The sequence below is a fragment of the Rhinatrema bivittatum genome, chromosome 1 (assembly GCF_901001135.1).
Source record: "Rhinatrema bivittatum chromosome 1, aRhiBiv1.1, whole genome shotgun sequence".
In the NCBI taxonomy this organism is placed as follows: Eukaryota; Metazoa; Chordata; class Amphibia; order Gymnophiona; family Rhinatrematidae; genus Rhinatrema; species Rhinatrema bivittatum.
In genome coordinates, this window is record NC_042615.1 from 790,327,222 (window position 1) to 790,399,310 (window position 72,089).

Below are 72,089 nucleotides of genomic sequence, written 5' to 3' on the forward strand. Positions count from 1 at the left end.
CGGGGTTTCAGTCAAATATTGGGAAATTGGAAGCCCTGGCCTACCCTGACTCTCTGTGTGCTTCTTTGCACTGGGCAGATGGCCATCTTAAGTATGTGGGGATTTATCTCTCGACCCAGCTTCACCAGTTATATGATCTGAATGTATCTTCTCTTCTCCGGTCCTCTGTGGTGTGCCTGGGCACGTGGCGATCTCTCCCATTATCGCTGAATGGTTGAATGAATCTTTATAAGATGATCCTTCTGCCCAAATGGCTTTATTTAATACAAAACTTACCCCTGGTGATTACACGGCACGATCACTGGTCTCTGGAGAAAGCATTAAGGTCATTTCTAAGGGGAGGGAGGAAAGCACGCATTCTGCTCCAATATCTACAGCAGCGCTGGGGGAGGGGAAGCGTCAATATACCCAATTTGAAATTATACAATGTGGCTGGGAACCTCCAGTTGGCTAGAGATTGGCTGTTGGGCGAATCAGCATTTATCAATCTCGCAGCGGAACAAACCTTGATGGGGAATCTAGAGCCCCAGTATGTCTTACAAGCCGCGGACCTGGCAAAGTACTTCTCCCCCCTTCGTGCTCGGTTGCTGTATCTAGTTCGATGGGCGTGGCGACAGGTCTCTAAGATTTTTTCCCTTCCCCGTCAGTGTGCGTATTTTCTCCCCATTCAAGGTAATGTGGAGTTCCAGCTGGGATCCCATACAGCGGGATTCCAAGTTTGGGCAGCTAAAGGCATTATATATGTCGGGCATGCACTAGACACAGAGGGTCATTTAATGTCATTTGCTTCCCTAGCGGCACAATACACTTTACCTAAACAGCATGTTTTTTCATACCTACAATTGCGACACTACTTTAGCTCCTTGCCAGCCGATTCTAAATTGCCCCAACATTTTGAGACTTGGGCCACGCTGTTTGCTATAAATCAGACACAGAGTCCCTCTTTGGCGCATTATTATAGACAGTTGACTAAAACTCCGGGAGTGTTTACGCTTTTGGCCTCAAGATGGAATAGAGACGCTGAGAACTTAATCACCAGTGACCAGCTCCAACGGGGTTTCCGCTCCATCTCTCAAGTGGCTATTAGTGTATACTTTCGGGAGTTACAATTTAAATTTTTGTGGCGTGCCTATACTCCCCCTGCCTTGGCTGTACATTACCAAATTGTAGCCTCTCTAAATTGTGAGAAATGTCAGCGAGAACCTGGCACTTTGCTCCATATGTTTTGGGGCTGTAATTTGATACGGCGCTTATTACAGTATTTGTCTGGTTTGTTGCACATTACTTTACCTTTGGGACCCCAAATGGTATTTTTGGACTCATTCTGCCTCTGTATGTTCGTAAGTGGGGAGCTCGGATGTTCCTATGTAAGGCCTTTTGTGTGGAGAAAAAAGTGATTCTTATGCAGTGGTGTTCTGGAGATCCTCCTTCCTATTGGACCTGGCGCAATCAATTACACAATCTAATGCAGATGGAGGCGCATTTGGCACGAACATCCCTTCTTCATCGTCGAAAATTTCTACACATTTGGGAGCTCTGCCTTCAAGCACTTCCACACCGACCACGGAGCATAATTTTAAATGCCTTTAGTCTTCGATTCACAGACTGTGTGCAGAGGTCCTTTTGTTACTTACCCCAGCAGGGCATATCTCATATGATCTATTGTTTACATAAGCCATAGGAGAGAGGGTACCAAGGGGATACACAAAAATGGGGGGGGGGGTAATACTGGGAGGGGGGAAAGTGGGAGGTAGGGTGGTGTGGCGAGGGGAGGGCGGGTCACTGGAGGGGGGGTATGTTCTTACTACCTAAAAACTAAAATTGAGTACTTTGGTGGCTGTATGGGTTGAGACAAGTTATATTCAGTGTTGTTGTCTATGAACTGTTATCTATGTGACCCTTGTTTTTTTTTCTGGTTTGTTATAGTCAATAAAAATCGTTTTGACATAAAATCTGCAAACCTCCAAGAAAACTGCTTTAAACTTCTGTATAGTTGGTTCCTCATTCCAATAGACTCCATCAAATATTCCCGACTATAATAGATCATTGCTGGAGGAACTGTGGGGAAATAGGCATTTACTTTCATATCTGGTGGCAGTGTCCTCGAATTAAAACATTTTGGCGGGATATTGCCAACTGGACATCCCAGGTGGTAAACATGGGTGATATATATGACCCAGGTATTATTCTAATTGGGTGAAAAATTTTACATTCTACCCCTAACAACAGCATTTGTGCCAGCAAATATCTATAGCCGCCAGATGCGAGAAAGTGTCACAGTGGAAGAGACCTGAAATACCCTCTCCTCAAATAATTATCAACCACCTACTTAAACAACAACGGCTAGAGCACGCCATGGCACTATGACACTTCACGGCACTACGACATAACTAAGTTTATATCTGTGGCAACAAATTCAACCTTCCCACAGGAGTGAGGTATCATCATCGTCATATTATACTGTATAGAGGACAATGTCCTAGAGGCCTTGCTTGTCCAACTTCTTTGCCATTGTTTGGCACCTGTTTATACTTTTAAGATGTATAGATGAATGTACCTAGATTGGGGGGCTTGATAGTTCTCTCAGCAATTTTTTTTTTCCATTTAAGTCTGTACAGGATGGTGCGGGGGGGGGGGGGGGGGGGGGGAGGAGAGTCGTTATTGACTTAATTGATCTATATTATTACAGGAAAGTCACAGTGATATTGTTACGAGATGTATGATCATTGTTTATATTTTGCTATGTTAATAAAAAATTTAAATTAAAAAAAAAAAGTCACGGGAGAGCGGGCAAGCACCCGCTCTCCCGGCGCACGCACAGGCCACTCTCCTGTGCGTGCGATTCAGTAAAAAAATATATTCAAATTAGGGCCTGCGGTAAAAAGAGGCGCTAGGGACACTAGCTCATCCCTAGCACCTCTTTTTTGACAGGAGCGACAGCTGTCAGCGAGTTTGACAGCCGACGCTCAATTTTACCGTCGTCGGTTCTCAAACCCGCTGACAGCCATGGGTTCGGAAATCGGACGCCGGCAAAATTGAGCGTACGGTTTTCAAGCCGAGAGCCGCGGGCCGATTTAAATTTTTTTTTTTAATTTTTTAATTATTTTTAACTTTTGGGACCTCCGATTTAATATCGCTATGATATTAAGTCGGAGGGTGTACAGAAAAGCAGTAGGTCTCAGACCTAAATGCCTACAGCCCACCCATGTTAACCTTGTGCCCACCCAAAAAATCAATTCTGGCTACGCCATTGGTTTGAACATCACTGGCACTTACCCATCTAAAATTTAGCCGGAAAGCATAGGGGCATTTCGGGGCAGGGATTAGTTAGATGGGAAAGTTATCCATTTTGGAGTTAGCTGAATAAGTTTCTCTGCTAACTCTAGCCAGTCCCAAGAGCAGGGTTAAAGTTATTTGGAAATGAGTTCCTGGATAACTTTAAACTTATACGGGTATATTCAACGGATATAGCCACATAAGCACTGATGATATTTGAAAAACAAAACAAAACGCTCTCCTTCCACCCCAAGATGTATTAATGTAGAGGCCTCCAGTACCCTGAAATCTGTAAGAAAAAACCTTGGCAGACCCATTGATCCGAGGAGGCAGCCCAGCTCCCCTCATCAGTGATTCAGTTTTGGCAAGAAAAGAGCAAATGCCCCTTCCTCCCCCCCACTCCAAACAAACTCCAACCCTCCTGCTTCTAGAAAGATCCCCAAAATGGCCCTGGCCACTGGTGCCACAGTACAGGTATAGCGTAAGCTATCGGCATTGCTCTAGTGGTGATATTCTTACAACAATGCCGGTAGCTTATGCTACCAGCATAATTGTCAAGGCAACACATGATCCTACTGAGAACTGTATGCTTGTACTGTGGCCCCGGTGGCCGAGACCTTTTAGAACCATACACTAGAGGGAGTAAGATTGGGGTTGACTTGAGGGGTTGGAGGAGGGGGGAACATTCATTATTTTGTTATCAAAATGAAATTGTCGAAATTGGGGGAGGGGCTAGGTTGCTTCCTTGGACCTTTAGTTCTGCCAGGTTTCAAGGGGGATGGGGGATGAGGGATAGGGGGGCGTAGGTCTACTGGCCCCTATGATAACACCTCTTGGGTAGAGGAGGAGGGCATGGGCTACTAGCCTGAACTTGTTTTTTTTTTTTCAAATATTATTGAATATTGCCACATAGGCTTAAAATTATTCTTTCCGTTTAGCTGGATAACTTTAAGCCTAACTGGCTATATTTAAAACTAGCAGGTTATGTATAAAATTGTCTGGCTAAAATTAGCTGGATAACTTTATTTGGGGGTATATAATGGGATGTTTGGCCCACTGAATATCCCTGATAACTTATCTGGCTAACTATATACAGTTAAGTTATCAGTTATCTAGGTTTTTGAAAACTGGCTTCACAAGCTATAACTGTGTATAGAAATAGAGACCATGGTCTTTATTAATAATTGTAGCTAGAATTTATTTTGAAATGTAAAATATGTTAATAAAGAACTATGACTAAGATCAAATACATTCAAGTTGATGTTATCTGGCCTAGCACCGTTGCCTAATTGCCTGCATGCTAAGTTAACACTGCCCAGATTATCCAATGGGCACAGTAGGAACGTGCCTAGGAACCCCCATCTTTAGAGGGTCTCTTGCCCCCATAAATTAGCTGTTATATCAGTAGCATTATTGAAAGAAAAAAAGAGGAAAGGCCCCCATAGTTTTGTTGCCTAGGAGCTCCAGAGAATTTTAATCTGCCACTGTAAGTCCACCTGGAAATATGACCTCCGGAACTGAACACAGTATCTCCAGGGCAATCATTTACTCATGCACCATGTCGCCATCTTTTGATACTGCCTGCCTCTTGGGACAGTGATGTGCTAAAACACTCCATCTGTTTCATGGTAGTTTTGCTGCTGATGTGAGGGTGTGGGCTGCTTGCCTATCACCTCACTGGGGAAGGAGCTGGGGGTCATCTTGGAAGGCAAGCATCCTCATGTCTCTGGCTTTCCTGCTGCAGCAGCTTCTTTGATAGAAGACAAGATGTCCAGACTTGGCAGACTACTACTGGCAGTCCCGAAACCAACACTAATGAATACTCGTTTTTTGTTTTTTTTTTCAAATGATGCTTCTTGCTGTTTATAAGATGGCCTAGTATCTTTTCTCTGTAAAACACTGGTCCTCCCTAACACCTTACATGTCTTGTGGGATTTCCTCTCTCTCTTTGGATCCTTGGATCCTTGGATACTTCTACTGGGGCCGGAGTTGAGGGCAGGAAGGAAAAGTCCAGAGGCATCTCTCATCTGCTCCTCTTGGGTGTATTCTTTGCCCAGGAAGTATGAATTTCAGCCTCCTGTAGCTGCTCACTGGAGTATAGCATGCTTGATTCCCCAAACCCTCCTTAGCTACTAGGAATTTAATATCCTCTGAGTCTGACAATCCCTCTCATGATTCATCTGAATCAGTGCTTTCTCTAAATATATACTGCAGCCACTACTGTTACTTTTGAGTGCCCCCCCTTCTAGTCGGGGGGGGGGGGCACTCAAAAGTAACTCAAAAGTAACTCAAAAGTAACCCTTCAATGACTCTTCCTTCTCCTGCTCCCGCACCATAGAAACCCAGATGGGAGTAGAGGCAGGTGCCAGCTTGTGTTTCTTCTTGCACAACCCTGCCTCTGGTTTCCCCCTGCTAATAAAAATAAATAATAAATCTCTTTTATCTTGGTTGTGGAATTCCTGGTCGTTTCACTAGTGCAATCATCAGTAACACTGCTTGTGCTCACGCTAGGTCCCTGTGGAGGAGAATGAAAAATGTTTCCTTGCAAACTTCTGTCTTGAAGTTCCTGATTGACTTGTCCATATTTACCTCTAGATATGTAAACTGTTCTCCAGTGTACATTAGTAATGCTAATCTGGGAGAAAGAAGGACATCTCAGGGGGTTTTATGAATGGCAGCTATTAATCATCTTTTGGATTTGATAGACTTGTTAGGAGTAAAGTGGAAATTGCTTAGCTCAAGCGAGATTTCTGTATAAATTATTCAGAAACTGGGGAAGTTTCTATGACTGAAGCAGGTATTGCCTACTGCATTTCTGACATAGTCCAACAAGAGAGTTGGGATTTGAGAAGTAAAGATTTAATCCGACCAACAGTGAGCTTTAGAGAATTAATAAATATTCTGTCATTGGTAAAGACTTTTTTTTTTTTGCCAGTCATCATTTCAGGTAAAAGAGATGTGTTTTGCGAACATCTGCCTGTATTGCTGTGAGTCATTCAAAGGAAATCTGCTGACCCCCCCCCCCCCCCTGCCAACAGAAAAGAGCCTAGCAAACACTATCAGAGAGAACAGAAAAGGGCTAAAATGTCTATAGTAGAAATATTTAGAAACAAACTATAGGCAATCAAAATACATTTGTGACAAGTGTTCAAGGGCCTCATCACCCTTTAAGTTTGCAATGAACTAGCTCACACAGGAGGATCTTGTATAGATTTTCATTGTCTCTCATATGCCCCATTACGCTGATTGCTTTTATCTCCCATCTTTTGTTATAGCAGCAGTTTAGTAGCCTAGTTCTCATTTTTTTGAAACTCTAGAATGTATTTTTGCATGCTCATATGTATGACATTTATTGTATTTGCTTGTTATTCGCTTGATCTGCCATTGGAAAGGAGTGAAATTAATCCAATAAAAGTAATATATTGAAGGAAGTATAACTCTTGAAAGTTAGTCATAAATCTATCAAGATAGTCCAATAAAAAGGTCTGACCTACAACTTGTTTGTTGACCTTTATTTTTACATATTTAACTACATTAACATGCCAGCTACACACCTTTATTCACTATCTATAGTGTTTGCCTATTATTTGATATTGGGCCCATTAGTTTTTACTGTGTCTTACAGACTACTGTGAAAACATGTCTTGGTTTCAATAATCATTTGGTAGGCCAAGAAGTCTCTGATCCCGGCAGTATGAGGAAGAGGTAATTATTCTTATTATCATCATTGTATGTGCGTAACATAAGTAAGCAGTGCTGTACAGAGATACAGGAGGGTCATTTTTAAAGCTATTTACATTCAAGCTGCAAAACTGGGCTTTTAAAACATTGCCCACCCTACATGTGGGTAAAGGAAGTGCATAGGGCTTCCATGCACATACAGGGCCAGATCTTAAAATCTATGCCGGATTTTATAACCTGCACGCGCTGCCGCGTGCAGGTTATAAAATCCAAGCTCAGCGCGCACAAAGGGGTGCACACGTGCACCTTGGGACAGATTTTCAAAGGCTACGCATAGGCTCAGCGGCGCGCGCAAGCCCCGGGATATGCGTATGTTTCGGGGCTTGTAAAAAGGGGCAGTCCGGGGGTGTGGCCATGGTCCGGGGGCATGGCCAGGGGCGTGGTGGCAGTTCGGGGCGGTCCAGGGGGCATGGCCGGGGGCATGGCGGCAGACCGGGGGCGGTCTGGGGGCGGGGTCGAGTGCTCCGGCACAGTGGAGGAGTAGCCTAGAGTTTAGAGCAGCAGGCTCCGACCCAGGAAACCATTGTTCAAATCCTGCTTTTGCTCCTTGTGACCTTGGGCAAGTCACTTTCCCCTCCATTGCCTCAGGTACAAAATTAGATTGTAAGCCCTCTGGGGATAGGGAAATACCTACAGTACCTGAATATAATCCACTTTGATGTATCTATGAAAAGTGGAATATAAAAAACTAAATTAAAAAAAAAACACTAAATTAAATTTGCATGTGATTAGCGCTATTAGACTCACTCCACATCGGACGCAAATTGAATAGGCACTAATCCCCTTATTGCATTAGGGGATTCATTGGCACCCATTCAACCGAACCCGCATCCAACTGCTGGTTATACGGTGCGCTCGGCTGAGCGCACTGTATTGTATCGGCCCTGTAGATAGCAGTTTAAGGAAAAAGTCCAGCAGGAAAAATCCCATCTTTCTTTATGTTCATTCTTCTTAGTTTGTAAGTTCTGTGTTTTAGACTGTCATGGCTCCTGGAACCGCACGTGAATGCCCACCTGATCCTGAAAGGAAGCATTGATTGAACATACCGCAGTCCATGGATATATTTTTGGGGGGTGATTACAAGCTGATTTTTCCCCAGCAGCAGGTTCACGTGATGGTGGATATGCTGGGAGATACAGCCTATTGAGGAAAATATGCTGCTTAACTGGATGCAATATCTGAGAAGGCCACTGCAGTTTGCCATGTCAGCTAGTTCAATAAGGTTCTGTTTATTGAGCAACAGCAGCTCTTTGCCTCCAGGAGTGTCCATTTGTTTGGTTCAGAGCCATCTTGTTGGGTTCAACTGACACGCACAAATACTCATAGCTCCTTTAAAGGCGAACGTAGCCTCACAAATGGCACTGAATGTCAGTGCCTAGTTTTCCCATGCTGTTCTTAAATGTAAATACTAACAAAGCTGGAGTCGCTAATTATGAGGGGGAGGTTGGTGTTGGAATTGGGAAAACCCATAGCGGATCCAGAGAAATGTGCCATAGCTTTGTAAAAAAAACAAAACAAATCACTTCAGATTTCTTCAGATGAGTCAATCCGCTACAGATTTCTATGGAATTTGCAGAGGTCCACTACAAAAACAAAAGGCAATTTTGCATGCATCTTGGTAACAAATTAACTTTTTTTAAAAACTTGAGCCAGGTTGGATTTCACTTGGTATGAGTTCCATTCTAACTAGTTTGCAAATTCCTTACCTACGCAGCACAAGATGGCATGTTTTTCTTCCACCATAACAATCCTCAATACAATTTTGACTTATACCAAATTATCTAAGATACATCTTTCACCTCTAGCTGCTGGAAACACAACATCATTTTTCATACAAACAATTACAGATCGAAAGGTACTACAGAAATTGTTTTGCATTGTACAAGGCATTAAAGTGTTGAGAGAAGGAATTACAATTATGAAACTCTCTCTGTAAACAAAACTGTGCATATATTTGCCAATCAATTAATTGTGCTCGAAATCCTTACCGGAATTTCCTATTACAGTCACATGCCAAAAACACACTGGAAAATGGGCAATTATTTGTGACATTCATAGAGGCCTCTAATTTGGGTGATTCTACTAGGATCATCTGAAATTATTCATTGAGATGTTTGGACACTAATCGGAGAAAGTTCTTTTTCATGCAACGCACAATTAAACTCTGGAATTTGTTGCCAGAGGATGTGGTTAGTGCAGTTAGTATAGCTGTGTTTAAAAAAGGATTGGATAAGTTCTTGGAGGAGAAGTCCATTACCTGCTATTAATTGAGTTGACTTAGAAAATAGCCACTGCTATTACTAGCAACGGTAACATGAAATAGACTTAGTTTTTGGGCACTTGCCAGGTTCTTATGGCCTGGATTGGCCACTGTTGGAAACAGTATGCTGGGCTTGATGGACCCTTGGTCTGACCCAGTATGGCATGTTCTTATGTTCTTATGACACTGGTTTGAAAATAGTCATATTCCGGATTTAAAAATGTGGCTGTGAGGCTACTGTGGATCTCAGCAGCTTGCATGTTCTTCCCTGGCTCTGGGTCATAGAATCTATTATCTCCCTTATTTCAATGTCTCCTCCTCTCATAATGTTTTATGGAATATGTGTTACCACTTGCCGTGGTTAATTTATCTGTTTCCACCCACCTTATCTCCCACCCACCCCTGCCTCATTTTTTGATACATAGATTATCACCCCCCATTAGAAGAAAAGAGTTCATAATAAGCCAATTAGTCACTTAAATTAAAATTCAATTAACCCTGATTTTAGTGATCCACTAATTTTAGTTCTGTTGCTGATCATTCACTAACATTAATCACCTAGTTATGACATTTAAAACCATGAGGTTGATATTCAAAACCTTAGGTGCCACTTATCCAGATAAAAATGCCACTTATCTGGCTAAGTATGACTTATATGATGACATAGCATTTTCAGTGGCTGCCACTTATTCAAATATCTTTGCTGAATATTGCCATTTAGTAGGCTAAAGAAAGGGGGCGTGGCCAAAAGTTATCTGGCAGTGCCAAATTTTCAAGTCCCTTTCCTGCACAACTAATGACATATATCCGGCTAAACTTAGACCTGCTATTTAGACATTAGCAGCAGTGGGCCTTTTAAAATACCTGGATATCTTTGTCGGGATAGCATTTTACAACACTTGCAGCCTTTAAGAGACTCAGCATGCTTCCAATATGACGGGTTTTGCTGGAAAGACTGCAAAGGAGAAAGCAGGAAAGACAGCAGAGAAGGAGATACCAGCCACAAAGGGTGTTCAGACCAGGAATTAATTTTTTTGATCTCTCTAAAGAGCAAGTAGTCAGTATAAGCAAACTATATTGGATCTGTGAGACTTGTTCAAAGAGGATCTGGAAAGTATCACACAAAGACATCATGCTCTGCCTGTGCATATAAGTCTCCATTGCTTTGGCCTTCCTAGCCACTGGCAGTTTCCAAACAACTGTAGGTGACACTACTGGTATTACATAGTCTGTCACTTCCCATCACATATACCAGTTTATTACAGCTCTTTGCCAAAGAATTAAGAACTACATTATTAGACAGCAGAGAGAGGAAATCTTGATGGACTTCTACAACATTGCTGAGTTTTCCTCTCTGCTGGGCACTATAGATTGCACCCATGTGGCATTAAGACATAAGAACATAAGAATTGGCGTACTGGGTCAGCCCAAGAGTCCAATAAGCCCACTATCCTGTTTCCAACAGTGGTCAATCCAAGTCACAAATACCTGGCAAGTACCCAAACATTAAATAAATCTCAAGCTACTATTGCTTTTTAATTAATATCAGTTTATGGGCACTTGCCAGGTTCTTAAGGTTCTCAAGAGCATTAAGGTTCTTAAGGTTCTTAAGGTTCTCAAGAGCATTTACTTAAAGTCCTTATTACCTGATCCTACATTATAGTTCTTAAGTTCGGATGTGTTTGCCTTCTCGAAGTTCCCCTTAATCCTTATTATGTAATCCATGTTCGATTTTTCGTGTTTGCCTTCTCGAAGTTCCCCCTAATCCTTATTATAATCTGTGTTCGATTTTTCTTTCATTTTGTTTGCTGTAATTTCCTATTGTTGGTTCTCTGTAAACCGAAGCGATATGTACTTGTACATGATCTTCGATATAAAAAAAGCCTTTAAATAAATAAATAAATAAATAAATAAATACATTTATGGATTTTTCCTCTAGGAACTTATCCAAACCTTTTTTAAACCCAGTTACACTAACTGTTGTAACCACATCCTCTGGCAATGAACTCCAGAGCTTAACTATGCGCTGAGTGAAAAAGAATTTTCTTCAATTTGTTTTGAATGAGCTACTTCCTAACTTCATGGAGTGACCCCTAGTTCTTCTGATATCTGAGAGAGTAAATAACCGATTTACATTATAATAGAAGGAATTGCAATATGAAATAGCTTCTAGGAATAGGAAAAAGTTCCATTCCATGAATATGCAGGTTGTCTGTAATGTCAAGGGGATTATCACAGACATCATAGCCAAATATCCTGGGTTGTGCCACATCCTCTCACAGTCTGAACTGGCAGAGGAATTTGAGAGTGGTCAGATTCATTGCAAGGTAAGTCAGAACTCACTAGATTACTTTCCTCAAAGGTAATTACAAGTCTCAGCTTTTAATAGCTTGGGTTGTGACACTAAATATAATGCAGCAAATCCTGCTTAGTAACCTTTCTCCTTTGCACTTACCCCCAGGGGGTTCTTTTCCCTTATGCATAACCAAGACGTAACCTTGTGCACTGTTTAGGTCAGGTACATAATCAGCTCTGAACTATGCAGAATCACTACATAATCGAGACAAACATATATGATACTGGGGCACTCCTTTCAGCTGCTTCCTCAATATGTAATATTTGCTATAGATTACCTCTATTTTTCTCCACGGCACAGGTGATACTGGGTACCCACTGAAAACTTGGCTGTTAACCCTATTAGAAATCCACACATTCCAGTAGAAGAAATGTAAAATAGGTCTCAGCAATGCACCAGACTGGTCATCAAACGAACCTTTGGTATTTTGAAAACACATTTTAGATGTCTGGATAAGATGGGAGGAGTGTTACTGTATAGCCCGGACAAGGTCTGTCGCATCTTTGTGGCCTGTTCTATTCTTCACTATGGGCGATCCCAGCACCAGAGGAGGAGAATGGAGAACATTTGGAATCTGATGCTGATTCTGAGCCTGATGTGCCAGACATATAAATTCAGGCACCCGCTTTTGTCCAATCTCTAAGACAAAGCTTAATTGAACAACATTTCTAGGTAAATATTTACTCCATATTCACTGTGTAAGCCAATGTAAAAGGTAAGCAAATAGGAATGGTGCTCTGAATTTAACTATGGTTCCCGCACCCCGATATTCCACATGCAGTTCATTGTGTGTTAAAGCTGCTGATTTTAATCATCAGCATGCTGTAAGTATAGAAACAATTGTCTTAGGCTGATTTCCTGCCGTACTGCTACACTGTCAACATCTGGGAAGCAGATAGGAATATAACCAACTAACTATTGAAAATGGATGGCTACCTACATTATAATGAGATGATAGCCAGATAAAAAGTTCTTACATAGCCAGATAAGTTTTTTTTCTGGTTAGAAACTTACATTGCAATTCCTGTGTATATTGTTTTAGAGTTTTCAGCTGCTTTTTTTTAAAAATCTTATCCGGACAAGTATACAGAATGCCTGTGTTTGGAATTTTGTTTAGCAGGTCAGCTGGCAAAGATCACAAAGGCCCATAGGCTCCTTCCTGTAATCTTAGCTAGAGGTTAGGCACCTAGCTTAATAAAGACTGACGATGTGATCCAACACTTGCAGGTGCAGGTATCCGACTGGAAACAGATGGAAGATAATATGCAGGATGTTGAAAGATGTATAATGGGTTGGGCATTATGACATTTTGCAGACTATGTGGCAGCACCGGTGAAACCAGCATTGGCTGACTTGAATCAAAGCAAGGAGAAAGCAAGATTTCAGATTTCATTGCCATAGCATTGGAAGAACATCAGACCTACACAGGTGACACTAGGTAATGCTGCATCTAGTTGCTTACCCATGCCGAAGCCTTAGTTCCCATGCTCATGTCATCTTTAGGGGTGAGAAATCAAATATAGACCAATTGTGAGGGGGATACTTAGTTTCTACATCTCACTGCGGACCTGGCAGCAGAAACGTGCTCAGTGAGCACAGTACAAAGAATGCAAAGGAGAATGCGGAAATATTTATTTATTTTATTTATTAAATTTTATATACCGGTGTTCGATTTTACATATCACATCGGTTTACATTCAAACAAAAAATGCAGGAAATCATGCGTTTCCTTTGTCAAATACATTAAACATTTATAATATGGAGATTGTTAACAAGGGATAAAAAGAAACATGGGGAATGGTTAACACTACAGGATGCACGAAGGGATGCACAAAGGGGAGTGCCCCTTCGTCGTGCGACGCACGGCACGTGACGCCTGGTGTTCTGGCGCCATTTAACGTCCGTCTCATCTTCAGTGACGTCAGGGGGGGCGTGTCTCCCGATCGGAGATCACACACCGCCCCTCCCCTCTCAGTTCCAGATGGCTTCCCTTCACCTTTTTTTTTTTTACTTTCTCATCACTGTTCATTATTTCAGGGTGCCTGGTGGTGATGGTAGGTGGCCTCCCTGTGCGCGGCCGCCTGGTGTTCTGGCGCCATTTAACGTCCACTATTAGTTCAATAGCAGGTGATTTCTGTGACCTTAAAGGAGGAAGAGGTGGAGTAGGCAGCTGACACATAAGTCTCCTAGTCTTCGTGGCCTCTCCTTGCGCAAAGTATCTCTCTAAGGTAGATAATGCCTTACCTAGTCCCATCTGCTGGTCATTTAGTAGCAAGTGATGACCCTGTGGTGCTGATAGGGCTAACCATGCTCTTTATCCCTTGCATGCATACATTTTTGCATGGTAGCATGTTGCCTATACACTTACAGAAGGCCATTTTCCCTAGGATTCAGGGCATACCCTGTGCAAAACAGCTGATTTAAAAGCCTGCCCCTGTTGAGAGATGCCTCTCTTTTGTGGCTCTATACTTGCCTCCTACAAATAGCAAATATTATGGACCAGGGACTTGTTGGCGGCATGTAGGGGCTGCAGCTTGCAAATCTCTGGTATGTACAAGACCGTTGCATGAAAAGGTTGCCTTGTTTTTGCTTTAATAAAGTGGAGTCACTCTGAATGATGCTACTCAGGGCCCCAAGTCTAACATAGTACACTTGCTAAACTTTCCATTTTCCATGGCGGGGTGAGTAGCCGTAAGGGACTTAAATCTTGTTACTCTCAGATGTGTATCAAGCCCCCAGTGAAGAATGTGATGTTATATAGATTTGCCTTGCCCTTCTTGCGGCATACTGTAACAATCCATTACATAGGCTTCACCTATTAGTCAGCAGAACAGTTATATTTCTCTGAGAGTTATGGTTTGTGTTTTTACATTTTCTATTTAGCGTGGCTCTGTGGAGAGGCACAACACGCTGAACCATTGCTTTCTGCTGAGTGGAGACAAAATATGACTGCAGGGAAATTGTTTAGCTGATAGCCCTGCAATTTGTCAAGCTGGTGTGGCTATCTTCTTTGTTACTCTGTGACAGCTATCTTGCAGAAAAGACCTCTCATTTGTACTCTTCTACTTAGTAGAAAGATGTTAGTATGACCTGTGCACTAATGTACATTAACCAGGAAATGCATAATACAGAAATTCCATCACAGGGATGTACATGTTCAGACATAGCCGTCTATGTAAGCTAGCTGGATAAGATTTATGTGACTGACACGGAATATGTAGCAGAACAGCCATGCTGCTGAATATCTCCTTGTGACCTTGGGTGTTTCACTTTACCCTCCCTTGCCTCAGGTACACACTTACAGGCCGATACAGAATGGTGCGCTCAGCTGAGCACAGCATTTAGCCCCCATTTGGCCGCGTGTTTTAGACGTGCTATTATTACCCCTTATACTGTAAGGGGTAATAGCACACGGTAAATGCGTGGCCAACACCCCCCCCAAAACTAATAGCGCAGGCGTTCACTTGAAAAGGGCAGGCGTAAACTTGAAAGCACTGGGAAAGCACTGGGAAAAGTGTACAGAAAAGCAGAAAAGAAAACTGCATTTCTGTACACCCTCCGACTTAATATCGTAGCAATATTAAGTCGGAGGCACCGAAAATATAAAAAAGAAAAATACAAAAAAAAAAAAAATCTACGGCCGCTCAATTTTGCCGGCATCCGTTTTCCAAACCCGTGGCTGTTAGCGAGTTCGAAATCTGAAGCCGGTAAAATTAAGCATTGATTGTCGGACCCGCTGAACAGCCACCGCTTCCACTAATAAGGAGGTGCTAGGGACAAGTTAGTGTCCCTAGCGCCTCCTTATTAGTGCGCGATCTAATTTGAATACAAAATTGTGCGCCCAGGAAAGGTGCCTGGGCACGCGCCGGGAGAGCAGGCGCTCGACTCGGAGCACCGGCTCTCCCACATCTCTTATTGCATCGGCCTGTAAGATTGTAAGCCCTCTGGGGATTAGGAAATAACTGCAGTGCCTGAATGTAATCCACTTTGAAGTGTTAAAAAAGTGCAATATAAAAATCTAAATAATAATAATAATAATAATAATGTCTTATCTGGTTAAGTTGTGACCTGCTATGGAGCAGGTCTAACTTATCCAGTTAACAACTGGATAAGTCTGACTATCTCTACTTATTGGGCTAAGTTAGCTGGATAAGTAGCGATGCCCAGTTAGGCCCACTGCCCACCTAGTGACTTATCCAGCTAAGTGGTGGCTGCTAAATGTAGCTGGATATTCAGCGGTCGCCATTTAGCCGGGTAAGTCACTACTTATCTGACTAAATAATGTTCTGTTTTTTTTCAATACTGGGGTCATAATGTCTAGGATGGACCAAAAACTGTTTGTGAATGACAATGGCAATAAGTATCTCTGTATGTGTATGTTAGCACTACTGCATTTCCTTCAGTGGGAGTAGTAACAATATGAGTGTAGTGCTGCAATGTTCTAGACTTACAGGTTTTCCTTTGTAACCCCAGTTCAGTGTGTGTGCTGAATCTGGATAGGGGCATAAAACAAAACAAAACAACCCCGGGGCTCATTCTGAATCATTCACAGTCACTATTCCTTACAGCCCTGGGGTGTGTGGGTTCTTTTCTAGTGGAGGGAAGGATGTCTTTCGAGGCCCAGGTGTGCATGTGGAATCCCCTTCCCTTGTGTTTTACTAAACACAGCGATAGTACTGAGTCCAGGAAACAGGCAGGACACAGATTTAGTTGCTCCAAAATCAAAACTTACTGTGATTTCATCATTTATTTATTTATTTATTTATCTATTTATTTAAACATTTTTATATACCGGCATTCGTTGTGGACATCATGTCGGTTTACAGTAAACAGGTTAAGTTTGTAAAATTACATTTTAACAGGGAAGTCAAAACTGGGAGAGGGGGTAACGATAGGCAGCTAAGAAAAGACAGAGTAAACAAAACGAGGTTCTCGCGGAGAGGAGATGGAGTATAACAATTAATATGGAGTATCATATTAAATAAAGTCCAATTATTTCAAATAAAGCTGTTCTAAATTACATCTATGCTCAAAACAGGTTTCTTTCCACTTTGGATTCCTCTTCCTTCTATTTGTGTGTGTGTAATATCCCTCTCAGTAAATATGTACTTAGTGTCAAGGGAGAGGGCTGCACAATATCCCCCACTTGCACCATTGGGAATAAGGGAACAGAGTGGGGGGTTGCAGGTTGCCTTAGCAACTCTGGGATAGATAATCTAATTGCCCTGGATATTTGCTTCTCTGGGTCCCTGCGGCTTACACCCCACTCTTGGCAGCAGGTTACAGTAAGGAAATCACCACTCCATTGTATACACTTAATGCTTGTACTTATAACCATAAATATAACAAACAATGGTGAAATATAAAATATCATCAAAAGAAAAAAATAAACATATTCAGGTGAAACAATATCAAGATATTACTTTCTGTAAAGCAAGAAGAACAAAGTCAGAAGACGAGTGAAACCAGCTGACCCCAGGGATTGAACTCTCCTTAGTCTGTAACCCTCCAATGGAGGAATAGTCTAACAGTTATTGCAGCTGGGCAGCTACCACGATGCGGGGACACAGGAAAAGCTTTGTGTGGGTGCTGCCACTGCTGTGTGTATAGTCTTTATTTCTGATGTCAGCTTATACTTGTATTATGCTCATATTGCTTTCTATTTATATACATGTGTGCAGCCTTAACCTTGAGAGCGACGGGAATACTTCCAGAAAAATACTGTCCCATACACATTATCTCAAGGCGCTAGTCCAACACTCCATTGAAATGTTAACTTCAATTGCATCCTCATCTAGCCAGAATTTGTTACATGGTAACTACTTTTTCCTCAATTTTATTTACATTCATATTAATTGTCATATTTTATTTCTCTATTTTATTTTGTTCTTATTGTGTTAAAGTACCCTGTTCATGAAGCCATTAAGGGAATAATCTTCCTTTGAGAAGTGTTCATATAAGACATAAAAGATAATTCAAAATAACATCACAGACGGAAGCTGGTATATATCTATTTGTTTTTTCAAATTTTTAGTAATTTTTTGGTGGAGGGCAGAGACCTCATATATTCGTATAGAGAGCACTATAGCATGTACTCACATTCTCAAGTGGTGAATTCCACAACTCTATTGGCATTTCATCTTTGCCACATTTCAAATATATAATCATTGGTCTCTTCACCCTCGATTTTTGTTTGTCTAATAAGCATATACTTTCAACATATATTTTTAGTTTTTTAAGTTTTTTAAGTCTTGTGCTTTCATGTTATAAAACAAAAAATAGCACTTATCATTCCAAAAGAAAGCTGGGTAGTAGACGCTGCGATACTGTTGCACAACAAGCTGCCCGACACGGCTCATGTTTCGTCGGCTGCTTTGTCATGGGCTCTCGGTGTGTTTGTGTTTTTACTATAACTTTAGTGTTAATTTGAGTTCAGTTAGGAGATTTGGGATTTTAAAAAGTTAAAAACAACAGCACTTTCAGAAGCTGTGTAAAGTAGCCTAAAACAGTTCTACAACCAACGAAATTTGGTGTCAAACCTGCAAGGTTCACCTTAAAGAGGTTACCAGATCCCCTATTTATTTATGAAAAATCCGCTGGAAAGAGGGGGAATTTAATTGAGATGCCATGAGACCTATTATAGACCTAAAATATAGTCTAAAATTTACTTTTACACTTGGAAACATTGGGGCAGATTTTAAAACCTGCGTGCGGGCGCAGATTTGTTCGTGCAATCCGGCATATCTTACGAGCGTAACCCTTTGAAAATATGCCCCTTTGTGTACTACCTTGGTATAGCTAAATGAATAAACTGTGAGAGAAAATTGAGTCAAAATTCTAAATTTATGTGTAACTGAGACTCCATTCCACTAAAACTCTTTGATCCAGTCCGGGTTCCCATACAGCATGCTTCATTTACAGCAGTGCTACTGAGAATTCAATGATGAGCAGAATGCAAATTAGCATCCCCCACCATTATGTGAGAGAAGGACCAGGATCTATAGTTAAATGGTAGGCATAGGGACCCATCTGAACCTACCAAGTGGCTGAAAGATTCTTAAAATTCCTCAGAAGTACTACAGGACTAAGAAGGGGAGGTACCATAAGGTATTAACTATTTTAAAAATCCTTACCGAGTGAGAGCAGAGACTACATCTGCTGATATCACCAGCAATGCAGGGATAACTTCTAAAACTGTTGCAGTGCAACAGAGAGGGAGAGCCACAGTTGACACAGAGAGGAGCAGATCTGCTGATGCAGTGTTAGGCCTACCGGCCTCCGGACGACTCCTCGCTGCTCCTCTGCCACTCCTGCTCCTCCGGCGGCGGCGTGGGCAAGCCCCCGGCAGAGCCGATGCTCTCCCCATGCCACCGGGGCCACTCCATTCCTGCTGCAGGCAGGGACGCTCTGCCTGCCCCCTAGGCGTGTGTGCGCGCTCGGCCTGCGCAGATTTAAAGGGCCCACAGCTGGGAGATGCCGCCGACCCCTCCCATTCACATCGGGGTCTGCCCTATTTATTCCCAGCAGCACCTTTGCCCGTTGACTTGGCAACAGGTCTCCCTTGTGTGCTTTTGCTTGCCCCAGCGTTGGAGCCTGCTTCTGCCTCTTGTTCCTGCCTTCTCCCACTTGTTCCCGTTCCTGTTCCTGCCTCTGCCTCCTTTTGCCTGACCCAGACCCCGGTTCCTGTTTTTCCCTATCGGATGGATCTCCCTGGCTTGACCTTTGGACTGGACCGGACCTCTCGTTGCCTGATTGCCGCCTGCCACCGACCACTGGACCAGATCTTACTTTGCCTGCGTTCCGTGTTTTCACCTCCTCTCTCTACAGGGGCCCTCCTAAGTCCAGCCGGTCCCGGCACCCAAAGGCTCAATCCGCGGGGAACGGGATTGGTATTGGTGAAGCTCCAGCCGGCCCCTGTCGCCCGTCAGCCTTGCCTCCGGTCTTCCTCCCAGGTAGCGCCAATCCCAACACAGGCCAGGGGTCCACATTTCCATCAATGTCATAGCATGCAGTGCATGTTTTGTGCACATATACCTGAATGAAAAGGCAGGGAATTAAAAGAGGCAGTCTGAGAAACTGACTTAAGTGCCATTCATTCTGGAGCGAAACATCTACTGCCAGTATCTTATTACCTGCCAGGATAGCTGCTACCAATAAGATCAAATGCTGGACCAGCATTGAAACTTTGCCAAACAGACAAAGAGTTAGCAAAGTGTGAATGAGAGCAGAAAAAGAGAGTGTGAAGCTTCACGCTCTACCTTTAAATAAAATGCACATTCTGCCAGTGTGTGAATAATAAAGCGGTGACAAAGCATGAAAGGAAATAAGAGAGCGATTGTAACTGTGTGTGGGGAATGTCCAGAAGTGAAGGAGACACTGTCTATTTCCCTGTCCCCAAAATACCACTGGGCAAAGTACTGTTTATGTTTATTGGAATTTATTAATTGCCTCAACCAAGGCCAAGGCGATTGTCAAAAAAACCACATACATAATCCAATATCAAGTATAAAATAAAATACAACTAACAGTTATAATACAAATAGAACAAATAACATCAGGCTCAGAATATCCCGTTTTAATTAAGCTGGTGAAGTTCCTCAATCAAAGGGAAGCTTAAATAAGAAGTGCCTTGAAGGATTTTAAACACTCCACGCAATGAAGCAACTCGGGAGAGGGGGTTCCAGATTTCAGGTACAGGCACAGAAAAAGCACACTCCCCAATATCGGACAGGTGAGCCTGCTTGACTGACGGTAAGCCTAATAAATGTCACTGAGATGAGCAACAAGATCTTGCAGGCTGATAGAGTCTGGTTAAACACATTTTATATTGTATCCTGAATTTAATAGGCAGCCAGTGCAACTGTTTCAAAGCTGGAGTAATGTGTTGGCAGCGATTGATTCCTGTGATTAATCGTGCAGCAGCATTCTGTAACAGTTGCAGCTGCTTCAAGGTGGACTCTGGCAGACCTTCATAGATGGCATTACAATAATCAAGCATAGGCAAAAAGGAGGCTTGGACAACAGTCCAAAAGTCTTCATGTTCTAAAACATGTTTTAGGCCAACGAGTGTATGTAATTTCCAAAACCCTGATCGGGTGACTGTTTTAACGTGTTGTTTGAAGGTTAAATCGGAATCAATCCAGACACCTAAACTTTTAAGGTGTGGAAGCAAAGGATGTGAAGTCTTGTCAATAATGAGATTGGAAGCTGACCATTTAGAAAATGAATGCAAAATCAGAATAAACTCAAATTTTGACAGTTTCAAAATGAGTATATTACTATATACTAAATAAGTAAATAAATAAAGAAAGAAAATAATCTCTATTTATACACACACTGGGGCAGATTTTCAAAGCCCTATGCACGTAAAACCATAGGATTTACGTGTGCGGGGGAGTTATGCACGCCGGGCCTATTTTATAAAGGCTCAGTGACGCGCGTAAAGCCCCGAGACATGTCTAAGTCCTGGGGCTTCGAAACAGGGGCAGGAAGGGGGCGGGGCCAGAGGCCTCTGGCACAGTGGCCATTTGCCGCTGTGTTGGAGGATCATGTGCTGGCAGGCTGCCGGCACGTGCAACTTGCACCTGCCCAGCGCAAGAGGTAAGATAAAGGTCGGGGGGGGGGGGGGGTTAGAATAGGGCTAGGAGATGGGAAGGTTAGGGTAAGGGGTAGGAAGGATAGAGAAGGGGGAAGGGAAGTTCCCTCACAGGCTGCTCCTAAATTGGAGCATGCATGTCATAAAATCGGGTGTCCATGTGTGCCTGCCGGGAAATGCATGCACATGGATGCCCGGGTGTAGCTTTTAAAATTTACCCCACTATAAGCAAAGATACAGAGCTTAAGTTCTTGACTGCTGTTGAAAACAAAAACCCAAGCAATCAGTCTGTCTTACAGCTTTCTCCACTCTTCAGTTCAGAGCTCACTGTCTGTCCCTCTGCAAGTTAAATCTTTTCTGTCTGCATATCTGAAATTATGTTTTGAGAAATGTAGGCAGTGTTCCCAAAATGCAGTCCAAGCTATCTCTTGTGAGTCTGATGCCCTCACTACAGATTCTGCCCATCTGGTGTTTACCACTTATGCTCACAGTAGTTACAGTAATGGGATGTGTGTCTGTGTGAGAACTCTGAATCCATTAAGGCCTAACTTTTAAATATAGTTCTCAGATTCCTGTCTGTTCATATGCATTTTATAGCATTTCATAATGCAAAGCAGTAAATAGGAGTTCACTGAAAGATTGGCCTGTGGCCATCAAACTAGTCTCAGTTACCTTCCATTACAGAAGAGGGGAGGGCCTTCACTGTGTGAATTTTAATTTTTTTTTTTCACTTTTACTGTTTGTGCCTAGGGGCCATCTCTAGATGCAGAGGGAGTTGGGCGAGATCTCACAAGACCCCCAGGCAGTTTACACATGCTGGGGAGGGGGGCTTCCATTTTATTTATGTTTAATAGCCAGACCTGCATTACTGGGGCAAAATACTAATTTATTAATAGGCCGGATGTGCGTTTTCCCTTACCCCTTATTCAGTAAGGGGAGGAAAATGCACGTCCAACCCGCGGCACCTAATAGCGTCCTCAGCATGCAAATGCATGTTGATGGACCTATTAGTTATTCCCGCGCCAAGCCGCACATTTTACTTTAAGAAATTAGCGCCTACCCAAAGGTAGGCGCTAGTTTCTGCTGGCACCAGGAAAGTGCACAGAAAAGCAGTAAAAACTGCTTTTCTGTGCACTTTCCTGGTGCCAGCAGGAAAGTGGCACAGAAAAGCCACTTTCCTGCTGGCACCAGGAAAGTGCACAGCAGGAAAGAGAAAAAAAGAAAAAAGAAAAATTTTTTTAAATGGGCCGGCGGCTGTCGGGCCGAAAACCGGATGCTCAATTTTTCTGGCGTCCAGTTTCCGAGCCCGTGGCTGTCAGCGAGCTCGAGAACAGACACCGGCAAAATTGAGCATCGGCTGTCAAACCCGCTGACAGCCGCCGCTCCGGGTCAAAAGGAGGCGCTAGGGATGCGCTAGTGTCCCTAGTGCCTCCTTTTGCCCGTTTCTACTGTACCACCTAATTTAAATACTGTATCGCGCGCACAGGCGAGTGGCCTGTGCGCGCGCGCCGGGAGAATGGGCGTTCGTCCGCTCTCCCGTGGACTTTACTGAATTGGCCCATAAGTGTTATTGCTTCTGCAGGGTGAAGTGACCTGCCCACAGTCACAAAGAGTGGGAATGGGATTTGAACCTTGGTTTGCAGCCTGCTGCTGTAACCAGTAAGATACTCCTCTAAACTATGCTTTGTTTAGACATATTTTCATTGCTGCTTGTGGCTGGAAGGGGCCATTACAACAGTAGCGAGCTTTGTTCCTGTCTTTCTGGCTTGGAGTGCACCACTTACATGGTGTGCCAAGCCTGACAGCCTTGATGGATGAGTGACCTGAAACTTCATTCCATATATTGTAGTGTGATGCGCTAGTCCTGAGCCACAGGACCAGCCTCAGTGCCCATGGTTTAACAGACACATTACTATTTTTCTGTTTTCTTTGGTGACACTCTTTCTCTTATGACATTTTAATTTTATATTTCATTGTTTGTTTGGTTTTTTTTGTAATTATCAGTTTATTGAAACATGAATGAAACAAAGAATAAAGCATTTCAACTATACATGTCTGTCTGTATATAGTGCTGCCTTACAAATGTTCTGTCCCCCACTCTACAATTGTTTATACATCCTTTTTTTTATTCCCATCTAATCACAATGGGATTCTGAAGTTCTTTTACTATGGAGGTCTGATTTGCTTAATCTTGCTGCATTCCTGATAGGTCAAATAACTTAAGCTGCTGTTTTCACATTTAACTTAATAACTTGCCTCTAAAATAAAGTTTCTCATAGCTACTTTACAGGTACTTTCATTGTCACGTGGATGGATCAAAAATTGGCAGAAATAAAATAATTAGCCCTAGCCATGCCTATCAACTAACTCCTGTGCATCAGGGACACTTTGATCCTTTCCTGCTGTGCAAATGTACATCCCTTAGTATTCTAGTATTTTATCAATACAAAATGCAGGCTATAAATCTCAGAAATTGAAAACAAAAAAACCCAAACAAACCAGAACTGCCTCAGAATATGATGGCCTAGAGTTTTTTGAGAGGTATAGCTTTAGCTTAAAATAGGGACAAAATGGGTACGTATGCTGTAGGGGGTGCCCTAGTTGTATGGAATTTTAAGAACAAGAAATTGCCATGCTGGGTCAGACCAAGGGTCCATCAAGCCCACAGAGGCCAAAACCAGGCCACCAGGCAATTACCCAAACAGGTTCAGGTTCTGTGCTAGACACTCTCATGATCGCAGGTGGGCAACTCCAGCCCTGGAGTGCCACAAACAGGTCCCTGTCGCCAGAAAATGTCAGGCCGATGCAGCATCGGCTCGCGTAAAATGGGCACTCATGATTGAGTGTCCACTCTCCTAACGTATACCCAGCCACCTCTCCTGGGCACGCAATGCATTATTGAAATGAGGGAGTCATGCTAAAAAGGATGTGCTAGGGATAAATTGTGCGTCCCCAGTGTGTTGATGGCATTGGGAACCCAAGAGGAGTGGCTGTGCTCAATTAATGAGCATCTGTTTTGCTAACCCACTCACAGCCACAGATTAGGAAAACAGAATTAATGGGTGTCCATTTTCCTAACCTGAACACTGGCAAGATTTTTTTTTTTCATGCTGCCTCTTGCAGTTCCTCCTACTTAGTATCAGGACACTACTAAGTAGGAGGAACCACAGAAAAGCAGTATTTTGTAGAGATGTGCTTCGGGTCTAAATATTGTGGTGGACTTCGTTTGGGGGCCCCCCTATGGGAATTTCGTTTTTCCCGCGGTTCGGGGTTTTCTATTTTTGGGGGCCTCGATTTTCAGGTTAGTGCATAACTCCCGATAGTGCGCACTAACTCTGCCACGTTAGTGCGCATTATTGGGAGTTAGTGCGCACTAACCCGAAAATGAATTTTTTTTTGAAATTTCAGACAAAATTCGATCATTTTTCGGTTCTCCCAAACCATTCCGAATTAGGCTATTTCATTGAAATTGCCTAATTCAGAAAAAACGATTGCACATTCTTAGTATTTTGAATTTTTTGTGGCTCTATGTGTGTGTGTGTGTGTGGGGGGGTGTTCAGGCAGATTGGTGTGCATAAAGACAACGCCAGCCCTGGGTCTGGTGTTGTTTTCTGTGTTAAAATGTGCACATTGAGTGCACGGTGATTTTTTTGCTTACTATCATGAATAAGTATATATATACAGTTGGGTAATCTGAAACACACAAGAAGATAAATGTACTGTTTGATAACATGTTGCAATGTACATGGTCATGTAGAAACATATATAATCTTATAGTCTAATGAAACTTGTACATATTTATTAATTTTTCAAGCCCTGATCAGTCCCATTTGTTTTTTCTGGAGTAAAAGGAGGGAAATCCAACCCACTAACACCATTTTTCCTAGGCAGAGGCATCAGGTGCCGAAAACAAAAGGATTGATGGAATCTGCCAGAAGGAGGTTCCAGCCAGGTTGGTCACACAGGAACACTTCACAAGGTAAGCAGGTTGTGGTGTGTGTGTGTGTGTGGGGGGGGGGGGGGGGGGGAGATCAATACATTATTTTAGTGGCTGGAGGTTTCCTTGTGTTTTTGGCAACCTTTCAGTTCACCTCTGTGTCACTCTGTTATAGAGTGGACCCTTGGGCCGGCTAGGAGATGATGAGAAGCCGCTAAGGGGTGGCCCACAGTGGAGTCTGTAGCCGGGAGGCGGATCAAGGCCAGGAGACCAACTGGAGCTTCAACACTGGAAGCCCGAGGTCCGCCTGGGTGGAGCCCCTGGGGACCCGAGCCGCTTGGACTTAGGTGCGGTCTCCTGGTGAAGAAGAGTCCGAAGAGAAGTCCGGGTCAAGGCAGGGGGAGAAGAATCGTAGTCAGAGAGAGTCCCGAGGTCGTGGCAGGCGGCAGAGAAGCACAATGCGGAAACAGACCAGTAGTCAGGGCAGGCAGCAGACACGGAGCACCAGAAGGAAAGCCGAAGTCAGGAACCAGGAAGAGAAGCCGAGAGGAAGCTGGGTCTGGAGCGAGGACTTGGAAGCAGGAACTGGGGCAAGATCAGGAACAGCAGGATCAGGTTCAGGACCAGCAGGATCAGGAACGCAGCAACTAGTGGCTCAGATGAGTGAACTTCGTTGCAAGGCAAAGCATAGAAGCAGCTTCTGCGTTTAAATACCCAGTGGCATCTGACGTCATCCTAGGGGCCGGGCCAGGGTTTCCCGCCACAGCCCCTTTAAAACCCGAGCCCTTGCGCGTGCCTAAGGGGCGGGGTTTTCCAGCCGGAGCTCGGCGGTGTCTCCCTCGTGGAGATGCCGCCGTGGAGAGGCCCAGCCATGGCCCGGGGAAGGCCGGAGAACGCCGCGATTTGGCAGGAGCCGACAGCCCGGTAGCGTCCCGCGGCCGGAATTCATAACACACTCAGTCTGAGGGACTCAGTGCTAATACTGCAGAAATCTTTTGGAGGAGTGAGTGGCTAATCTGATAAACCACTGAAAGGAGGAAAAAGAACATTGTGCTACAAAGAGAGCAGAGATGCTGCCTACAGAATACACTAAAGCAGAGAGGATTGGAGTTAAGAGTCAAGATCAAGCAATGGAATCCAGCTGTCACCAAGGGGATACCTCACTAGCTGGGAGGAGTCTTACCAGCTACGGTATTAAAGGCGCCACTCCAACATCCAGGAGGAGATGGAGGGGGAGATTCAAAGGAATATACATTTTTCTATAGGAAGCTTGTTTATATATTATGGCTACTACAAGGAAGAAATGTCCAATGTGCCAGATTATTCATATCGAACAAGTACTGTGTAAAGGTGTTTGATATTGCACCACCACCACCACTGTCCACTGATTATTAATTGGCACATTTAGTAGTGAAGAATAAATCAACACCTTGAGCCCTGAAGGTGAATCCTCCCCCACCCCAAGCCCCCATCGGGGAATCCATACCAGGGGTTTTCCAGAAGGCAGTCAGGACTAAACGCTGGTATTAAGTGTGAGCCTCTTGTCTAAAGGAGCAGTGAAGGAAGGGGTTACAGCATTTCTGTTGTGATTTAAAGAAGGATTGTTAAAGTGACTGAGAAAGGGAGGGCACACTTGACTTTCTGAATTTGTGTTCCTGAGATCCTAGAACAACAAAAAAAAGAAAGGAATGTTTAATAAAATATTTTGCATTTAATTGGTACTTTCAAGTGTGAGCCGTTTTAAATATACACATTTTTAATGAGAATGCCTTTCACAGCCTCCTGCCTTAACTAAAGCAAACCTGAAAAATAAATATATATGTTCATTTTCTCAACTGTGTGTTTAATGAGTCTTTAAAGTGTGAGAGATTATACTGTTTAACCTACCCAACCCATGGACCCAACCTACCTAGGACTGCAGTTACCAGGTTGTTGTTTTTTTTTTTTTGGTTTTCCATCTCAGCCTCTCTTCCCAAACTCCAGGAACACCCTGGAATTTGGGAGGTGCTAGCTCGGCTATTTGCTCTATTTCTGCCCTCATGCGTCTACATTACACGTTTCTGTACTATCTGTGTGGGTTACCCCATTATTTTTGCCACAGTGAACACAATGGGCAGGTGAGATTGTGGGGTGGTGGTAACTGGTAGGGGCGTCTCCTCTCAGGTGAACCTCTGCCGCAGGCAGATTCCTATAGTGCACATTTTTCCCACCCTGCGATTACACTGACAAAAACCCCATGTCATCATCCAGCGGAAGGTTCTTGTGTCTCTGCAGATAGTTTACATTGAATTGGTGTCACAAGCAGGATCGCACGTTCAAAAAAGATTTTGAAAATAATCTGGAAAATTCTATGCGTTCCTATAAGAGTTTTAGTTCTTGCTGGAAGCATTCTGAGGCCAATATTCAGTAGGCCATTTAGTGGACAAGTTGTCCGGCTAAGGTTAGCCTGTATATTCAGTGGGAAAGATGTTATTTGCCTGTATTTTTACTTTTGTTGTAAACCGTTTAGCACAGTTTGCCTGATATAGGCGGTATAAAAAAATCTTTAAATAAACAAATGTCTTTTGAATATCTACCTCTCTGTCTTTTAAACATGGAGGGCTGAGAGCAATGATTAGGATATTTTATAGAAATGATTAAAGGAACAAGGAACTCAGATTGTAGAGCAAACAAAAAAAAACAAAAACCCTAAGATTTAGGCATGTAATAAAAAGTAAGTGACAGCAGAAGAAACAGTTATGGCATTTACAATGAAGATGCAAAAAGAATTGGAGAAGAAAATCAGGAATTGGAGAAGAAAATCTTCCCCCAGGTTTGAGGTCAGCAACTGGGGTATCTTTCTTAGCCACTATTGCAGAAGTGGGACAGCATGAGTCCAGATGGGGCAGTTTGAAAGAGTACACGGGCCTTGCCCAAGTCCAGAGACAGAAGTGAAGGGATCAATCTATAATCTTGATCAGCGTGACTGGTATTTGGTGGCACTGAAAGAACAACGACCGAGGCAGGAAGAAAAAAACGGGATCATCTGATGGATAAAAGATTGAAGAAGATGAAAGACGTTTTGAAAACTCCGAGGAGGAAATAGGGGGAAAACAGAGAAAAATGTGAAAGTGGATTAGAGCAGTGGTCCCCAACCCTGTCCTGGGGGCCCACCAGGCAGTCGGGTTTTCAGGATATTATCCACAATGAATATGCATGAGAGAAAATTTGCATGTTGTAGAGGCAGTGCATGCAAATTTTCTCTCATGCATATTCATTGTGGATATCTTGAAAACCCGACTGGCTGGTGGGCCCCCAGGACATGTTTGGGGACCACTGGAATAGAGCATAGAAGAGGCCTCCCCAGAAACAGAGGCAGCTTTAAAAGGAAAGTATGGAAAATGGGAAAAAAAATGTCTTCTGAAACACACAGAGTGAGGATAAGAACCAAGAAGGAGTAGGAAAGACAGGAGAGGAGCAAGCATCAGAGGAGGACTATCACACGGCAGTGATACCACAGCTCCTTCAGGAGGGTTAATAAGGGAAGGCTGCTCTGCGGAATTCGTAGCAGAATTGATATCCGAGAAAGATTCTCCTATGGAAATGGAACACAAGAAGGTGGATCTGGCAGAAAAAGAAATGGGAAAAGCAGAAATCTCCAGAAGAAGACGCACCAGTGGAAGACCTCCCTACTGAACTGGTAACTAAAAAAAAAAAAGTCACTGGAACAGATAAACAGGGAGAAAGCCCTGTCAGAGAAAGGCAGGATTTAAACAAGTAGATAGATAAACTAATAGAACACCTTAGTGACATTGGCATCACAGATACAGCTCTCCAATGGTTTCAATCATACTTACTGGACGGACAATACAGTGTCCAAATAGGCAATCACACATCCAAACCTATACCCCTCTCCCAAGGGGTTCCTCAAAGCTCCTCCCTCTCTTCCACATTGTTTAACATCTATCTCCTGCCCCTCTGTAATCTTCTGTCTAAACTCAACCTACCACACTTCATCTATGCTGACGATGTGCAAATTCTCATACCTATACATGACACACTTCAAAGCCACTGAGACTTGGAATTCCACACTTCCTATCATTAACACTCTGTTGACAAACAATTTCCTTGCACTCAACTCTACCAAGACAGAGCTTGTCCACATTGCTCCACAAAACATTCCCCCAACCCTTCAACCTTACACCCCTCTCTCAGCCACTGTTTCCACACAACAGGTGCGCAGCCTCGGCATCACCATTGATAATCACTTCACCCTCAAAAAATTCATTAATAATACAATCAAAGCCTGTTACTTCAAACTTAATTTGCTCAAAAAACTGAAACCCCTCTTGCACCTCAATGACTTCCGCACGATTCTGCAGGCCTTCATTCTGTCAAAAATTGACTACTGCAATGCCCTCCTCCTAGGACTACCCAAAAACACGCTGCAACCGCTCCAACTCCTCCAAAACGCTGCCGCCCGGATCCTAACCAACACCCACAAACGTGACCACATCACCCCTGTTCTCCAACACCTCCACTGGCTTCCAGTCACTGCAAGGATAACTTACAAAACTCTCACTCTAGTCCACAAAGCCCTCCACAACCAAAATAAGCATTGGTTTAATGAATGCTTACATTCCACAACGCCATCAGACCTACAAGACAGCAACACCGAGCAACACTGAATATCCCCTCGCCCAAAGACTCTAAGCTCAGCTCTACTAAAGCTCGGGCACTCTCATTAGTGGCCCCGCCCTTTGGAACAAACTCCCCCCCTCACTACGACAAGAAGCATGCCCTAAAAAATTCAAACAAGACCTGAAAACTTGCCTATTCAAACAATCATTCACTGAACAACACACCACCCCCCTATGACACCCTCTCCCCTCCGTCCTCCCTTCTATTCTGTCAAAAGTGCCTCTGTTGTAAAAAGTGACATATTGTAAATTGTGTAAATAATGACTCTGTTAAGCCTTACATTTTACAATCCTTGACTGTCTTTCTGTAATTTTTTGAAAATTTCGCCTTCCTTATCTCCAACAGTTCATTCTTACACTGTAAAGCGCTTGTTGCTGAGTTATGTTTTATGTGAACCGATGAGATGTTCCCAACGTTCATCGGTATATAAAAACTTCTAAATAAATAAATAGATGTAGGCTGACAAAATTGTAAACCTTTCCCAGATAAGGATAGATCAGCGATTCCAGTTTCTGTAGGAGGCTTAAGGCACGTTATGCTTTGCAAAACGAACCAAATGATGTTGTTTTAGTTATTCCTTTGAACTGATGTCTGATAGGAAAAACATAAAATGACTGTGTATGACGTTGCAAAATGCTAAGATCAACATTATCTGTTGGCAGATGGAGACGTAGGCAACTATCTCTTTAAGAGGCCTGGTTGGAACAGTAGCATCCCTGAAACTGCAATAGCAGGCCCTTTGTTTTTGTTTTTGCAGAGGAAAGCCTGGTGCGTCAGAATAGTGAAAATCCAGGGAAAGCCCTGCACTTATTGGTACTTTTGGGCTAGCGAGAACCTAATGTGGGGCAGACGAGAACCTTTGCAGAGGTGCTGAAGTCAAAGATCCGAATAGAAAACCTGGAAGTGGGGCAATGAGGGGGCCGAGGACCCCTGAGGCAACAGGAGATAACGTGGTTTGGCCAGGATCACTTGCGGGCCGATTCAGTAAAGTCCACAGGAGAGCGGACAAACGCCCGCTCTCCCGGCGCGCGCACAGGCCACTCGCTTGTGCGCGCGATTCAGTATTTAAATGAGACCCGGCGGTAGAAATGGGCAAAAGGAGGCACTAGGGACACTAGCGCGTCCCTAGCGCCTCCTTTTAGCCTGGAGCGGCGGCTGTCAGTGGGTTTGACAGCCGATGCTCAATTTTGCTGGCGTCGGTTCTCGAGCCCGCTGACAGCCACAGGCTCAGAAACCAGACACCTGCAAAATTGAGCGTCCGGTTTTTGACCCGACAGCCGCCGGCCCATTTAAAATTTTTTTTTACCCTTCGGGACCTCCGACATAATATCGCCATGATATTAAGTCGGAGGGTGCACAGAAAATCAGTAAAAACTGCTTTTCTGTGCACTTTCTCGGTGCCGGCAGAAACTAGCGCCTACCTTTGGGTAGGCGCTAATTTCTTAAAGTAAAATGTGCGGCTTGGCTGCACATTTTACTTTCTGTATCGCGCGGGAATACCTAATAGGGTCCACAACATGCATTTGCATGTTGAGGGCGCTATTAGGAGCCGCGGGTTGGACGCGCATTTTCCTCCCCTTACTTAATAAGGGATAAGGGAAAACGCGCGTCCAAGGGCACTGGATCCCCAGCAGCATTTCTGCTGGTCCATGGAGTGATGTTGATTGCAAGAGGATGAAGAGGAAGCAAGACCTGCCTTGCAGCTGCACATGTTGCACTGCACCCTGCAGCACAGTTCACAGAGACCTTTTTTTTTTTTTTTTAAATCCTCCTCTTCTGCTCTGCACAGCATTTTTTTTTTTTTCTGGTTGTGACCTGCCCTGAGTCAGCAAGATAATGAGTCGGCATCTGCTCATTATCCTCCTCTGTAGAGGCCGGCAAGGGACAGGGCCAGCATGGGGCCTGAGAGCGGAGCAGATGCCGACTCAGTCTCATGCCCAATCATTAACATTCAGCTGCAGCTTTTCTTCTCCCAGAGACAGGGGGCTTCAGGACCCGCCCCGACCAGAAAGAAAAGAGTTCACAGGGTGGGGGAGAATTAACTGCAGTAATGCTCTGGCTGGCAGTGGAGGAGGGAGGGATTTCTTATCTCATTCTTGAACTGGTGCCTGTCTTAGGGGGAAGGAAGGAGAGAGATGTTTTTCTTGTTTCTTTTTTTAAATAACTAACTTGTGGCTGACTGGATGAGGGAGAGAAAGAAAGAGGGAGAGATTTTTTTTTTTTCCCTGATGATCTGGTGGCTGCCTAGGAGGGAGACGGGGAGGGAGAGAGAGAGAGAGGGGGGCTTTAGAAAAATCAAAACTACTATTTTTTTTTCTTCAACTGTCTTGCTACCTTCTTAAAATGACAAAGACCAGCCGCAGGGCTGACCCAGGAGATTGAAGACCAGCAGGCTGACCCAACATCACACGCGTAAAATCGTGCGTCCAAACCGGGCGTCCTGTTTTTTCTCAACGCGCGCGCATCCACCTCTCCTGGGCACGCGATGCTACGTTTTAATGAGCCGCCGCGTTAAAATGGACGCGCTCGGCTAAAATTGCGCGTCCCAAAGCGCTCAAAAGCATCAGGTGCCCGGGAGACGTGCTGTGCGTGGGCCAGGAAAAAACGGGCGCTCAATCCGAGCTTCTGTTTTATCCCGCCGCAGATAACTCACATGCCCAATGTACACGCATGCCTGCCGCATGTGTATTGTGCGCCAAGAAATATATATATATTTTTTGTAACCAAGCCCTTACATTTTTCCCTTAATTTTAAGTGCTGCAAACAGTAGAACTTAGTATCGCAACGATACTAAGTCATAGGAACCACAAAGGCCAGTATTTTTTGTTTTTTTCATGTGCTCTTGACTCGTGGTATGACTTTAAACGCCAGCTCGGGGGCTGGTGTTAAATTTGCCACGTTAAAAAGGGTGCATGGGTCAACCAGAGATTTTTTTGCAATGGGGGTAATAGCTAATAGCTTCATCTACATGGCATTTACATGTGATGAGCGCTATGAGCTACGTGTTTGTTTGAACACATGTTTTGGACGCGTTAATCCCCTTATTGCATAGGGTGTTAGTCTAGCGCACCCGAAATGTGTGTCCAACCGTGGGTTAACCTGTGTGCTAGGCTGAGGGCACTTTATTGCATTGACCCCCAGGTGGGAGAAAGTGTATATGCCCAGTACTCAGTTTTTCTGGATAATCCCTTTCCCTTTCCTCTTCTCATCTGGGCTGCAACCAGTCCACATAATTTAAGGAAGGTACTAGCTAACCAGTCCCTGGCATACAAAAGATTGAGAAACACTGCTCTAACAATTAGGCCACTCCTAGTTGTTAAATCAACTGAATAAGGGAGCATAAACTTAGTTTATATATTTGTGTTCCTAAGAACCTGGAATGGAAAAAGAATGTTTAAGAAAATACTTGCATTTAATTGCTATTTTAAAGTGTGAACTGTTTTACATTTATCTATTTTTAATGAGATAACACCTTTTGTTACTTCCACTCTTAACTAACAAAAACCTGAAAAATAAATGTATGTTCATTTATTCAACTCTGTGTTTAATGAGTTTTTAGAGCGAGAGCTTGAACTGTTTAACAATATTACCTGTGGACTCAACCTATCTGACTTCCTGTAACCAAGTTTTTTGTTTTCCATCTTAGCTTCTCTTCTCAACCTTCAAGATCACTCTTATTCGTGTGGATTACCCTCATTTTTGCCTCTTTGAACATGACTGATTGTGGGGGTGTATCTGATAGGGGTCCTCCTCTCATGTGCATCCCTGTTGGTTACAGAGTCCTGTAGTACAAGGTATTCCCCCCAGGGCCGGTGCAAGGGGATTTGGCGCCCTAGGCGAGCCTTCTCCCTTGCGCCCCCCCCCCCCCCCCCCCCGGTCTCGGCCCCGACCCTTACCTCATTCTCGATCACGCCCGCTGACTGGGGTTTTCTGGGTCGCAAGCAGGTTGGGCACTGCTTGTGGCCTGCCAAACTCCACTCCTCTTTGCCACCACTTGCGGCTCCATATGGCTCGCACCCAGTGGCGCACCAAGGGTCTCCGGTGCCCGGGGGCCAATGCATGTGTGCCTCTCCAGCATCCCCCCTTAATCCTTCTTGTACTAATGCTTAAGGTCACAGAAAATCAGTGGTGTCTCCAGACAGAAGAATTGGGGGGGGGGGGGGGGGGGGCGCCAAAATGACATTTCTTCATCTCACCCACCTCTATAGCATGGATCCTGCTTTAAAATTGGTTATTAAAAAAAAGTGTTAATAAAAAAGTCCAAAGTGTCCTCTGCGTTATTTTAAAAAGCTGGCCAGTTTCACACTATAAAATTATGTTGATAGCCTCAGTCAACTGATTCTATGTGGCTATGAGAGTGAAGTCAGGAATATATAGGAAGGAACAGAATGTCAATATAAATCCTGTACCTCCAGTTCTGTAACTCTGTGCATCCACTGAAATTCCCCCAAACAATGGAGCTTGGATGTTTCCCTTACAGCTCATCATACTGAAAGATATTTTCAAATTCTGGTGTCACTTCACAGTAACAGCAGCACAAACAGCTTCCACTGCCAGGCACATTGTGAACTAACACAAAACACCACAAAAAAGACACTCAAAATCTATACTGCAATCCCATCATAACATAACAGTAATAACACCAAGGACTCAAACAACAATAACCCTACCTGTGAATAAGCAAGGGTAAATATTACACTGGGTCCTAGAATACCAATACTCCACCTACTGAGGAAACAAAACAAACCCGATTGCTATAGATCCCTATGCTAGCAGAATCTCTCATCATGGTCACACACACAGAGCAGAGACAGACCCTCACCAAATACAGAATACAAAATAAAGGAGCACAAATTAGAAAAAACTGAAATGGAAACCCCAAGAAGCCAGACTCTGTGTATTAACAATGGAAAAACAGAACCACCATTCTTCATAAAACAAATAAAATCAAGAAACATAAAGCATCAGTTATAATAGTAAAACCATACTAATAAAATAATATTTTAAAACTACTGATAAATAGAATTTCTATTAATTAAAATCATATACATTTTTTACAATTTCCTAAAACCAATAAAATATTTCAAAACAGCACATATATCAAATAACACACAATAATTAAAACTAATAAGGATTTTAAAAAGCCCCTGCTGTCCATACATGGGAGCTCTTGATTGAGGTTATCCTCTCTCTCTCACACATACTCACATGTCCATTCTCTCTCACACATACACTGTCACATACATACACATTCATGCTCTTATACCCAACCATAACCTCTCGCTCTCACAGACACAGACACTGACACACTCAGGCTCTAAGGCACTCTCTCCCCCTCCACATCCCCCCCCCCCCCCACAAACTCTTACTCCCCTGGATTTTCTCATACACACTCATGCTCTCACTGGCTCCCTCACATACACACAAACACACACTCCCAGGCAAGCTTCCAATCGTTCTCACACAAACACACACACAGGCAAGCTCCCAGTCATTCTCACACTGACCCCCAGGCGGGCTCCCATTCATTTTCACACCACTCCCTCCCCATCCCCCAGGCATGCACACATTCATTCTCACACCCAGACCCCCAGGCAGGCACCAATTTATTCTCACACACACACACACATACAGCACAAACAGGCAGGCATCTATTCTCACACATACAAACCCCAGGAAGACACCCATTCATTCTCATACACAGACACACCCTCAGGCAGGCACCCATGCATTCACACACATACACCGCCAGGCAAACTCCCATTCATACACATGCACACACTAAAGGCAGAGACCCCCCTCTCTTTCTTTTGCCAGCAACCTCAGAGCCTCTCTCATTCCTCTGCTGCCACTGTCACTGTTGCTGTATGGCTATTGCGGAGGTGCTGATTGCTACTATTGGCACTGAAGCCCATTCTGCTGCCTCCTCTGTGCAGGCCTCATGGTACATTGTGAGATCCGCATAGAGAAAGTGCTACTCTTGCACATTCCCAAAGATTACATGTTCCAATCAGTAAAAAATAATTTATTTTTTTTTACATTTGCTGTCTGATCTTAGTTTTCTAATCAGTTGGTCACAGGCTTTTTTTTTTTCCACCTTCCCTTTCTTATTTTTTTGCCAATTCCTTTTATAACATATTTATTTTCTCTCCATCTGTCTTCTTCCCTCAAACACACAGTCAGGTTCTCATTCTCACATGCTTTCTCTCTCTCACACACACACACATACACAGGCACTCACTCTCACATGCTCTCTCTCATACAATCATGTATACACCGTCTCTCTCTTGCACATGCTGTCTGACTCTGGCACACAGGCTCTCTCTCACTCCCACATGCTGTCTTGCTCAAGCACAGGCTCTCATTGTCACATGCTCTCTCTCATACAATCATTCATACACACAGTCTCTCACTGGCACATGCTGTCTGACTCTGGCACACAGGCTCTCTCTCACTCCCACATGCTGTCTTGCTCAAGCACAGGCTCTCACTGTCACATGCTGTCTCTCTCACACACACACAGAGGCTCTCCCATGCTGTCTCTGCAAACATTCAGGTCTTCACTCCCACACACACACACAGTCTCTCAACTCATCTCATACACGCACACATACACACTGTACAAACCCTCAGTCTCTCTCTCACCTCTGGGCCTCCTCTTCACGGCCGCTGCAGGATGGGCTCTGCAGCGGCCCCGGACTTCTCCAGCCGCGCTGCTCCTCTTCTGTACGCGGCTGATGCTCCTCCTCTTTCCTGCCCGCGCGGCTCCGGCAACATTTTTCTTCCGGGGCCGCGCGGGCAGGAAGGAGGAGAAGCTCCTGCATTGGCTGATGATCCTCCTCCTTCCTGCCCGCGCGGCTCCGGCAACATTTTTCTTCCGGGGCCGCGCGGGCAGGAAGGAGGAGAAGCTCCTGCATTGGCTGATGCACCTCCTCCTTCCTGCCCGCGCGGCTCCGGCAACATTTTTCTTCCGGGGCCGCGCGGGCAGGAAGGAGGAGAAAAGCAAGTTTGCTTACCGTAAACGGTGTTTCCGTAGATAGCAGGATGAATTAGCCATGCTGTATGGGACCTGTCCGTCAGGCACAGGAGGCGGAGCTTCCAAAGAGTAGTCAGAGTTCTGCTCTGAGGCTGCGCGTGGGTTCCCGCGCTGGAAAAACGACTCTCCTCAGTCTGTAAAATAGCAAGCGTGAGCACGAGAAAACACGACTGACAGGGAGGTGGGCGGGTCAGCATGGCTAATTCATCCTGCTATCTACGGAAACACCGTTTACGGTAAGCAAACTTGCTTTTTCCCGTCGATAGCAGGCTGAATTAGCCATGCTGTATGGGAGTACAAAGCTCTGCATCACCTAATTTGGTTAGAGTATCTAACGTGATGCTAATGTGTCAGTCGAGCTAATTGGTATTCTGCAGTAGAGAGTTTAAAACTGCCTGTCCTAGTCTTGTGTCCTGAGACGTGTGTTGGTCTAGGCAGTAATGTGCTGCAAAGGTATGTAGAGATGCCCACGTAGCTGATTTGCAAATATCCAAGAGAGGCACGTTAGAGAGGTAAGCTGTGGACGTTGCCATTGCTCTTGTCTGATGTGCTTTTGGTCTAGAAAGTAGCGTGCAATGCTGCTTGGTGTGACAGAATTGTATACATTGGGCGAGCCAACTCGCTATGGTTCTCTTCGCCACGGGTTTCCCTGGGGCGTTTGGATTAAATGTCAGAAATAATTGGGAAGGACGAGTAGGAGATTGAGTTTGTAAGGTGTACAATTCCAGTGCTCGTTTACAGTCCAGAGTGTGTAAACGTTTTTCCCGTTCAGAAGTATGTGGTTCAGGAAAGAAAACAGGTAGGTCGATGGATTGGTTCAGGTGGAATGGCGTCACCACCTTTGGAAGAAAGGTTGGGTGGGGACGAAGGACCACCTTATGTGGGTAGAATTGTAGGTACGGTGAGTAATGCACCAGAGCTTGTAGTTCGCTTACTCGTCTTGCCGAGGTGATGGCAACCAGAAAAACTACCTTCCACGTGAGGTATTTCGGGTGAGCTGTATGTAAGGGCTCAAATGGGGAGAGCATTAGTTGCTCCAACACGATGTTGAGATCCCATGGAATTGGTGGTTTAGTAATCGGGGGCCTTAAATTATTTAGGCCCCTCAAGAATCTTGATACTGCGGGATGTAAGGAAATGGACTGCCCCTTGTAGAGCCTGTGTCTCGCCGCAATGGCACTTAGATGAACTCGAACCGACGTAGGTGCTAGACCTGAGGTATACAAGGTATGTAGGTAGTCCAAAAGTCTGGCCGGAGGACATGACAAAGGGTCCAAACATTCCGCTGTGCACCAGAGAGCGTATCTCTGCCATTTAAAATGATAGTTCTTCCTTGTCGATGGTCGACGTGATGCCAGAATCACATCCTGAACTATTAACGATATGCCTTGTTCTTCAAGTAAGATCCGTTCAGTCTCCATGCTGTGAGGTGTAGGGATTGGTGAAGTGGGTGAAGAAGTGTGCCTTCGTCCTGCGATAGTAGATCTATTCGTAGTGGTAGGCGAATGGGCGTTTCCATGGACATGTGTAAGAGATGCGTGTACCAGTGTTGGCGAGGCCACGCTGGTGCTATTAGAATTAGTTGCGCTGAATCTAGGATGCATTTTTGCAGCGTACGTGTGATCAGCGGAATTGGTGGAAATGCGTACATGAGCTGTTGTGACCATGGAAGTAGAAAGGCATCTTGTGATTGACGTTGGTGACTGGGCCAAACTGAGCAGAATTTCTCTACTTTCCGATTGTATTCGGTCGCAAAGAGGTCTATGGAAGGTCGGCCCCACTGGTGAAAGATGGAGTCCGCTACTTCTTGGTGAAGTTCCCATTCGTGTGGATGGAAGATTCTGCTGAGCCTGTCCGCTTGAACATTGGCTATCCCTGGAATGTACGTGGCTTGGAGATGGATGGAGTGTTTGCACGCCCATGTCCAGATCCACATCGCCTCTCTGCATAAAGGCCAAGATCCCGTGCCTCCTTGTTTGTTTATGTAGAACATTGCGACTTGGTTGTCTGTGTAGACCATGAGCCTGCGGCCCTGGAGATATGGAAGGAAGGTGCGAAGTGCGTATCTTATCGCTCGCAGCTCTAGTAGGTTGATCTGAAAGGACTGTTCTGTCCGCGACCATAGCCCTTGTGTTTGGAAAGTGTCCATATGGGCTCCCCAACCCTTTCTGGAGGCATCCGTGGTGAGTACAGCGTTGTGCGGAAGGAGGGTGAACGATGCTCCCTTCGATAGGGTGTGTCGCCCCAGCCACCATTGGAGTTGGTTGATCATTGTCGTTGTCATAACAATTTTCCACGATAATGGTTGGGAGTGTTGTTTCCATTGACGTCGGAGGTGCCATTGGATGTGTCGCATTTGGAGACGTGTATTCTTTACAGCATGAATTGCCGCTGCCATGTGTCCCAGTGCGACCAAGACTTGGCGAGCAGTTGGTCTTGGCGTTTTTTGTAGATTGCGAAATATGTTCGTCATCACCGTCCTTCTTTCTGGGGGAAGAAAGACTCTGTATTGGACCGTATCTAGGATGACTCCTATAAATTGTATGGTCTGGGTTGCCTGCAACCGGGACTTTTGGTAGTTGATAAGGAGACCGAGGTTGTGGAGGCAAAGGATTGTTTGTGAGAGATTTTTGCGTAGTATTGTGGGGTCTGATGCTATCAGTAGCCAATCGTCCAGGTATGGAAAGATTATGATGCCTTGTTGGCGAAGGTGTGCCACCACTACTGCCATGCATTTGGTGAATACTCTGGGGGCCGTGGAGAGGCCGAATGGCAGCACTCGGTATTGATAGTGGGTATTCAGGGCTTGAAAGGATAGGTATTTCCAAGACGAGGGGTGCATTGGAATATGAGTATAAGCGTCTTTTAGATCGATGCTGCACATCCATGCATTGCGATGAATTAAGGGTAAGATCGATTTTAGGGATATCATTTTGAATTTTTCTTTGGGTATCAGTTTGTTGAGCTGTCGAAGATCTAGGATAGGACGCAAGCCTCCTGATTTTTTTGGAATGAGGAAGTACGGGGAATAAAATCCTGTGTGCCAAACCTTCCGTGGCAGGATTTCCACTGCTTGTTGTTGTAACAATTTTTGTAATTCCTTCCTCATCTCCCCCGTGGTGTCTTCGTATATACGGGAAGGGGGGTGGGGAAGCATTGGTAGATGTTGAAATGGTATTTTGTACCCGTGTTGAATGATGTTGAGGACCCATCGATCTGTAGTGATGGCTGTCCATTGTTGATAATGCAAGGTTATTCTCCCCGCCTGCAGGGAGAGCGGTGGTGGTTGAGGAAGTGCTAAAAAGACTGTGAAGGTTTAATCGATGTCTGTTGTTGTTGTTGTTGTTGTTGGGATCGTTGTGCTCGTCCACGGCCTCGACGAGGTTGGGTTTGTGGAATGTTTGGCCTGATATAAGGTTGATAGGAAGGCGCTCGGTAAGATGGATATTGCCTATAAGGTTTTCGTTGGAAGGGTTGTCTCCTGTACTGGGAGAAGAATCGTCTATTTGACTGATAGGTTGGTTGCGTTGTTAGTGACTGCACTGCCGCAGATTGTTCTTTCAGTTGAGCAACAGTCTCTTGGAATTTTTCACCAAAAAGATTATCTCCCTTGCAGGGAAGGTTGGCAAGCTTGGTGTGCACATCTTCTCTGATGGAACTGGCTTTGAGCCAAGCTAGACGTCGTGCTGCTATAGCGGTCGCTGAGACTCGAGAAGCGGTATCAAATCCTTCATAGATTGTCCGTAGAAGGTGTCTGATCCCCTCTTCTAAGTCTTGGACCGGGGAAAGATCCAAGAGATCTGCGTCAGTTTTCATGCGTTGTACACAACCATAGAGATATTGGGCAAGATAGAATTGATGGTGGTGAATGCGAGTACCCAACATGGAGCCCTGGTACGCTCTTTTCGCGAAGTCGTCTAGAGTTCTCATGTCCTTCAAGGGTGGAGATGAAGAATGTAGTTTAGCTTTACGGGCTTTGCCCATCGCTGATTCCACTACTAACGAGGTATGAGGAAGCTGTGATGAAGAGTAATAGGTGGACTTTTGTAATTTATACTTAATGTCTATTTTCCTGGATACTGCCGGAACAGTGAATGGGGTGTTCCAAGACTGTTCCAATAAAGTATCTAGCACTGCGTGAGGCGGCAGTGCAGTTGGTTCATGCGGAGTATCAAAAATTTTTAGAAGATCCAGAGTTTCTGCTCTAGGGTCTGGCAGTTTTTGGATTGTAATGTTTAATGCTTTACCCATTTTCTCAAGGAATTTTGGGTAGGTTAGGTCCTCGGGTGGTGAATCTGGTTCGATATGTTCCGTGCCCGGGTCCGACTGATACCCAGTAGAAGAATCTGGCGTAAGATCAGTGCGGGGGTTGTGGTGACCAGTTGTAGGGGAACCCGGTGGGTCCATCAGGTCATCATCGGAGAGTGCTTTTCCCGATTGTATTGGAGAGAGGTGTATGGTTACTGGAGTCAAAGGTGATCTAGCCACATCATCCGTTATATGTGGGCTCCTACTTCTGGACGAAGAGTTATTGGAGTGGGTGGGAGAAGGTAAATCATTTCCTATGGGCGAAGTAGGAATAGAGTAGGTTTTTGATACGGTGTCGTAGAAACCTGCTAGGGCCAGGGACAATGTTTTAAGAGCAGCTGTGGTGTCTGGTGGCATGCTCTTTTTTGAAGTAGAGGCATTATTTGATGAAGGAGTTCCTGCCTGTAAGTTGTCTGTAGATGAAAGTTTTCTCTTTTTTACTACAGGTTCCTGAGAGGGGTTTAATGTCTTCCCCGTAGAAGCCTTGTGCGTAGATGGGAATGATGGAAGAGAGGGGGTGTCTTCATAGTCCCACAATGCTTTTAAACGCTTGTAATTTTTTGAGAAGGGATTAAGGTATAACCTCTGTTTCGGTTTTGGTACCAATTGATGGAAATCATTGGTTTGGAGACCTAGAGATGGTATTTGTATAGCTGAGTGATCCCTTTTCCTGTTCTGTGATGGATGGGAGTGTGGCAAGGAACCCTTGTCAGATCCCATTTGAAACGTAGATGATCTATTCCCCGACTTCGTTTGTTTGTCCCCCAAAGCCGTGGCTTTACTTACAGAAGAAGTTGAAGTGTAAGTTGCCTGATTTTGCTGTGTGTGCCGCACTGTGGGAGATCGTGGAGTGTGAGGCTGTTTGTTTCCTGCTCGTTTCGGTGAGACCTGCCCTTCAGATTGTGCAGAGTCGCGCCGTTCTGTGCGCTGCGAGTCGCGCCGTTCTGTGCGCTTCGAGTCGCGCCGTTCTGTGCGCTGCGAGCCGCGCCGCTCCGACGAAACGCGCCGCCCTGACTCCTTTGAGTCGCGCCGCTCCGTGCGTCCGGGGGCGTGTCCTGTGACGTGCGCCCTGCCCTGCCTACTAGAGTGCGTCAGCGAGGACGTGGAGTGAGCCGCGTCGGAGGGCGGAGATCGCTGGCTGTCGCTTCCGTGCAAGGACGGCGCAGTCTGGGATGGCAAGTAAGTAAGCAGTGTACCGAAGCTGGTACTTGCTTGCATGGACGTTCGTTTAGGTGGCATGGAGCCCCTTTCGGAAGAATGCCTCGACCCTGAGGAGGCTTTGGAATTGTTTCCCCTTTGATATTCCTTCGATCGTTTTGGGGTTGAAGGGGGTGAAGGGTTTTGTTTCTCATTTTTACGTTTTGCCGGTTTGTCAGATACCTTGGTGGTGGTGTCTGATTGTGAAGGGTCGGATCCAGATGGCAGTTGTCGTAGGGAGCCCATACGTTCTGATCTAATCCTCCGTGCCCGTGGGGACATACGTTTGCACGATATACAATTGGGGATGTCATGGTCGGGACCCAAACAACGATAACAGCTGTTATGGGTATCAGTGATCGACATCACTTTACCGCAGCTGCAGGGTTTGAACCCCGATGGGCGCGGATTATCATTTTTAATTGATTTTGACATTCTTACTTGGTATTGAAGAATAAGCTGAGGAGGTCCGAAGCTCCGCGTGCGATTCCTGCGCGCGGAAAAACAGACTGAGGAGAGTCGTTTTTCCAGCGCGGGAACCCACGCGCAGCCTCAGAGCAGAACTCTGACTACTCTTTGGAAGCTCCGCCTCCTGTGCCTGACGGACAGGTCCCATACAGCATGGCTAATTCAGCCTGCTATCGACGGGAAAGCTCCTGCATTGGCTGATGATCCTCCTCCTTCCTGCCCGCGCGGCTCCGGCAACATTTTTCTTCCGGGGCCGCGCGGGCAGGAAGGAGCTGGAGCACCAGCAAGTTTAGACGCGATTGTTTTCTTCCGGCCGTGGTGACTTGAGCTCCACCACGGCCCCGCCGATCTTCTTGCTGTGTGTATTCGGCACACAGCATAGCAGTAGTTCACCGCTCAGCCGCTATTGGGATGACGTCCACCGGCGGCCATTGGCCATCAGCGGCTCGGCGCCCCCTAATGCTCAGCGCCCTAGGCGATCGCCTAGTTCGCCTAGTGCTTCCGCCGGCCCTGATTCCCCCCTATAATTATACCAGCAGAAGCCCAATGTCAACACTGAGCAAGAGGTTCTTATGTTTGCCACACAAACTGATCTCCAAACACAATGGGGCCAATTTTCAGCAAAGGGCCGAGCACCTAAGTTTAGCTGGTCATCTACAAGTCCAGGGGTGGGTGAACTATTACATCTCCCTCATGATCCCAAACTCCTCCTAGCCCGAACTTTACAAAATATACTGCCTGATCCTCCTCCCAATCCCCTCTTCATGGAGCTTAAAAAATGTTAGGGCCCAATCCATCTTCCAAGGCCCTTTCCTACCCAAGCTTTAAAAATGTTCCCTTCAGTCATCAGCCCTTCCCACCCCTCCAGAGTACCCCAAAACCTACCCAGTGATGATTATCTGATCTAACAGAGCTGTTGGACCTGCTCTGATTTTTTTAAGCTAAAATTAGGTGCCTGGTGAAAATAGAGTCATAAATCTAGGTACTTGGCAGAGGGTGGAATATTTTCATTTTGGCGGTTCTCACTGCCTAACTCTTTTAAGTAAGAACATAAGAATATGCCAAACTTGGTCAGACCAAGGGTCCATCAAGCCCAGCATCCTGTTTCCAACAGTGGCTTTTTAATATATTTATAAATGACCTGGAAAGGGGAACAGTGAGTGAAGTGATCAGATTTGTAGGCGACACAAAATTATTCAGATTTGTTAGAGCACAAGTGGATTGTGAAAAATTGCAGGAGTACTTTGTGAGACTGGAAGACTGGGCATGCAAATGGCAGATGAAATTTAATGTGGACAAGTGCGAATTGATGCACCTGGGGAAAAGCAATCTACACTGTAGTTAAACAATGTTAGATTCCATATTAAGAATTACTAACCCAGAAAACGATTTAGGCATCATAGTGGACAATGCTTTGAAATCCTTGGCTCAGTGTGTAGCAGCCATCATAAAAGCAAACAGAATGGTAAGAATTGTAAGGAAATGAATGGTGAATAAAATAGTGAATGTCATAATGTTCCTGTTTCGCTCCATGATGAGGCTACAGTTCTGGTTGCTGCACCTTAAAAAAGATACAGAGAAGGGCGGCCAAAATGATAAAGTGGATGGAACGGCTCCCCTATGAAGAAAGGCTAAAGAGGTTAGGGCTGTTCAGCTTGGAGAAGAGATGGCTGAGGGGGTTGTGATAGAGGTCTACAAAATCAAGAGTGGAATAGAACAGGTAAATGTAAATTGTTTATTTACTCTTGGTCCTTTTCTGCCATCATTACTATGTTACCATGTTACTATGCATCTTTCAGAAAATGCAGTGATCCATATTCAGATGCTGTGCGGCTCACAGGGGCGGCTCAAGGCAATCTGCTGCCTGAGGCGAGGGATGAGATAGTACCCCCCTCCCCTTTTCTCCCCCCAAGGCACTGCACCCTTTCAGTTATTTCAAATGCTGTGGAAGAGGGAAAGCAGGGGGTCAGAGTTCCCAGGGGAGTGGCAGATTGAGTGTCAGTGTTAATATTTCTAGGAAGCTGGCAACCCTGCCGCAGTCCCAGTGACCCTAAGACCTGCCTCCCACCTTTTCCCCAGCATTCTCCCCTGCAGAAATGGGAGATGGGTGAATGGTGGGGGCCTAGGTTTGGCAAACTCTCTCCGGGCTGGTGCAAGGGCATTTGGCACCATAGGTGAACTTTACAGCCTTGTACCCATACCCCCCTCTCCCTGCCCTCACCACACACAATTAAAAATTCAGCATTTAAATAACCAATTTCACTAGAAAAAGGACATTGAAAGTACAGTCTTCTGAGATAAAAAATCAAACCCTGCAATAAACACTCTTGAAGTGTATATGATATTAGGCCTATTGTAATGTAGATGTGGGCTTTGCCTGCAGAAAGCCCAGCGTAAACTGAAATACCATTTCATTACAGGAAATCTCTCAAACTAAAAAGAGGACTAACTGATGAGAATAGCCTGGATTAAAAAATAAAATAAAAGAACAGCTCAGCACAAGTAAAAGAAGTCATTACTGTTAATATGAGCAATAACCTTGAGCACGAAACTGAAACAGTTGGTATAGAAAATTCGCCCACATCTCAAGGCCTAGCTACTGAACAGAGGAGAAGGGAGTGCACCAGATAATGCACCTGACAAGCCTTAGCTTTAGCCATAGTTTTAGCAAGTTTCAGTAACTTTCCATTCCAAATAAGGAATAGTCACGGAAAAGAAAAAAAAAGTAAAACATTGCCTGTAATACATGTATATAACAAAGCAATTGTTGTGAATCAGAAGGTGGATCCCTGTTTCGAGGTAGAGTCAGCGCTACCTAAAAGGAAACAATCCCCTTAGGTCTCTACCGTCGAAGGGCGAGGCCGAAGGCTGTAGCTGTTGAACAAAGACTTCACCCTGGAAGCTTGTGATCCCCCACTGGTGGAGGAACTGCCTGAGCTGCCGCCATGAATCAAGATGTGCGTTGAGTCGTTCCAAGGAAGATGCCATGCCCCACTGGTGGAGGAACTGCCTGAGCTGCCGCCATGTATCAAGATGTGTGTTGAGTCGTTCCAAGGAAGATGCCATGGACTCCAGTATGCGTTGCTACTCCATGACCTTCTGGGCTAGTCCTGGAATGGCTTGTCGAGCTGAGGCCTCTGCCGGGTCCATGGCCTTGGTATTCTGTTGTGAATCAGAAGGTGGACCCCTGTTTCGAGGTAGAGTCAGCGCTACCTAACAGGAAACAATCCCCTTAGGTCTCTACCGTCGAAGGGCGAGGCCAAAGGCTGTAGCTCTTGAATGAAGACTTCACCCTGGAAGCTCGTGATCCCCCCAGGAGAAGCCCGTAGGGACCCAGCCGCTGGGACTTAGGAGACTCCCTTGAAAACTGAAGAAAGGTCTGGATGCAGGCACCTCCTGCGGGTCATGGGTTCCAGATGGCTGGTGCCTCCAGCAGGTCATAGTAGTCTTGAGGAAGGAGTCACAGAGTAGTCCAGAGCAGGTCCGCGGGTTCGGTTCACAAGAAGGGTCAAAATCCAGTCCAAGATCAAAACAGGAGAAGGGTCCAAAGCCAGTCCAGGAGTAATCAGGAGAAGGGTCGCAAGCCGTACCAGGATCAAGCCACGGAAACACGAACGCCGGTCCAGAGGTCAGCAGCCAAGAGTCAATCCACAGAGCAGGGAAGCAGAGCGGGATGAAGAACCAGGAACAAGAGCTCAGGACTAAACCCAGCCAGGAACCTTGATACTAGGGCAAGGTCTGAGGATCAGTCCTTGCCTTAAGTACAGGAAGTCAGGGGAGGGGTCTCAGGAGGAGCCATGACTATTTCCTGTCATGGCTCCTTTAAGAATTCACATCAGCTGCATGCGCGGCCCTAGTAGAGTCAGTGGGGGAGGAGCCGACCCGGCCGAGGAACCATGCGTCCGAGCCTGGCCACGGAAGCGGCCGCAGGAGAAAAACTGAAGAGGACTGCCTGCTACCGCAGGAGTCCTTGACGACACTCGATGCCTTGATTGAGTTGTCTTTGCTGCGACCGCCGGCCTGGCCCTGGTTGCAGCCCACCGCAGCCGGTGGCCATGACACTCAGCCCCGGTCGCGGGCTGCTGCAGCCAGCGGTGCTAACAGTACCCCCTCCTTTAGGCCTCCCCCTAGAAGGCTTGGGTTTACCAGGGTGTTTGGAGTGAAAGTCCTTGAGAAGAGACTTATCCAGTATATTCTTAGCAGGCTCTCAGGAATTCTCTTCATGTCCAAATCCTTCCCAAGCTAGGAGGTATTCCCAGGTGTTGCCCCGTCTCCGGACATCCAGAACGTCACGTATTCGATATATGGTTTCATCCACTGTTCTATGTTGCACCATTTCGGGAGGTTTCCGTGTTGGCCAAGTGAGGACCAATGGCTTCAGAAGGAACACATGGAAGGAGTTGTGGATTCTCAATGTGGCGGGCAATCGAAGTTGGTAGGTCACAGGACCTAATTGTCGCAAAATCGGAAAAGGTCCAATGTAGCCAGGGGCCAATCGCATAGAAGGAACTCTCAAACGGATGTGCCGGGTGCTGAGCCACACCTTTTCCCCTGGATGGAACTGGGGAGCCCGTTGTCGATGTTGGTTGGCAAATCTCTTTGCGGAGTGAGCTGCTTTATGTAACATCTGTTGAATATGGACCCAAAGCTGTTTCAGCTGTGCTGCCATTAGCTGAGCCGCAGGCGAAGGACCAGGTAGTGGTACAGGCAAGGGTGGCCTGGGTGGACGACCAAAGACAATTTGAAAAGGAGATGCCCCCGTTGAGGTGCCGGCATGCGAATTGTGGGAGAATTCAGCCCAGAAAAGAAGTGACACCTAATCATCCTGTCGAGAATTGACATAAAGCCGTAGAAACTGTTTCAACGTATGATTTGTACGTTCCGCCTGACCATTAGCCTGAGGATGGAACGCAGTGGTAAAGTCCAGAGAAATACGAAACTTCTTGCAGAGGTTGAGCCAATATCGAGCCGTGAACTGAGGACCATGGTCGGAGATGATGTGCTGAGGCAGTCTGTGAAGACGGAAAATGTGAAGCATGAATAATTGAGCCAGCCGTGGAGCAGACGGGAGGGAGGGCAGCGGGATAAAGTGGGCCATTTTAGAAAAGCGATCTACCACTACCCATATCACAGTGTTGCCTTCAGATGGTGGAAGTTGCACAATGAAGTCTGTGGAGATATGTGTCCATGGTTTCGTGGGAACTGGTAATGGTTGTAAAAGGCCCCAAGGTTTCCCTGTAGGAATTTTATGTTGAGCGCACGTTGGGCATGAGTCTACATAAGCTCGTATATCCTTCCGCATCTCAGGCTACCAATAGTATTGGTGGAGGAGTGTTTGAGTTCACATTCGTCCGGGATGTCCGGCTAACTGGGAATCATGACCCCAAGCCAATACTTTATTACGGAGTCTTTTAGGCACCACTGTTTTACCCGGTGGAACCGTGAATGTAGCAGAGAGAATAATGCGAACCGGGTCAATGATATGCTGTACGGGCTCTTCAGTATCATCGGTGGAGAAGGATCGGGATAAGGCGTTAGCCTTAATGTTCTTATCGGCTGATCAGTAGCATAGTTCATAATTAAAATGTGTGAAAAAGAGGGCCCAATGAGCTTGACGGGGGTTCAAATGCTGAGCTTGCTGAAGATATGTCAAGTTTTTATGCTCTGTGAAGACTGTTATGCGGTGTTGTGCTCCCTCCAACCACTGCCGCCACTCCTCAAATGCCAGCTTAATGGCAAAAAGCTCCTTATCCATGATGGAATAATTGCGTTCTGCCGGAGAAAATTTCTTGGAGAAGTACGAGCAAGGATGAGATGTTCCCGATGTGTTGGTCTGACTTAAGACGGCTCCAACTCCCTCTGCTGATGCATCCACTTCTATAATAAATGGAAGTCTGGGATCGGGATGTCAAAGACACGGTTGTTGCAGGAAGGAGTTCTTGAGTGCCTGGAAAGCTTCTTCAGCCTCTATGGGCCAAGCCTTGATGTTTGCCCCCTTACGAGTCAGAGCAGTGAGAGGTGCAGCTAGTTTAGAAAAGTTCTGAATAAAACTATGATAGTAGATCGCAAATCCAAGAAAGCGTTGAAGTGCGCGTAATCCATTAGGCTGGGGCCATTCTTGGATGCATTTCAACTTGGAGGGGTCCATTTGAAAACTCTGTTTAGAGATAATATACCCCAGGAAGGGTAGTGATTCTCGTTCAAAAATACATTTTTCAATCTTGGCATACAACCGGTTTTCTCTTAGGCGTTGCAATACCTGAACGACATGTTGCCGGTGTGACTGTAGATTGGGAGAAAATATTAGAATGTCGTCTAAATAGACCACTACGCAGACATAAAGTAGATCTCGAAATATTTCATTAATGAGGTGTTGAAAAACTGCAGGAGCATTGGTCAATCCGAATGGCATAATGAGATATTCATAATGGCCATCTCTGGTATTAAAAGCCATTTTCCATTCATCACCTTCACAAATCCTGATCAGGTTATATGCTCCTCGGAGATCTAATATAGAAAATACCTGGGCTCCTTGTAAATGATCAAAGAGTTCAGCAATTAGAGGTAATGGGTAGCGGTCTTTTATGGTGATGGCATTGAGTGCATGGAAATCGATACATGGACGCAGAGTCCCATCTTTTTTCTCCACGAAGAAGAAACCGGCTCTGGCTGGAGATGTAGATCGTTGAATGAACCCCTTCTGTAGATTCTCTTGAATGTATTTGGTCATGGCATGGGTCTCCGAGGCGGATAATGGGCAGACCCTACCCCGAGGTGGAGTCGCCCCCAGAACCAGATTAATGGTACAATCAAACTCCCGGTGTGGAGGCAAGTTATCAGCGGCTGTTTTGGAGAAAACATCAGCAAACTGACCATACTGAGACGGCTAACCCTCAAGAAGAGTAGTACAGATATATCTGTCAGCGGGAATAGTTCCTTTAAGGCAGGTTTCTTGGCATGCTGAACCCCAGTGTAGAAGTTTTAAAGATGTCCAGTCGAACTGAGGGTTATGACGTTGTAACCAGGGGATGCCCAAAACCACGGGATGTATGGCTCTCTAGATGACATAAAATGAGATCTGTTCCGAATGATTGGGTGCAATGTGACAAAACAGTGGGACCGTTTGATGAGTTATTCTCCCCGGCATGGGATCTCCGTGGATGGAAGATAGAATCAATGGCCTTGGGCAAGGACAAAGAGGAATGTGTAGTTGTTCCACTACATCTTGGAGTATGAAGCTCCCGCCTGCCCCCGAATCGACTAAAGCCAGTGTAGAAAATCGGAGACCTCCAAGAACCAAGGAGACCTGTAGATTGAGTGGGGGAGCCAGAGAAGTGATGCCTAGGGTTACTCCCCCACAAGAGCCTAGGCTTGGGAGTTTCCTGGATGTGTTGGGCAATGAGCTATGAGATGACCCACTCCTCCACAATACAGACAGAGACCTGCCCGGTGGCATCTTTGCCATTCCTCCGGAGAGAGGGGGCCACGTCCTAATTGCATAGGTTCTTCGACCGTCCCTTCAGTAGTGGACGTAGTTCGCGGAACGGAGGCAACCGGGCGAGAGGAGGTAGTAACCGCCATGGGCCTTCTTGTGTTAGATCCCTCGTGAGCTCTTTCTTGTAGTCGGCGATCGATCCAGGTTACCAAGTCCACAATAGAGTCCAATGATTGAGGTAACTCTCGGGCTGCCATCTCGTCCTTTATTCTGGATGACAGGCCCTCTAAATATATAGATCATAGACAATTCTCCTCCCAATGGAGTTCGGATGCCAGAGTTCTAAATTCAAATGTATAGTCCGCCAGTGGTCGACTTCCTTGCCGAAGTTGTAGAAAGTTGGAGCCAGCGACCACCTGTTTTCCTGGGTCATCAAATACTGCTTGAAATAATTCCAAAAACTTCAGAAGATCTTGTAGAACTGGATCCGACCGTCGCCAAAAGGGAGTAGCCCAAGCCAAGGCTTTACCCTCTAACAGAGACAGGATATATGTAGTCTTTGTAAGGTCATCCAGGAACAAAGAGGCTTGAAGATGAAAGTGCATGCTGCACTGGTCGAGGAATCCCTGGCACAGGCAAGGGTCACCTGCATAGCATGGAGGAATAGGCACAAGAATCGTAGGCAGGGTATTGCTCGGCATTACAAATGGCACTCGTGGAGGAACTGCCTGAGCTGCAGCCATCGAATCAAGACGTGCGTTGAGTCATTCCAAGGAAGATGCCATGGACTCCAGTATGCGTTGCTGCTCCATGACCTTCTGGGCTAGTCCTGGAATGGCTTGTCGAGCTGAGGCCTCTGCCGGATCCATGGCCTTGATATTCTGTTGTGAATCAGAAGGTGGACCCCTGTTTCGAGGTAGAGTCAGCACTACCTAAAAGGAAACAATCCCCTTAGGTTTCTACCGTCGAAGGGCAAGGCCGAAGGCTGTTGCATGAAGACTTCACCCTGGAAGCTCGTGATCCCCCCAGGAGAAGCCCGTAGGGACCCAGCCACTGGGACTTAGGAGACTCCCTTGAAAACTGAAGAAAGGTCTGGATGCAGGCGCCTCCTGCTGGTCATGGGTTCCAGATGGCTGGTGCCTCCAGCAGGTTGTAGTAGTCTTGAGGAAGGAGTCACAGAGTAGTCCAGAGCCGGTCCACGGGTTCGGTACGCAAGAAGGGTCAAAATCCAGTCCAAGATCAAAACAGGAGAAGGGTCCAAAGCCAGTCCAGGAGTAATCAGGAGAAGGGTCGCAAGCCGTACCAGGATCAAGCCACAGAAACACGAATGCCAGTCCAGAGGTCAGAAGCCAAGAGTCAATCCATGGAGCAGGGAAGCAGAGCGGGACGAAGAACCAGGAACAAGAGCTCAGGACTAAACCCAGCCAGGAACCTTGATACCAAAGCAAGGTCTGAGGATCAGACCTTGCCTTAAGTACAGGAAGTCAGTGGAGGAGTCTCTTGAAGGAGCCATGACTATTTCCTGTCATGGCTCCTTTAAGAATTCACATCAGCCGTGCGCGCGGCCCTAGTAGAGGCAGTGGGGGAGGAGCCAACCCGGCCGAGGAACCATGCGTCCGAGCCTGGCCGCAGAAGCAGCCGCAGGTGAGAAACTGAAGAGGACTGCCTGCTACCGCAAGAATCCTTGACGACACCCGATGCTTCGGGTGAGTTGTCTTTGCCGCGACCGCGGGCCTGGCCCTGGTTGCGGCCTGCCACGGCCGGCGGCCATGACACTCGGCCCCGGTTGCGGGCTGCCAACCCCGGTGGTGCTAACAGCAATATGCCCTTTAGAAATTGAGTAGGGTCTAAAATACGTCACTGTTAGACTGTTTCAGCTGCTCCCTAAAAACTGTCTATTCTTTCTTGCATTCTTATCTGTCTCTTATTTTCCTACTTTTCTTAATAAAGATTGTTGCTTAGAAATATAAGGCTGAGATATTTCTTTAGTTACCAGCCATATAACCTGAGAGGTATGGTCCTCGGGATGTAAACAACGAGGGTCCCGGAGCGAACACGCGGGGAATCACGTGACGTCGGCGTCACTCTGACGTGACGCCGATGTCACGTGCTCCTCGCAAAGGAGTTCAGAAATGGCGTCCTGACTCCCCGCTAGACCACCAGGGAGTTTTGGTAAGTCTTGGGGGGGGGATTAAGGAGGGTGAGGGGTTTTAAATTTTTATTTAGGGAATCGGTGCACGTATGGACATAGACTCAACTTATGGAATTCTCCATATGTCCATATTGACCGAAATTTACCCCCCCCTTTCGACTTATGGACTTATGAACATAAACCTTTGCTCTGCACATCCCTAGTAAGCGGTCTACCAAGCATTGGAAGGTAGCTGGAGTCCCATGAAGTCCAAATGGCAGGACCATAAACTGGAAATGTCCCTTCGGTGTTGAAAAAGCTGTCTTCTCCTTCATAGTTGGCGCCAGGGGAAATTGCCAGTACCCCTTTGTCAAATCAAGCGTGGAGATAAACTGGGCAGTTCCCAAGCATTCAATAAGTTCATCCACGTGGGGCATCGGGTATGCATCCAGCTTCAAAGCCTCATTTACCTTCTGGAAGTCAATACAGAACTGGATACTACCATCCGGTTTAGGTACCATTACAATAAACGAGGACCAATCACTATTGGATTCCTCTACTACTCCAAGTCAAAGCATTTCTTTCACCTCAGCTTCTACCACCTGCCTCCTGGCTTCAGGAATATGGTAGGGCCGTTGTTTAACTATTACTCTTGGGGTTGTAATAATATCATGACAAGCTAAGTGAGTTCTCCTGGGCATAGTCGAGAAGACATCTTTATTCCGAGTCACTAGTTTATCCAGGTCTACTTTCTGCATTGTGGAAAGTTGGTCCCCTTATGGGATCATCTGGGGCTTGGAAGTTTGTGAAACGTCTGGACCAAAGTCTTCTTCTTGGTCCAGACTGCAAGTCGGAGCAACCCATTCTTTTAGTAGATTCACGTGGAAGATCTGGGCCTTCTTCCATCTGTCAGGTTGGGTCACTTTATAATCCACCGGGCCCATCTTCTCCAGCACCTCATACGGACCTTACCAACGGGACAGCAATTTACTTTCAAACGTTGGTAGTAGCACTAGTACGTGGGTTCCCAGCTGGAAGACCCAAGGAACAGTGGACTGGTTATATTGCCAGGCTTGGGTAGCCTGGGCCTTTCTCAGGCATAGTCGGGCAGCCTCTCCTGCCCTCCCCAGTCGGTCCTGCATCTGGATCACATAGTTGGCCAAATTTCATCCAGAATTGGGTTCTTCCTCCCAGGTTTCTCATACTACATCCAGGATTCCCCGTGGTCTTCTATTATACAATAATTTGAATGGGAAAACCCGGTCGAACTTTGAGGGACCTCTCGAATGGCGAACAATATATATGGAAAGAGTAGGTCCCAATTTCTGCCATCTTCCGCAATGAACATCCTCAATATCTGTTTGAGAGGTTTTGTTAAATGCTCCATGAACCCAATCAGTTTGTGGATGGTAAACTGATGGTCCGCAGGATTTTTACCTGCCATAATTGTGCCAAACTTGTTTCCATCACTTTAGAGAAAAATGGGGTCCCTTGGTCAGTTAATATCTCTTTGTGTAACCTCACCCGGGAAATCACCTCCACCAAGGACCGTGGCTATTGTTTGAGTCTTCATATCTCGTAGGGGAATAGCTTCTGGATACCCTGGTTGCATAATCGAGAATAAGAACATAAGAACATAAGAAAATGCCATACTGGGTCAGACCAAGGGTCCATCAAGCCCAGCATCCTGTTTCCAACAGTGGCCAATCCAGGCCATAAGAACCTGGCAAGTACCCAAAAACTAAAGTCTATTCCATGTTACCGTTGCTAGTAATAGCGGTAGTTATTATGCTAAGTCAACTTAATTAATAGCAGGTAATGGACTTCTCCTCCAAGAACTTATCCAATCCTTTTTTTAAACACAGCTAAACTAACTGCACTAACCAAATCTCTGGCAACAAATTCCAGAGTTTAATTGCGTTGAGTGAAAAAGAACTTTCTCCGATTAGTTTTAAATGTGCCACATGCTAACTTCATGGAGTGCCCCCTAGTTTTTCTATTATCCGAAAGAGTAAAAAACCGATTCACATCTACCCATTCTAGATCTCTCATGATTTAAACACCTCTATCATATCCCCCCTCAGCCGTCTCTTCTCCAAGCTGCCCAGTATTATTGGCATAGGCACTAGGGGAACTACGTGCGTTGCTGCCGGTCTGGTCAGCTGACAGGTAGGGCAGGACTGACAATAGTCCTGAACATGTCGATACAAGCCAGGCCAATAGAATTGGGCTAAAATCTTTTCTCGTGTTTTCTCTTCCCCTAGGTGGCCCCCCAAAAGGTGACTATGGGCGAGCCTCAACACTTGCTGACAATACTGCTGGGGAACCAAAAGTTGCTCAACCGTTTCACCCTCCAGATTCCCCTTTGCTACTCTGTATACTAGATTTTTCTCGAATACAAAAAAGGGGGGGCTGGCTTTTGGCCCTCCACCCCAGAGACTAATTCCCTATCTATTATCTATATATTCTCCCGGGCCCCTTTTAGTGTCCTATCTTCTTGTTGGGCCTGCATAAAATTCCCGGGGTTTCCCTCGCCTATCCAGCCTGAGGGAACTCTATGGGTTGGGGAGCCCCCTCTAACTCCACAACTGCCTCTAAACCTTGGGAATAATTATACTTTTCTATCCTACATTGTCTATGAGGCTTGGGTATCTTAGGATTATTAATATACAAGTCCAGGTCTTCTAATGGAAAGACCTCCGGAAATGAGGTCTCTTCCTCGCTGAAGTCATCTGGGCCCCTCATGAGCCAGGCCCAAAGAGTCCCAAAGTCTGGATAATCTCGTCCCAGTATCACTGGATATGGTATCCAGGGTAGCACTCCCACTTCTCTATCGCTTGTCCCACTGGAGTCTTCAATAGGACCTGACTGTTCGGGTATTGTCTCTGATCTCCATGTATACAAGCGAGGGTCACTGTCTGTTCACAATCAATCTGTGTTCTTTTGACCAGTTCCCTCCGAATGAGAGTTTTTACACTTCCCGAGTCTACTAAGGCTTGGGTCGAATTGCCAACTAGCTCCACCGGAACCACGAAGGTTGTAAACCCCGAGCGGGGAATGTCCACAAACGAGCAGGAGTAAGGGGCCATCACATTGACATCCATAAATTCATCCTCCACTCGATAGCAGTCCCGAGCAAAGTGCCCCCTCTTGCCACAGTTTGAAACAGGTCCCTTGGGCTTCACTGCTTCTAGGTGTTTACTCGTTCCGCCCTCAGGTCCCTCTAATGCGTTATCAGGGTCTCGTGAGTTAGGGAGACTCTTCACTTCTCGGCTGATATAGCAGCTTAGGCTTCCATCCCTCGATTCTCTCCTTCCTTTCTCCAAGCCCTTTATTCGGGAATTCTTCTCTGTTGGAGTAAGCCCATGGCCTGTGTCTGCAGCATCCAAATAACGCTTTACTAGGGAAACCACATCCTTCAGGGTCACCGCTGTCTGTTGCCGCACCCATTCACGCACTCGGGAGGGGAGAAACGTCCACAAACTGTTTTTGCCACAACAGTCTCCGCAACTTCAACTCCCCCTTTTATTATCGGGTTCTAGCCACCACCAGCACCGGTCCTTTAATTTCTGAGCCAGAACCCAGGGTCTCTCTCCTGGTGTAAAGGTTAAGCCCCGGAAACTTTTCTGATAATATTCCTTAGACAGTCCCAGTCTATTGAGTATGGCAGCCTTGACCTCCTGATAGTCTTGGGCTTGCTGGTTGTCAAGGGCCCGATATGTGGCCTGGGCCTCACCGGTTAAATGTGGGGCCACTCTCATGGTCCACTGGGACCTAGGCAAGGCCATGGCCTCTGCCACCCTTTCAAAGGTGACAAGGAATGCTTCCGGGTCATCTTGGGGCCCCATCTTTGTCAGCCGAATTTCCAGTGTTGGTGGGGTTGGACTCTGTTCCGTCCCTGGCGCTGGTGTCCTTCATAGTAATTGGCCATTAAGCTGTGCTTGGGCTTCCAGGTGTTGCTGCAATTGTTGCAGTAGCTGCTGGTGCTGTGCATACTGGGTCTGAGCGGCTGCCCGGAGATCCACGGCTGGCAGAACAGAAGGCCCATTTCTCAGGGAGGTTCCTGCAGAGGCTATTCTGAGCTCCTGCCCCTTCAAGACCGGAAACCTTTCGCCTTCTTCTCCCCTTCTTCACCAGCTCTAACTCACCTCTTCTGTTCCCTCCCTCCGGCGGAGCTTCTCTCCTTACCCGGTACCAAAAACAACAAAAAAAATCCTGTGTGGCTACCGTTGCAGCCAGGCCCTCAATTTTTTTCTACTAGTGTGGGTCCCTGTCTGTGCAGACGCTTAGAACAGGTAATCCCGCTTCTGCCACCATATGTGATGCCCTTGGAGCAGTCTAAGACAGGAGAAGGTCAGAGAACAGACCAGGCTGGAGTCTGTTCTGCTTTTCAACAGTTTAATTACAAAAAGTTCAACAAGACAGAATCAAAATGGCTGCTTACCTCAGCAGACTGACAATGCAAGAACAGTTTTTCCAAAAGAGCACAGCACTCCATTACAGCTTCCTTCTTCTCCCTGGGGCCTATCTAACTCTCTCAGGGCCTCACCTTTGTATCCCTTACCTCAGGGAAACGCCCCCACCCGAGGATCCCTTCCCTGCCTGTCTTAAGATGGACCAGGCCAGATAGCTGGAGCAAGTCCATTAAGGCAGTCTGAAGCTCTCTGTCATATACTCTTCACAGGGTGTAATTGATGCAGTAATCCCTCCACATGTGCTGGTGACACCATTTCAATTTTAAATTATAAGGAACTACAGTAGATTTTCTACCTAAACATGGTGTCACCCTACGGTTTAAATGAACAGATTGAGTGGAATGCTTTACCATAACTTTATTTCAACAATGCTTTTCTGTTGAATTGTCTGTATGCCTTTCACGTATGACATGAAAATTTTATCAATTTGGTCTCTCAGTGGCTATGTGATGATGTCGTTTCGTCATCTCATCCCTTCAAAGTAATCTTTTAAATAACCAATGTCAACGTGCATGGATTAATACACTGATGGGGCATTCAGTGAACGTTTGTCGTGAATGGTAGAGGTAAAAACCAAAGCTTGAATTTTCAAAGTCCTGCATGCAGTAAAATCGGGGGGTTACGTGTGTGACTGGGCCTAGCGCGCACCGTGCACATTTTAGAACAGGCCCAGCTGTTATGAACATTGCTCGCGGGTCTCCCCGCGAGCAGGCTCCGCTCACCTTATCTTTGCTTCTTCCAGACGCGGCGGGTCACCGCCGATATTGGGCCTGCCTATGCGGCCGGAGCCGCGGATTCAATTTCCTTTGCGGCCCGGAGGCTGCCCATCCTGTTCTATCTTCACGGCGGCCAGAGCCGTGGACTTTCAGCGTCATGTTCGCGGCATGGAGCTGCCACTGATGTCTTCAGGATCTCCGGCGCAGGAGGCCGCAAGCCCTGGCCTGGATTGGCGGCTGGAGCCGCCCCCATGGCTTCTTGCAGCGTCTTAAGCCTCTGCTGTCTTCGGGGCCTGCCTCCAGGCCCAGCCCTGCGTCTGCATCAGCGTCATCGGTGCAGGACCGCTGTCCATGGTCCTGCACAGCCAGTTCCTGTTTCCTGTCCTCTAGGCGTGCGGCTGCGCCTCTCTGCTGCATTTAACGGGCCGGATATGCCCTGGGCCCCACCTTTGTGACTATTTCCATTCCTGCTCAGCCCTATAAAAGGGCTGGTCTTGTCATTGTTTCTTGGCCTTGCATCGGAGTGACTTCCCTCTGGAGGCTCCTGCCTGCCAGAGCTTCCGTCAGGTCCTTCTATCTTCTTTGTGGAGCTCCTCGTCTCGTCTGCTTCGTACATGTCTTTGTGTCATTTCTTCATTGCCTGAGGTCCCTGTCCAGGTGTCCTGGGTTTCTCATCTCCTGACGTCTCAGCCTTCCTGTGTTCTAGCCCTCCTTGGTGTTCGTGCTTGCTCCGGAGCCTTCTGTTCTGCCAGCCGTGGATCTCCGGGTGATGCAGATTCGTCATGGGAGATGCTGGCAGTGGACTGGTGTCCTGTGCTCCTGAGCCGTCTTGTCCTGCCAGCCTTCGTGGTGCTTCGAATGACATCTGGCTTCGTCGTCAGAGTCCCACCTCGGGCTGATTATTCCCTGTGCTCATCCTGCACTCCTCGTGGTCTGTGACCAGCATCCTTGGCTGTATAGGGCACGTAGTGGGACAGGGTGGTCCGCGACCAGCCCATTGGGTCTGCCCGTGAAGGTGGGCTGAGTAGGGATGCCCTGAGAGACAGTGCCAATGTCTACCGTCCTGCCCAGCTTCTTGTCTTGTCTGGACTTCATCAAGTTCCTCGTCTCGTCTCTGATGCCGTTGCATCAGCCTTGGTGTCATGTCTTCAACAGCCCTCATGTCATGTCTTTAACAGCCCTGGTGTCATGTCTTCAATAGCCTTGGGGTCATGTCTTCGCTTCAACCCTCGTCTGTGATGCCGTCGCATCAACCTTGGGGTCATGTCTTCGTGTCAAGGCTTCCGTCTGCCCTCATCCTCAGGCTGCCCTGCTGCTCCATGCCGATCCAAGCGGCAGGTCCGAAAGGGCTCGGAACTGTCAGAGGACCGTTCTCCTACCAACATCATCTTGTTGTTGGTGCTGAGAGCTTGCAGGCCCGGCAGAGGGGTAAGACTGTGTCTCTGCCATCCTGGGATACGTCGCCAACCACGGTTCGGTCCTGGATTCGTCTTAAATCGTTAAAGAACATGATACAATAGGAATTCTAACGATTTATCGTTAAAAAATCGTTAATTGGGTTAGTGCGCACTACCATTGTTAGTGCGCACTAACAGAAAATGCTAAAATTGACACTTTTCAGGTCAGTTAAGGTCAGTTTAGGAATGAATATGTATTCCTATTGCTGGCTGCCCTCTTATTTATTGATGTTACCAAGGTTCCCACTGAGGTGATGGTTGGGGGGATGGGAAATGGAAACGGTTGGTAGCTTGACAAAAAAAGTAATGTGATCAGTCAATGTGACTAGAACTTGTGCCCTATCCCTGATACTGGGAGTGTTGTGATCTTCCTGCATGCAGTGCCGTATCCCTGATACTGGGAGTGTTGTGATCTTCCTGCATGCAGTGCCGTATCCCTAACACTGGGAGTGTTGTGATCTTCCTGCACGCAGTGCCCTATCCCTGATACCAGGGGTGTTGTGATCTTCCTGCATGCAGTGCCCTATCCCTAATACCAAGAGTGTTGTGATCTTCCTGCACTCAGTGCCCTATCCCTGATACCAGGGGTGTTGTGATCTTCCTGCACACAGTGCCCTAACCCTGATACCGGGAGTGTTGTGATCTTCCTGCACGCAGTGCCCTATCCTTGATACCAGGGGTGTTGTGATCTTCCTGCATGCAGTGCCCTATCCCTAATACCAAGAGTGTTATGATCTTCCTGCATGCAGTGCCCTATCCCTGATACCAGGGGTGTTGTGATCTTCCTGCATGCAGTGCCCTATCCCTAATACCAGGGGTGTTGTGATCTTCTTGCACACAGTGCCATATCCCTGATACTGGGAGTGTTGTGATCTTCCTGCACACAGTGCCCTAACCCTGATACCAGGAGTGTTGTGATCTTCCTGCACGCAGTGCCCTAACCCTGATACCGGGGGTGTTGTGATCTTCCTGCACGCAGTGCCCTAAACCTGATACCGGGGGTGTTGTGATCTTCCTGCACACAGTGCCCTAACCCTGATACCAGGGGTGTTGTGATCTTCCTGCACGCAGTGCCCTATCCCTAATACCAGGGGTGTTGTGATCTTCCTGCACACAGTGCCCTAACCCTGATACCGGGAGTGTCGTGATCTTCCTGCACACAGTGCCCTAATCCTGATACCGGGAGTGTTATGATCTTCCTGCATGCAGTGCCCTAACCCTGATACCGGGAGTGTTGTGATCTTCCTGCATGCAGTGCCCTAACCCTGATACCTGGGGTGTTGTGATCTTCCTGCACACAGTGCCCTAACCCTGATACCGGGAGTGTTGTGATCTTCCTGCACGCAGTGCCCTATCCCTGATACCGGTTAGTGCGCACTAATCGGAAAAAACGATTTTTTAACTAAAAAATCGTGCCAAACACGATTTTCTTCTCCTGCCAGACGATTTCGATCATTAAGATGATCGGGCACACGATTCACATCCCTATTGATGATATTAAAAATTAATGTCAGTACATTATAATGAATTCTGGGTTGTACTGGCTGCCAGTGCAGTGCAATCAGAAAGAGGGTGATGTGGTCAAATTTCCTTACTCCTAATAAAAGTCTTGCTGAGACATTTTGTAATAACTGTATAGGTTTTAATAATCCTGAAGGTAGGCCTAGTAAAAGGGAGTTACAGTAATCTATGTTTGAAAATATTAGTGTTTGTAAAACAGTGCGGAAGTCCTGTAAGATTAGTAAAGGTTTTAACCAATGTAATATTTTTTGTTTGGAGTATCCTGATTTAATTAATTTGCTTATGTGTTTTTCATTGTCAAGTTCTCATCAATCTGTTTTCCTAGGTCCTGTACTTGATCAGAGGGTGTGATGTTGAATTACCCAGGTCTAGAGGTGGCAGTTTGACTGTAGAGGAGTTTCTCCTTAACCACATGATTTCAGTTTTTTTGTGTTTAAAGTTAGTTTCAGTTGAGAAAGGTTTTGTTGTACTGCTTTCATGTATGTTGGTAGTGTCGAAGAAGTTTTTTCAAATGTGACTGGAATGTAGAACTGTATGCCATCTGCGTATAAGATGTTGATTCTTAGTTTTGCTAGTAATCTACACAAAGGCAGCATGTAAATGTTGAATAGTGTTGCCGAGAGTGCTGAAACCTGGGGAACACCAGTATTGATTGGGAAGATGTCAGAATGTTGGGAATTATTAGAAAGGGAATGGTGAATAAAACGGAAAATGTCATAATGCCTCTGTATCGCTCCATGGTGAGACCGCACCTTGAATACTGTGTACAATTCTGGTCGCCGCATCTCAAAAAAGATATAATTGCGATGGAGAAGGTACAGAGAAGGGCTACCAAAATGATAAGGGGAATGGAACAACTCCCCTATGAGGAAAGACTAAGACTTAGTTCTCCGGATTTCCAACCTCCACCAGCACCCTTGACCTGGGTGAACCTCCAGCAAGAAGCGGACAGTGATGACATCATCCACCAGACGGGATGGGAACGCCAAGATGGAGCACAAGGGCTGCCCTTGAGACTTTCCTCTAGCTTGCTGGGAGCAGCAGCTATGACAGGGTTGGAAGGCCTGGAGCCTTCTTTGTCTCCTGTGGACCCGATAGAGGAAGGAAAGAGGATAATGGAGGTTCAGACAGTGGAGATCCCAGGGTCATTGTTTGATCGGGAAAGGGGTGAGTTTCAAATCCCTCCTAGACCAGCTATAGTGACTTTGGACAAATTATGGGTCCTGGTGGCTAGCATTGGTCAGCTAGTTAAAGATTGTGAGAGCAAATATAAGAAAGTTGAAGCTGATGTGCAGTCCTTGAAGCTTAAAGTGGATGGACAGTTTAAAGTACTTGGAAATTGAGTGTCTGGAGCAGAAAACAACAGAAGCCCAGTTGGTCAATATTAATTTGATAAAGATATCAGATCCCAGTCTAAGAGACTGGAATTGTTGAAAACGTTACCAGACATTTGAACTTGAGATTCTTAAACTTTCCACATGCTTTGAGGGAAGATACACAAAGCACATTAAAGAAGTTTTTCCTTGAGAATTTAAAATTTGAAGAATCCAAGTTACCTACAGCAAATAAAGCCTATTTCCTGACTAAATTTGATAGGAAAATCAGAGGAAATCAATTGGGAGTGTTAGATAACCTCACACAGTTCATAGAGAGCTCAGCAGTAGAGTTACTGGACAGGGGAACATTATTGGTTTCCTTTGTGGTAGAAAGAGATATTAGTAATGTGATGAGGGCCTATTTTCAAAATTCTACAGAAAATTTCTATGGTAAAGATTTTCCCAGACTTTGCCAGATCCACTCAATTAACAAGAAAGGAATTTATTAATTTGAGACCACAAGTAGTAGCTCTTGGCTACTCATTTGTATTAAGATACTCTTGTAGGTGTCTTATTCAAGGGAAAGTAGTAGAACAACTTAAATCTTTCTTGAATGCTAGGAATGTTGTTACTATTTCAGGACAAGGAACCCAGGATAATCACTAAAGTAGATACTACCATAATTGTTAAGCTAGATCTTTTTGATGAGTTGTTGTTATTATATTCCCTATAAATTCTAGGCCCTCTCTTAATTATATTTTATTGTATTTATAAAGATTTCTGGTTTTCTGCAAAGACAGTTCATGAAAGAATACATTAATTTTTGTTTTATTACATGATTGGATCTGATTGTTTTCTATACTTGTACATTTATAAACTGCAATAAATATAAAATAAATTCTGACTATTAAGGGAATTTTAATTCTGGTAAATGCTTGAAAGAATTGAGGTAAATTATTTTAATTTTCACAATTTATTACTTTTTTTCAAAAAGTATTCATATATCATACTTTACAGGAAAAAGAAAAAAAACCATATAAAATAAATCATTTTTACAGATAATCACATAGGCAATTTCAATATTTATGCTTTTTAAATGAAGAAATAACAAAAAAAAAGAGCATAAATATTGAAATTGCCTATGTGATTATCTGTAAAAATGATTTATTTTATATGTTTTTTTCTTTTTCCTGTAAAGTATGATATATGAATACTTTTTGAAAAAAAGTAATAAATTGTGAAAATTAAAATAATTTACCTCAATTATTTCAAGCATTTACCAGAATTAAAATTTCCTTTAATAGTCAGAATTTATTTTATATTTATTGCAGTTTATAAATGCACAAGTATACAAAACAATCAGATCCAATCATGTAATAAAACAAAAATTAATGTATTCTTTCATGAAATGTCTTTGCAGAAAACCAGAAATCTTTATAAATACAATAAAATATAATTAATCATCAGAACAGGTGCAGCGCAGAGCTAGGCAATTCACATTACAACTAACATGAAAAATAAAATTCAAATTCTGGTGTCACCTCAGCAAAAAATAACCCTCCACTGCTATTTTGTGAAGCAACTGTTACATTTCTGGGCCGTGCACCAGTCCCTTCTCTTACCTCAGGGCCGGCCCGGGTCGCTGAAACGCCTCACTGGCCGGCAAGGCCCGTTCTGGCTTCTGCCGCAGAGCTCCCTCCTCGAGGGAGATGCTGTTGATCCTTCTCGCCTGGCCCCACCCCCTAGGATTTAAAGGGGCCAACACGGGAAGAGTAAGAACGGCCCACAGATGACATCAGACACTGCAGGGGTATTTAAACCCTGCAGCTAGGCCTATGCTTTGCCTTGCAACGAGGTTCACTCTTTGTTGATAGTTACTAGTTGCTGCTTCTGACTTTGGCTTCTGTCCAATGGCTTCTGACTTCGGCTTCTGACTACTGGCTTCTGACTTTGGCTCATCCACTGGCTTCTGACTCTGGCTCTTGTCCACTGGTTCCTGACTCCGGCTTTCATGCAGGAGGCCTCGCCTAAGTCCAAGCGGCTTGGGTCCTCACGAGCTCCTCTCGGGGGACTGTGGGCTTCCAGTGGTGAAGTTCCAGTTGGCCTCCTGGCTTCAGCTCTACTCTTCTCTATCCTCTTCAGACACCGACCCACAGGAGACCGCACATAAGTCCAAGCGGCTCGGGTCCTCATGGGCTCCTCCTGGGGGGACCTCGGGCTTCCAGTGGTGAAGACCCCTCCGGTCTCCTGCCCTGTGCTGCCTCCTGGCTTCAACTTCCACTGTGGGTCTTCCCACGGTGTGTCATCATCTGTCCCAGCCGGCTCAAGGGTCCACGAATCCAACAGCAACACAAACTCTTGCAAGGAAAGAGGCATCTAGAACCTTGCCATACAGTCACAGCACTGACTCTCAGGATTCAAATAACAGTATCCTATGAAAAAGCAGCACTGCAAATACTACACCAGGCCCTAGAACATTAATATATCACCTACTGGACTAACTGAACAAGCTGGAATACTACTACAGAGAAACTACACGCTAGCAGAAATACTGTATTTCAGTCACACACAGGCAAAACAGAGACTGATCCTTACCGAATATAGAAATAAGAGAATACAAATTAGAAACAGAAACATGTAGATAAAACCAAATGAGAAAGCCTGAGAAACTAAAGTCTCTAAACAGTGGAATACTGAAGAAAGAGCAAAATACAAAAATATAAGAAATGCACATTCCCAAAGATGGCATATTTAAATTGCTCAATCAATCAACTACAACGTGAACCTATCGTTTGTAAATAATTTGTAGGATTATGGTGCTTAACAAAGATCTAAATCAAGGACCCATAACAACCTCCTTTGATCTATGCAAGACGCTTATGTTAACTTCAATTGACCTTCATAATAGGTATCATTGTATAGAACTCTGACTTTATTACTCTGCATTATGTTTAATCATTGGCCAATCATGACTACAGTCTTATTTTTCAGTTGACCTTCATAATAGGCATCATCATATAGAACTCTGACTTTATTACTCTGCCTTATGTTTAATCATTGGCCAATCATGACTACATTTTTTCTTATTTTTTTCAAAATGCTCTTACAAAATCTCAATGTGAATAAAAGTGTTATGGCTGCCGGCTGCGGCGGACCGCGACCGGGGCTGACCATTCACTGGTGCAGCCAGCCCGCTTCCAGGACGCTGGCAGCAGTAGCTGTCATCGGGGTTCCTCCCGCAGCTATCCCAGCCACCGCTGACCCTGGCCGGGTCTCTGCCCGGCTTTCCTCCATGATGTCAGCTCCTCCCCCGCCGGGCCTGCTAGAGCCGTGCACTCTTCTTGTTTTATTTAAAGGGGCCACACCAGGAAATTGACGTAGCCCCTCCTTGGAACTTACTTCCTGGTTTCCTCTATTTAAGGCAAGGTCTGCTCCTCAGACCTTGCCTTGGTTTCTTGGCTTCTGGTCCTGTGTTGTTCCTGAGCTCCTGTTCCATTCCTGTGCTCCACTGCCTGTTTTCCTCAGTCCTGTTTCCGTCCTTCTGATCCCAGCTCCTGCCTCCCTCTTCGTTGGATGGATTCTTCTGGCTTCGACCCCTGGACCGGCTTCTGACCATTCTTCTGGCTTCGACTTCTGGACCGGCTTTCGACCACTCTTCTGGCTCTGACCTCTGGATCGGCATCTGACCACTCTTCTGGCTTCGACCCCTGGATCGGCATCCGACCAATTTTCTGGTTTTGACCTCTGGACCGGCTTCCCACCATTCTTCTGGCCTCGACCTTGGACTGTACTTCAACCTTTCTACTGTCTTCAGGGGCCCACCTAAGTCCACCCGGCCCCACGCACCCAAAGGCTCAACCTGCGGGGAATGGGGCTGGTATCGGTGAAGTTCCAGTTTGCCCCTGCTTCAGTCCGGCCTTGCCTTTCGACAGTAGGGACCTAAGAGGGTTTACTCTCTCAGGTAGTGCTAACTCTACCTCGGACAAAGGGTCCACCTTCAAAACCGTAACAGTAAACCAAGGCCATGGATCCGGCAGAGGCTTCAGCCCTGCAAGCCATTCCAGGCTTGGCCCAGAAGATCCTGAAGCGGGTATTGGAATCCTTGGCGTCCTCCATGGATCGACTCAATGCCCACCTGGATGTGGTGGTAGCAGCTCATTCAGTTCCTCCACTGGCAGTTCCTCCACCGGTGCCGACGCCGTCTATATTACAGGGCTACCCTCGCTCGGTAATTCCGCTACCTGCTCCACCACGTTACTCTGGTGAACCCCGCCTGTGCCAGGGGTTCCTCGACCAGTGCGGCATGCACTTCCATCTTCAAGCTTCCCTCTTTCTGGATGACTTAATGAAGTCGATGTACATCTTATCCTTGTTAGAAGGCAAGGCCCTGGCCTGGGCCTCCCCACTATGGCAATGTTCCGATCCAGTCTTACAAGATTTCCCTTGCTTTTTGGAACTATTCCGAACTGTGTTTGAGGAACTGGGGAAACAAGCAGCCACCAGTTCCAACCTTTTGCATCTCCGTCAAGGAGGACATTCGCTTGCGGACTACATGATAGAATTTAGGGGTTTAGCGACAGACCTCCATTGGGAGGAGAGCTGTCTCTGGACTATATTTCTTGAGGGGCTGTTGGCTAGGATCAAGGATGAGCTGGCAGCTCGGGATCTCCCATCGTTGAATTCCCTCATTGAACTGGCAACTAGGATTGACTGGCATTTGCAGGAAAGGGCTCGTGAATGTTTGGGCGTGAGAAAATGCATGGCAGTTCCTATTCCTCCACAACCATATTCTTCTGCCTCCGGAACTTCGTCCGCCACGGAGGGGACCGTTGAAGAACCGATGCAGTTAGGATGAGGCCCTCTCTCTCTGGAGGAATGACAAAGGCGCCGTAAGGCAGGTCTCTGCCTCTATTGTGGAAGATCGGGCCATCTCATTGCTCGATGCCCAACTCATCCAGGAAACTCCAAAGCCTAGGCTCTACTAGGAGAGTAAACCTAGGCATTACTTCACCAGCTCCCCCACTTACCTTGCCTGTCACCTTTTTTCTCGGAGGTCACCAATTCTCCATGCTGGCCCTGGTAGATTCTGGGGCCAGAGGAAACTTCATCCTACGAGATGTTGTGGAACAACTGCTCATCCCCACTCGTCCATGCCCGTGGCTGTTGATTCTCTCCTCCATCCACGGAGACCCCTTGTTGGGGAGTATAACGCACCACAAGGTCCCCCTGGAATGCCATATCGCACCGGGCAATACGGAACTAATCACTCTATATGTCATCCAGAAAGCCATCCATCCAGTTGTTCTTGGTATACCTTGGCTGCAATGTCACAATCCGCAGTTCAACTGGACATCTTTAAAATTAACTCATTGGGGTCCAACATGTCACGAAACCTGCCTTAAAGGAACAACCCCCTCTGATAACTACCTCTGTACCTCACTCCTAGGAGGCTTGCCTGCTCAGTACAATCAGTTTGCTGACGTATTCTCCAAGAAGGCTGCAGACACATTGCTCCCGCATCGTGAATTTGATTGTGCCATTAATCTGGTCCTTGGAGCCACTCCACCTCGTGGAAGAGTCTATCCGTTGTCTGCCCCAGAGACCCGTGCCATGGCTGAATATATTCAGGACAATCTTCAGAAGGGGTTTATCTGATGGTCCACGTCCCCAGCCGGGTCCGGCTTCTTTTTCATCGGAAAAAAGGATGGGACTTTGCGTCCCTGTATTGACTTCCGTGGGCTGAATACTATTACCATCAAGGACCGATACCCGTTGCCTCCAATTGCTGAGCTCTTTGACCATCTACAGGGAGCCAGGGTGTTCTCAAAATTGGACCTGCGAGGAGCCTATAATTTGATCAGGATTTGAGAGGGTGATGAGTAGAAGATGGCTTTTAATACCAGGGATGGCCATTATGAAGATCTCGTCATGCCATTTGGACTGACCAATGCTCCTGCCATCTTCCAGTACTTCATTAATGAAATATTTTGGGACCTGCTCTATGTATGTGTAGTAGTCTACTTTGACGATATCCTGATTTTTTCCCGGGACCTACAGACGCATCGACAACATGTTGTCCAGATTCTGCAATGCTTAAGAGTGAATCGACTCTATGCCAAGATTGAAAAATGCATCTTTGAAAAAGAATCACTACCCTTTTTGGGGTAAATTATCTCCAATCAGGGCTTTCAGATGGACCCCTCCAAGTTGAAATGTATCCAAGAATGGCCTCAACCTAAAGGGTTACGTGCGCTCCAGTGCTTCCTTAGTTTTGCTAACTACTATCGTAGTTTTATCCAGAACTTTTCTAAGCTGGCTGCACCTCTCACTACTCTAACTCATAAAGGGGTGAATATTAAGGCCTGGCCTTTGGAGGCAGAAGAAACCTTCCAGGCTCTTAAGAAATCCTTCTTACAGAGACCTTGTCTCTGGCATCCTGATCCCAGATGCCCGTTTACAGTGGAGGTAGATGCCTCCACTGAGGGAGTAGGAGCTGTCCTTAGCCAAAACAACACATTAGGAACCTCTCATCCCTGTTCTTACTTCTCAAGAAAATTCTCTCTGGCTGAACATAACTATTCCATCGGTGACAAGGAGCTCCTAGCCATTAAACTTGCGTTCGAGGAGTGGCGACAACGGCTGGAGGGAGCACAACACCGTATAACAGTCTACACTGACCATAAGAACCTAGTGTATGTCCAGCAAGCCCAGCGTCTGAACCCGCACCAGGCTTGCTGGGTGCTCTTTTTTACACGTTTTGATTTTGAACTCCGCTATCGGCCAGCTAGTAAAAACATTAAAGCAGATGCCTTATCCCGCTCTTTCTCTGTTGAAGACACTGATGAGCCCATTCAACATATCATAGACCCGGCTCGCATTATCCTCTCTGCTACTATTACAGTCCCACCTCGTAAAACTGTGGTACCGAAGAGGCTTCATGGCAAGGCGCTAGCCTGGGATCACGACTCCCAGTTGGCCGTACATCCTGGACGACACCGGGCTCTAACCCTTCTCCAGCGGTATTATTGGTGGCCTGAGATGCACAAAGATATACGAGCATATGTTGATTCATGCCCAATCTGTGCTCAGCACAAGATTCCAGCAGGAAAGACCTGGGGGCTATTACAACCTCTTCCAACTCCCACGAAGCCATGGACACACATCTCCACAGACTTCATCGTGGATCTTCCGCCCTCTGAAGGCAACACAGTGATATAGGTAGTAGTGGATCGATTCTCTAAAATGGCCCACTTCACCCCGCTACCCTCCCTCCCGCCTGCTCCTCGTCTGGCCCAACTATTTATGTTACACATTTTCCGCCTCCACGGAATACCGCAGCACATCACATCTGATCGTGGACCTCAATTCACAGCCCGATATTGGCTCAACCTCTGTAAGACGTTTCACATTTCCCTGGATTTTACCACTGCATTTCACCCTCAAGCCAACAGTCAAGCAGAGTGGACTAATCGTACCTTAAAGCAATTTCTACGTTTGTATGTTAACACTCGTCAGGACGACTGGGCAGCACTTCTTCCCTGGGCTGAGTTCTCCCACAACTCTCATGCCTGTACCTCGACCAGGGCTTCACCCTTTCAAATTATTTTTGGGCGACAACCCAGGCCGCCCTTGCCTCTGCCTCTGCCTTTTCCCTCGCCAGCAGCCCAGCTAACTGCAGCACAGCTAAAAAGGCTTTGGGTCCATACCCAGCAGATGCTACTTAAGGCGGCTCGCACCACTAAGAAATTTACCAACAAGCATCGAAGACTGGCTCCCCGGTTCCGTCCGGGAGAAAAGGTGTGGTTTAGCACCAGGCACATCCATCTGAGAGTTCTGTCAATGTGACTGGCCCACCGCTACATTGTTCCCTTCCTGGTGCTGTGGCAGCTAGGTCCCGTGACCTGTCAACTCTGTCTGCCAGCCACATTGAGAATCCATAATTCCTTCCATGTGTCCCTTTTGAAGCCCTTGGTTCTCAGTTGGCCTACTTAGAATGTTCCTGATGCTTTGCAGCCCAGGGTGGAGGAAGAAACCAAATACCAGGCTCATGAGGTCCTTGATGTATGGAAACGAGGCAGAAAATGGGAGTACCTCCTAGCTTGGGAGGGATTCGGGCCTGAGGAGAATTCTTGGGAGCCTGCTACGAACATCCTGGATAAGGATCTTCTCAAGAGCTTTCACACCGATCACTCAGGAAAACCCAAGCCTTCTAGAGGGAGGCCTAAAGGAGGGGTACTGTTATGGCCGCTGGCTGCAGCGGACCATGACAGGGACTGACCGCTCACCAGCGTGGCTGGCCCACTTCCAGGACGCTGGCAGCAGCAGCCGTCATTGGGGTTCTTCCCGCAGCTGTCCCAACCGCCGCTGAGCCTGGCCTCATCTCTGCCTGGCTTTCCTCCATGATGTTGGCTCCTCCCCTGCCGGACCTGCTAGAGGCGTGCACTCTTCCTGTTTTATTTAAAGGTGCCACAAAAGGAAATTGTTGTAGCCCCTCCCTGGGACTCTTCCTGGTTTCTTCTATTTAAGGCAAGGTCTGTTCCTCAGACCTTGCCTTGGTTTCTTGGCTCCTGGTCCTGTGTTATTCCTGAGCTCCTGTTCCATTCCTGTGCTCCGTTGCCTGTTTTCCTCGGTCCTGTTCCCGTCCTTCCGGTCCCAGCTCCTGCCTCCCTCTTCGTTGGACGTATTCTTCTGGCTTCAACCCCTAGACTGGCTTCTGACCATTCTTCTGGCTCCGACTGCTAGACTGGCGTCCGACCACTCTTCTGGCTTTGACCCCTGGATCGGTGTCCAACCAATCTTCTGGTTTTTGACCCCTGGACTGGCTTCTGACCATTCTTCTGGCCTTGACCTTGAACTGTACTTTGACCTTTCTACTGTCTTCAGGGGCCCACCTATGTCCAGCCGGCCCCATGCACCCAAAGGCTCAACCTGTGGGGAACAGGGCTGGAATTGGTGATGTTCTAGTTGGCCCCTGCTTCAGTCCGGCCTCGCCTTCCGACAGTAGGGACCTAAGAGGGTTTACTCTCTCAGGTAGTGCTAACTCTACCTCGGACAAAGGGTCCACCTTCAAAACTGTAACAAAATGTTCCAACTTTGCTTAGAAAATTGATGCTTTTAGTTTTCAATGAATATTTATGATGCCAAGGAAGCCCAACATGGGTCCATGTTTCGAATGGTGTTTGTTCTTTTTCAAGGGCATAAACAGCGTCTATGGAACATGATGTCAAAATACATTAGTATATTATAAAAAATCTTTGAAGGCAGACCTACATGTCTATATTAGTTGTCCATCATATTGCAAAACATGTACTTACAGCTCTCAAAAGGACTACTCACTATTGGTGTATTCCCATTGCAATTAACATGGCAGTGCAACAAACATTTTTCCAGTGAAGATGCTGGAAGTGCAAACCAGGTGATTATAAAGGGAAAAATATGTCAATCATAATGACATCATGAGAAAATTCCTAGTTGTCAAAAATGCTTAAATCAATTTATATCACTGAACAGCAACATTCAGTCCCACTGGATATACAGAATCTAATTTGTGTATCCATTGCTGTTCTTTGTATTTTAACTGGATTTGAGGATATCCACCGTGCAGGTTCTTCTGCACCAGATCAATCACTCTCCATTTAAGGTCTTGAAAAATATGATGTTTATCGATACAATGGGAGACCATCGGTGCCTGTAATTTCTTTGTCATCAAATAGCTACGATGTTCGGTAAGCCTTGTTCTAATCGGTCTTTTGGTTCTCCCGACGTACAACAATGGACAGGAGCATTGAATCAAATAAATCACATTTGAAGAGAGACCGTCTGTATGACTGAATACATGATGAACATTATCATGAGGGTCCTGCCAATTAGCACCTGTAATGACTTGATGACAAAAAGAACATTTAAGAACATAAGAACATAAGAAATTTCCATAGTGGGTCAGACCAAGGGTCCATCAAGCCCAGCATCCTGTTTCCAACAGAGGCAAAACCAGGCCACAAGAACCTGGCAATTATCCAAACACTAAAAAGATCCCATGCTACTTATGCAACTAATAGCAGTGGCTATTCCCTAAGTAAACTTGATTATTACACATCCAGTGTCCTAAAGACTGTGATTCTGGCGGAATAAAAGAATCATATTGAAATGAATGAACCAGCATGTCTTTAATATTTTGCCCATGG